This window comes from Harpegnathos saltator, unplaced genomic scaffold, assembly GCF_003227715.2.
Source record: "Harpegnathos saltator strain DR-91 unplaced genomic scaffold, Hsal_v8.6 scaffold524, whole genome shotgun sequence".
NCBI classification, from domain to species: Eukaryota; Metazoa; Arthropoda; class Insecta; order Hymenoptera; family Formicidae; genus Harpegnathos; species Harpegnathos saltator.
The window spans coordinates 1-52500 of NW_020230343.1; the positions used below are offsets into that span (position 1 = coordinate 1).

General features: G+C 39.6%; 2 protein-coding genes, 1 long non-coding RNA gene and 1 pseudogene across 4 annotated transcripts; 2 read left to right on the forward strand and 2 right to left on the reverse strand.

The window, feature by feature from the left end:
• Positions 1–772: 772 nt before the first annotated feature.
• Positions 773–2517, forward strand: LOC112589493 (uncharacterized). The gene is made up of 2 exons (XM_025303016.1): positions 773–973; positions 2347–2517. The coding sequence occupies exons 1-2, from the start codon at positions 773–775 to the stop codon at positions 2515–2517; spliced, it is 372 nt and encodes a 123-aa protein (XP_025158801.1).
• A 22161-nt stretch (positions 2518–24678) lies between these two features.
• Positions 24679–25182, reverse strand: LOC112589494 (uncharacterized). 2 transcript variants are annotated; one of them, XR_003113587.1, is made up of 2 exons: positions 25119–25182; positions 24679–24746 (listed from the first exon to the last, which is right to left on the reverse strand). It is a non-coding gene; the product is annotated as an uncharacterized LOC112589494 (long non-coding RNA). The 2 variants fall into 2 exon arrangements; XR_003113586.1 differs by lacking the exon at positions 25119–25182 and adding an exon at positions 25046–25104.
• Positions 25183–26109: 927 nt separating this feature from the next.
• LOC112589492 (neurocalcin-delta B-like) lies at positions 26110–27656 on the forward strand. The gene is made up of 3 exons (XM_025303015.1): positions 26110–26782; positions 26997–27195; positions 27312–27656. Exons 2-3 carry the CDS (start codon positions 27040–27042, stop codon positions 27357–27359), a joined length of 204 nt encoding a protein of 67 aa, XP_025158800.1. The 5' UTR covers positions 26110–26782; positions 26997–27039; the 3' UTR covers positions 27360–27656.
• Positions 27380–30260, reverse strand: LOC112588085 (uncharacterized; annotated as a pseudogene).
• Positions 30261–52500: the final 22240 nt, after the last annotated feature.

A 52500-nucleotide genomic window follows, 5' to 3' on the forward strand; every position in this document is an offset into this window, starting at 1 on the left:
TATGGGAACGGTTTTCTATTCAAACCTTAGGCGAATATAGCGATTTGTACCTGAAGACTGATGTTTTTTATTGGCTGATATTTTCGAAAATTTCCGCGATAGTTGTATCAAAAGTTACGGTCTAGATCCCGCGCATTATTACACATTGCCAGGTTTCACGTGGGACGCGATGTTAAAACATACAAAAATTAATTTTGAATTACTCACAGATATTGATATGGTAATGTTTATCGAACGCGGTATACGTGGCGGTCTGAGTCAGTGTTCCGGTAGATACGCAAAAGCCAATAACCAATACATGCAATCTTACGATCCATCGAAGCCATCCTCATACCTCATGTACTTTGATATAAATAATTTGTATGGCTGGGCAATGTGTCAACCGTTACCATACGCTGAATTTAAGTGGGTTGATGATACGTCGAATTTTGATGTATCATCAATCCCGCTATTCGCTCACAGGTTATATTCTCGAGGTTGATTTGGAGTATCTCCAACACTTGCATGATGCACACGTGATCTACCGTTCTGTCCGACGCGAACGAAGCCCCGAACAAACGGCAAGAAAAACTCCTTGCGACTTTATATAATAAGCAGTGTTATGTTATTCATTATCGTAATCTGCAGCAGTGCATACGCCATGGTCTTCGTATCGAAAAGATTCATCGCATACTCCAATTCGCAAAACTTCATGGCTACGCAACTACATAGAATTAAATACGCAGTTTCGAACGCATGCAACAAACGATTTTGAGAAAAATTTATACAAATTATGAACAACGCGGTATTCGGCAAAACAATGGAAAATGTTCGCAATCATGTCGATGTAAAACTTTTGACAAAATGGGATGGACGATACGGTGCAGAGGCAATGGTCGCAATGCCCAATTTTCATAGCAGGAGCATCTTTTCAGAAAATTTGATTGCAGTTGAATTGCGAAAACTCGAAGTGAAGTTCAACAAGCCGATCTATGTGGGTATGTGTATTCTCGACATATCTAAGACCTGCTTGTATGAATTTCACCATGAGTACATGTCACCTCTATATCGTGAGAAATGTAAAGTACTGTATACGGACACAGATAGTTAATTTACCATGTAATGTCCGACGATGTATATGAGTTAATGAAACGTGACATTGCTAGGTTTGATACGAGCGATTATCCTCAAAATAACATATACGGTATACCGCTTAAGAACAAAAAAGTTCCAGGGCTTATGAAAGACGAAAATAACGGAGCTATAATGACAGAATTCGTCGGGCTCAGAGCAAAAATGTATGCGCTGAAAGTAGAAGGTAAAAAGGATACTAAAAGGGCGAAGGATGTTAAGAGGAATATTATAGCACGAACGATCAATTTTGACGATTACACGCATTGTTTGAGAGAGGAAATTGAAACGAGTCGGCGTCAATCGTACATAAGATCCAAGTTGCATGAGGTATACACGGTATTCGAAACGAAAACTGCTCTCAGTCCATACGATGATAAGCGATTTATTATGTCTGATTCGATAAATACATTACCATGGGACATTATAGTATACTATTATAACGTTTATTTGTTTTTATTCTATTTTACAATTAAATATGTCATCAAATGTTCTAATAAAACTGTATTTATTTTTTTACAATACATTATCCTTTTGTATCCATGAATTATGCGAATTGTCGAATCCCAACCATTTTACATATACTTTGTCGTCTTGCCTGCGCAATACCTTTTCTACTAAATATACATCTGGATTGGTGACACAATGTAGTTCGTATTCGTAGAAACCCCCGGCGATAGGTTTCCCGCGCGAGTCTGCAAGTAGGTAAGTTGCAGGATTAGTTGTCTGCACTTTGACGATTTTAAACACTTCAGTTGTCCAATTCGGTGTATAGCCTTTTTCAAAGATAGTTTTGAATTTGCTGACGCGTACCAGATCACCCACTTTGAATTTCGCAGGCGCTGCAATCTTTACGTTACTATAGACTATGTTTAAGAGCTTATTAGCAATCGTAGGAGTCACATCGATAGAACGCATGCCGATAGTTCGATGTTTTCGCGTGTTGTATTCAACGATGAGGCGCGGTAACGAGTCGATCCATTTGTAAGTTCCGTTGAACGTAAACATTTTCCATATGTTGTTCTTTAACGTGCGGTTGAATCGCTCCACAATAGATGCCTTCATTACTGAATGAGTCGAATAATGATTGTCACCGTGTTTCTTCACATGTCTCTGCAACTCTGTATTGTAAAACTCCTTTCCCTGATCAGTTTGCAAGTTCTTCGGACATCTTCCATCCGTTCGAATTATCTTTGCGAATGCCTCGGCTATCTCCTTTCCGCTTTTGCTCTTTAACGGCACGGCCCATGCGTGCTTGCTCAGTACATCGATAATGGTGAGTATGTAGTGGCCTCCATTGAATTGCAAGTAAGGACGCATTTCCACCACATCGGCCTGCCAAAGATCATCGTATCCACGCACTATGACGCGTCTGCGAGGAAAATTTCGTCTCGCTGGAGCGTGTAATTCTTTCACTAATTGTTCTTTTTCGGAATGTTTCTTCTCATTATTTTTCCCCGTTACTCGCCGAGTCGTTTTTCCATCATGCGTGAAGCTTTGTCACTTTACACCGGCAGAAATAGCTGAAATAGTACCGATGAGTTGCTTCTCTGAACTTTTCTTCTTTTTGTTAAATTTTGACGATTGCTTCACCATTGCAGCTCGTGATAATCCGTCTCTTGCTTATGTCGATACTATATGTCGATTCAATTGCAATATTCTACTTTTATATTTTCGACGATTTCTTTATCTCTGAATCTGTCCAGTCTAAAATTCGTTCTGTGTTCTCATGAATGCTATTTATGCTCAGTATGTTTTTCTTCTGGTAGTCTTCCAGCCAATCCTTCAATTTTTTAACATCTCATCTATTCTCAATATATACTGCTTCGTCTCAACGTTACTCTCATGCAGTAGAAGCTTTACAGAATTTATATTCTCATTTATATACTGCTTCTTCTCAACGTTACTCTCATGCAGCAGAAGTTTTACAGACTTTATACTCTCATCCACATAATTTTTGTGCGCAACATCATTGAAGACTCTCGGCCGCGTTACATGATGTATCGCGTGTCTTGTTGCGTCAAAACCTTTGCCATCAGCGGTTAGACAAAGGGCATTTTCATGTACGTATCGTTTGGTTGCAACATCATTCAAATGATTTCTCATACCTGCAACACATTCTTCCACGTATTGTTTGGTTGCAACGTCACTGTTGGCTTCAGGCTGCGTTACATGTTTTATCTTGCGCAATTTTGCATCAAAAACTTTGGCCGCGTTTAAACAAAGGGCATTTTCATGTATGTAATTTTCAACATGTTCATTCCATTGATGCGCTCGATCAGATTTCGCACCATTGTTTTCTCGCGACACTCCAAACTTATTCATCGACATTTCGGAACAAGTTGTACCGACTGACTGACTTGTGTCAATGCCACGCTGCTTAATTTATAATGAGACCAGCTTCACGGAGTTCTTCGATAATCGATAAAATTTCGTGCTCGTGCGAATTGCTGCCAGCTTGGCGCGAAGCGTCAAGCAATCGCAGACGATCCACCAGCTCGTTGGGATCATCCCAATGCACGTAATCGATATTGTTGTCATTTAAGGTCATCATAGCTTGCGCTGCATATAAACCTTTTCCTCCTACTTTATTGCTCGACGCATCTGATACTAGGGGTGCGATTATATGTTTATATTTATGTCCCTTGTTACCGAGTATAGGATTTTGCGGGAGGTACCCGCGTCTGTGAGTATTTGTTGCCAATAGTATATTTTTGTATTTTTGCATATCAGCTTCGGTGTACACAGAATCGTCGGGGATTCTTTTGAATATTAGCTCGTAAAGACCGAGTGTTCCAATGTATCCTGTTTCGCCTATGATTATATTATCGTCTCTGCCCACATCGATACGTTTATCACCGAGCATCACTCCATCGTTACTAAGACGTACGCCGTAAACATAATCTATAGTGTTATCTTTTCCACTGCTTAGCACAGCTCCCATATATCAGGTGTAGTAAAAAGAAATCCATTATTTTTCCAATAGATGGCTTTAGTTATCTGTATCTCGCGTTGTATAAGTCCAATCGGGTTCTACTAGATGGCGTTAGAAAGATGAGATTTCGTACTAAAAAAACTTTTCTGACAGTTTTGTGATTAGTTGACTCAGTTTTGTTTGAGCGCGCTTCAAAGATGGATACTAGCAAAGAGAAAATACGCTATATTTTACAGTTTTTCTTCGATAAAGGCGAAAACACAAGCCAGGCAGCTGAAAATGTGAATAGTGTTTATGGTCCTGATACTGTAATAGCCAATCACGCACAATTTTGGTTTCATCGATTCCGTTCCGGTAATTTCGATGTCAAAGATGCATCACGTACTGGAAGGCCAATTGTCGAAAATATCGATAAAATCATGGACATTGTCGAGTCCGAACGTCACGTAAGCACTGTTTCGATTGCCCAAGAGCTAAAGATTGCACAAAAAACCGTTTGGAACCATTTGAATAAGGCTGGATACAAAAAGAAGCTCGATGTATGGGTGCCACACGAGTTAACAAAAAAGAACCTCATGGACCGAATTTCCATCTGCGAATCGCTGCTGAATCGCAACAAAATCGACCCATTTCTGAAGCGGTTGGTCACTGGTGATGAAAAGTAGATCACTTACGACAACGTCAAGCGAAAACGGTCGTGGTCGAATCGCGATGAGACGGCGAAAACGGTGGCCAAGCCAGGATTGACGGCCAGGAAGGTTTTGCTGTGTGTTTGGTGGGATTGGCAGGGAATTATCTACTATGAGCTGCTCCCCTACGGCAAAACTCTTAACTCGAAACTGTACTGTCAACAATTGGACCGTCTGAAGGAAGCAACCGTCCAGAAGCGGCCAGCTTTGGCCAATAGGAGAGGAATTGTGTTCCATCAGGACAATGCCAGGCCACACACATCGATAGTGACTCGCCAGAAGCTCCGGGAGCTTGGTTGGGAGGTTCTTATGCATCCACCTTATAGTCCGGACCTGGCACCAAGTGATTACCATCTGTTCCTGTCCATGGCGAACAATTTTACTGGTGAAAAATTCGCTTCAAGAGGGGCTTGTGAAAATCGACTGTCTCAATTTTTTGCCAATAGGGACGAGGGCTTCTATGAGAGAGGCATAATGAAATTACCTTCAAAATGGCAACAAGTTATCGAACAAAACGGCGCATATTTGACCTAAATCGGATCATTCTAACTATGGTAATTAAAGCCTTCAATTTCATGCAAAAATAATGGATTTCTTTTTACTACACCTAATATTTTTGACCCAACGGACCAAAATGATCATGTAAAATTTGTTGTCCTTTGTACGTTCGCAACTGACGTCTAACGGATGTCACTACCGGTTTATCGGGGATTTCAGAAACATTCTCATCATCATCATCATCATCAGTGAGTAGATTGTCGATCGGTGAAGGTTCATGCGACATTCCATGTAGTTCCTCATGTTGTAGAGCTTCCATCGATGTAGGAACTATCAGAGGATCGTTTAATAGTTTCCGTTTCGGTGTAGTCAATGCGACTGGTGAAAGTTTTGCCTTACGCTTTATCTTTTTTTCGGGTTTTAATATTACACTCTTTGTTTCTTCGCTTGTACTCATTGATAGTGGCTCAGTTTTAACATCAACGTTACTTTCCACATTAGCGCTGCTTCCCGCGATTTGCTTGAGAGGTTCAATAATAGGTTTAAAGTGTCTCTCCAATGCAGCATTTTCCACCATTCTACCGGTTTTCAAAGCGCGATACTTCTTGCGGATCGACTCGCTCGTTTTCGCAATCTCTTCCGCTACCTTTTCACGATCCATGATTTTCACGCTACTATTCATCATTGATATATTTGTCTCGTGGACGTTGAAGATGTTACCATGTTGAGATTAAAATGACGATTGTATATCTCACAGCACAGCAAAGTCGTTAAATCCTTTTCTGTATCGTCCGTCGGTCATTGAGCTATTCTTATCAATCACTGTGAAACTATATTTATCCTCCCAACATTTGCAACACAATGTACTGAAATCCTCATATGACATGTCAGTGTTCACATGATCGTTGTACACATGTTTCAAGTTGGTACCATCCTGTTTAAAGAGAATCAGAAGATTTGCATTGTCCCGTATAAGATGCTTGGGTATTTTTGCGTACGTCTGACAGAGATAGAAACAGTCAACGCTCGAATGACGACCCATTGCAAAGTATTCTTTTAACGTATCTTGTTTGTCACATGCAACGTCATCAAAGATAAAAATGGAATTTTTAGGCGCTTCGGTCGTTGGAATCACATCGCTGTTATTGGAGAATGTAAAGTATCCAATTTCATCTATCGATTTCAGCAGATTTTCCAAGTAGCGATATTTAGGTTGTTGCAACGATTTCGAGTACACGTACAAGTTCTCGAAACGTAGACCGTGCGGACTTTCTAACAAGCTGATGAGAATGTTTGTCTTGCCGCAATTCGAGGGACCGCATATGATGCCGCGTATGTTGTTCGGAAGCATGTTTCCATGCCTGCGCGCCTCTTGCTCAAGCATTGATTCCGTTCTATTGCGAAATTTGTCACGCATATCGATGTTGGTTGCTTCACGAACCGCATGTTTCCCCGTGAGTCGCAAAATAATTTAAATGTGACGCTGATTTAACTATATATAAGCGCGTCAATCTTGGAAACACTCAGTTTAGAAAATGTTCCTCCTGTTGACAGATACCCATGATATTCGAGAGCTAACTTCCGAACAACTGAAATATATACCGAAGATTGTTCTATTACGCGAATTTGCAAAGTATATTGACGATTTGCAGGATAGACTCCCGGAATATTTAAGAGTCGATCCAGAGGCTCAGCAGTATCGTCGATGTTTGGAACATTACAATCGTTCGTGGCAGCAAACCCATATCGACGGTCCAGCACCGCTGATCAGGGACTGTAGTGAATGTCGTCAACAAAAGTCAAAGTCGGCAGTGATCTATTGAATCGCGCGATAAATGCGCTTCCTATCGAACTACACATTCCCGGATATCAATTTTGTGGTCCTAGAACTCGCTTGATAAAACGATTGGCCAGAGGTGACCAAGGCATTAATTCATTGGACGCGGCGTGTCGTGAGCACGATATAGCCTATTCACGTAGCAACAATCTCACCGATCGGCAAGCGGCGGATGAGATTCTCTGCGAAAGCGCGGAAACGCATAACTTCGAAAGAATCAATTCTAGGCGAGAAAGCTGCTGCTGCAGTCGTTTGGGCTGCTATGAAAGCCAAAACGAAAATCGGCATGAGCATGGGCACGAAGAAAAAGAAGTCGTCCAAAAAAGAAATCCGAAAACGAACACTTCCAGTAGCAAAACGGGGTGGTATTTTACCAGTTCTACCATTACTGGGAGTTCTCGGTTGACTAGTCGGTGGAGCGGCGGGTGTCGCAAAAACGGTGAATGATGGCAAAGCCGCGCAACGCCAGCTGGAAGAATTAAAACGTCATCATCGCGCAATGGAAGGTCGCGCTACGAAAGGTCGCGGAATCTATCTTGCTCCGTACAAGCGCGGGAAAGGCGCTGCAGAAAAAAAAACGTCAAAAAAACGCTAAAATTACCCACGGGTGCAATGACTAATGTACAGTTGGAAAGACTGGCGAGGCGTATGCGTATATCTTTCTTTCGAGGTGTTTTCATGCGTGACGCTTTACCAATAGATGGAGTACGTCAACGAGAGGTATTGTAAATTTAGACAACACAGAGGGACCAGGTACTCACTGGGTGGCGTATGCGAAAAGAAGAAATCGCGCAGTATATTTTGACAGTTTTGGTAATCTTCGACCGCCCAAGGAATTGATTCGATACCTTGAGAGAGATGTAGTGAAAATTTTGTACAATCGCACATCATATCAACATTACAATCAGAGCATTTGCGGACAATTGTGCTTGCAGTTTCTCCAAACGGTAGAGGATCAATTTAAATGATGATGATGACATTCCACTAACAGTCAGTATTCGTTCGGCAGTTTGCAAACATGTCGCTAACGCTTACGTTGACTGGCAACAGTAACACCCTTACGGTGAGCTACTTTCCCGCTATAGATTTGAGCGATGGTGATTATGAGCTCGGTTTAACGGATTTCGAAGCATACAATACGATACCAAACGTAAATTCGTCGAATAATAAATTTTACTATGGTGCAAACGATGAAGAAATTACGATTCCTGAAAGATCGTACGAATTGCGCGCCATATACGAATATCTGAAACGTGCAATTTCACATTCTCCAAAAGCAGTGCATTCCAAAAATAATCCATATAGAGATGACGAGAATGAATATCCTATAATAATTCGTGCCAATAATAATACGATGAGGAGTGAAATGAAATGTGCTTATAGAATAAATTTTAGCAAACCAAACAACATTGGCTCGCTTTTGGGATTCTCATTGAGTCGTATATTAGAACCGCATCGATGGTACGAATCGGACGCACCGATTAAGATTTTCAACGTGAATATCATTCGTATAGAATGCAGCGCTGTCAGTGGTGCGTACAGTAACAGTATGCGTGTACATACGATACATGAATTCTCGCCTAAAGTGCCACCAGGATATAAGATATCGGAAACACCGACACATGTCATTTATCTTCCAATCATCGCACAGAGCATTACAGATTTAACGGTGCGTGTAGTTGATCAAGAAGGACAATCGCTCGATTTTCGAGGAGAAGAGATTACTATTAGATTGCATGTACGACGGCGACGATAATAAACGCGATCTATGAAATGCTTGTGGTGAATCAAGTGGAACAGGTGAAACAAGCGGGAAATATACCTTTTACGAGACACACGATTAACAGTACAAATCCCTCGTTCGAAAGAAACTCAGCGCGTTGAACGTTGAATTTTTGAAATCTCTGGGATTCATCGTACGAAACGATTGAGAAAGATGATTAACATTTTGAACATTGGAAATGAACCGGTTTTTGACGAGCGCATCGTCAAGATTGAGACACATACGTACAATCCATACGCTAACACAACGTTTGGACATAGCGACGAGATACGAATATCCATACAGCAACAGGATTTATACATATTGCCATGTGAGAGTTATCTATATGTCGAGGTGAAGGTGACGAAACAAGTTGCAGTCGATGGTGCGAATGTAACGTTGGGATATAATGGCGTTGCATTCATGTTTGATGAGATCCGTTATGAACTGGATGGTGTGGAGATTGATCGTAACAGAAACGTGGGAATAACTTCAACGCTCAAAAACTATGTATCGATATCTTCAGACAAAAATGCCATCATGAAAAATGCCGCGTGGGATACAACTGACACTATTTCGCCGGACGGGTACTTCAACTTTTGTGTACCGCTCAACGTTTTGCTAGGATTCTGTGAAGACTACAAACGTATAATGATTAACGCGCGTTACGAATTGATTCTATTACGATCACGGAGCGACAACAACAGTCTACTAGGATCTTCAATGCTGGATCTTAAGATTGAACTATTCAAGATACAATGGCGAATGCCTCACGTAATCTTGAACGATATCAATAAACTTTCCATGCTGAAAACTTTGGAGGATGGACGATACCTGAGTATGAGTTTCCGCTCGTGGGATCTGTATGAATTTCCTCTACTGCAAAGCACGACCAAACACTTGTGGACCGTCAAAACTGCTACTAACTTGGGGAAACCTCGATACGTTATCTTTGCGCTGCAGACTGGCCGGAAGAATGTCATGTCGGAAAATATAACTCGTTTCGATGACTGCAAATTGATCAACGTGAAGCTCTATCTGAATTCAGAGTGTTATCCGTACGACGACATGAATTTGGACTTTACAAAAAATAAATACGCCGTACTTTACGATATGTATAGATGTTTTCGTAAATCGTATTATGGATGCGACAATGCTGAGGCATGGTTAACAACTACCGACTTTCTGCGGCTAGGTCCTTTTGTGGTTATCGATTGCGCGGGTCAAAATGAGTCCGTCAAGAGTGCCACTGTGGATGTGCGCATAGAATTTGAGTGTAAGGAGAATATACCGGCGAATACTACCGCATATTGTCTCATCCTGCATGATCGTGTAGTTGAATACAGCCCGCTAACCAACATGGTGCGCAAGCTTAACTAACATCAGAAAAGAATAATACATGCAACAAAGTGCTATAAACAACATTTCTCTCCCGTACGTGTCGAAGAATATTTCACCATGGATGTGCCGACTTTTGTGAATCTACAAGGGTACCTACAATGGTTGGAAAGAGATTTATTGTAAAAGAAGCAGCGATACTGAAGAATGGAACTATTCTTTCACACTACATCTTCACGAGTACGATGCCATGGCATCTGCTCACAACATCAGACAAATCGAGAGCCTACTGGTTAACGGCTAATCATCATGGATTACGATGGGAAGATGGAACCGTCAAATACTGCAGAGCTGAACATTTGATTACTACCGCTATGGTGGGTGATATGTATGGCGAGCTTGAAGATGTCGCATCTCAACTTGTGTATGTAAAGGGGCATGAGAAGCGGGAATGGTTGTTACATCTTCTGGATGACAATGTGAGAAGCAACGTGATCATTAGGACCGTGGACATCGATTATGATGACATGCCTTCTTTACAAAAATTGAATAATACTTTCCGATGTAATAATCATATGAAAAATTGTGCCTTACAGAACGTAATAAACATTTTCAATTGGTGGTCTTGGAGAGAATTGTACGACGCTTAATAAAACATTATTTCAAATGTACAGATGTTTCTTCCAACACGCTTATCCCCTTTCACCTCTTAGGATTTTATATGATAATTGTGTTTGATAAAAATACAGTTCTTTATTTGCGGTATGATGATTATTAGACGTCCGATAGACGTTCGAGAGATGTTCGAAAGACGTCCGATAGATGTTCGAGAGACGTCCGATAGACGTTCGAGAGACGTCCGATAAACGTTCGAGAGACGTCTGATAGACTTTCGATAATAATCGCGGGGCCCAGGTTCAATAGTAATCGCGGGACCCAGGTTCGACCCTACCTACACCGCCGCCATGTTTGTTCTTTTGATGTATGCGTGACGTCACGGTCGCCATTTTACCCTAACGTGACGTCTACTAGCAATAGGCGACGGTGGTCTAGAAGGTTCGAGCGCTCGATAGCAACCGCGGGACCCAGGTTCGAGTCTGGCCTACACCGCCGCCATGTTTTTTCTTTTGACGTATGCGTGACGTCATCACACACATACTGTAAGAACCTTCACTAGACGTCTACTAGCAACAGGCAGCAATGGTCTAGGAAGTTCGAGCGTCCGATAGCAACCCGCGGGGCCCAGGTTCGAGTCTACCTACACCCGACGCGTTTTTCTCTCGAGACGTCACGGCCGCCATCTTGCTCGTAGAATCAAAGATTCTGGGGTGGAGCAGGAGGGTTCCAATAAAGAGGGGGTATCAATTAAAAGGGGGATCAATTAAGAGGGGGATCAATAAACAGGGGGGATCAATAAAGAGGGGGTATCAATTAAGAGGGGGTATCAATTAAGAGGGGAATCAATTAAGAGGGGGTATCAATTAGGGGGGAGGGGTAGTAATTAAAAAATATTAATTAATAAATAATTGCTTTTGCATAATTAATTATCAATTTGAGTTAGAATCCCCCTTGCTTTACTACTCCCGTCCTCTATTGGCATGAATTATAACGCGCCCGAGTTCGCGTTCCTTCCACAGTAGCCATTGAAGAGCTTTATCCGATTGATTATTAGCATGTTTGTAACCTCCCACTGAAATGATGGCTATCTCTTTCTCACGCAAAAAGTTTTTCCGGAAAACTCGCATACAAGTGGAAGCGATGGTTGTACATTCTTCGAAGGGACATACTTTTCCCCGCTCCAAAAAAATTTTACGAAAGGCGAGACATGCTCGACGAAGAATATCCACGTCGTTGCGACAATAGGCTACTATCTCTCGTTGGAAATCGAACTCGACGTTTTTACTAACCATCTCTACATGCCAGGCTAAAAACTCTTCACGTTCATCCGGTTCCATCGTATCTGGTGAGAAATACCGAATATCAGGTAATGGACCGGTGTAATATTGATTTTCGACGGTTTTAAACAAATGAGGGAATAATCCTTTGCCTGAAATACCCTTCAACCCGAAAGCTTTTGGCAACATTGACAATCGCATCGGCATATAATTAATGCTGTCTATGAATTTAGTTTGACCAACGGTTAATAGTATAATTTTCGTACCGTTTAAAATAAGTTTTGGCTCAACGTAGTTGTTACTTTCGACCAGGTAGCGGAGAATAAATTGAGAATCGAACGCACTAGCGTTATGCGCGATGCAAATGATCTGTTTGAAATTCTTCGTTGGTCTCGTAGCAAACTCGACAAATTGCTTCACCGGATCATTGCGAAATATTAATTCACGTACGCCACACCAACGACAACACACCGTCATGTCGTCTATCTTCATACAGGAATCACATATTTGCTGCGCACAAAATATAACCACGTGCGTTTCAACATTTTCGCTGCCTTCGATCACATCATCCTGTCGTGTTTTAAAATCATAAAACACAAATGCGACGCGACCTTTCTCCCGTTCGCGCGTTTCTACGTTCTTATTATTTTCATCCTCCATTTCAGTTTCACTATCAGTTTCACTAGTATTTTCCGCTCGCGTTGGATTTTTCGATAATCCGTTAGTGAGACGAAGCGGGCGCATGAAACAGAGGTGGTTCAGTGGTTTTGACGACACACAAATACGACAATAAATCATACCACATTTGTTTTTTTCTTGAGTTTTGCAAACGACCGCATTTGTCGCACATCCGAAGAATGCTACAGACGCTCGATATTGTCTCGACATTGTATGACTTTGGGGCGCGATGTCATTCGAAGCATGCGGTACCGTAAAACGCCCGTTGACACATGCTATAATGGATTAGTTGAACCGTTTCTTCACACGACGGAACGGCGAAACAGCGGAGACATGCATTTGAACACCGATGTCCCCTTTCAGGGGGGTTTATATCCGTGGTTGCAATGAACGCAATAACCCCCGCTTCCACTAGCAGCTCTTAAATTCAATATTGGATTAAAGTGGCAACTGCGTTCGTAATACATAACATTTAGTTTATGTCTAACCGCGCGACCTAGAGAGACGAGCACCCCGCTACCATCGTATAACGGAGGCGCACCACGAACAAAAGAGCTAAAGTTATAAACAGTGATCGCTGTATCGTATTTGGCGACATGGAGTTGGAAACGCTCGAACTCTGGAATGTTATACCCTTCATCGGGTATAGAAACACCAACTTTCCGCGTAAGTTCGAGTGCTAGCTCTCGCTGCATCACAGAATTCTGTTTTCTCACAGCATTCCATTTTGCGTGAAGCTCCCCAGTGCGCATATTCCCGCGTTCACTATAAATCATTGCAACTACAAGCGAGCGCGGGAAACATAGATTATCTATATTGTTTATAATAAGGATCGAACGTTTCGCAACCCCTTCATGCGTTAATTTGTTCGCTTTTGCGCCTTGTCCCGAAGGTAACACGACATTGAAAACATTAACAGTAAAATGTTCCAGTATATCGTGACCTCCAGCACTTTGAACTAGCGAGTTCACAAGATTCCAAATATCTCCATAGCTCAAGTCTCGTGCTGGACGAAACGATAAAGCTGTAGGTCTACCGAGTTAAGTCTACTGAAGCAAACGATAACCCGACGTAGTCGTTTAGGCCGGCCGAGTTAACCGCGTAGGCATAGATTTCACGGAAAGTATTTTCGAGGTAAAACACGATATCGTTATCGTCGGGGGGAGGCCTAATTTTGATACACACTTCCCTACCGAGAATATTAAATTTTCTAAATTTACGTATCCTTTCCCCATAAATTTGAATAAATTTATAGTCGGTCTCGCTAATATTAGCTCTAATTAGGGAAGTTTCCAGTGCGTTTGATTGTTCCCCTCCTTCTCCTACAACGTCCTCCTCTTCTTTTTCGTTGTGTTTGTCTACCCCCTGGAAATCTGACTGTTCGTACCCTCCACCCTGTTGCACTGTAAACATTTAATTTTTAATTTTCTTAAATTTTACGCATGGCGCGTAGAAATGAATTACGAGTTCAATATCACCCTACCTACGTGATAGTTTTGGAGCAAGAAACGTATGTCGAAGGGTTTGGCAAGGAGACGGCTGTGCTGTGCTTCTTCAGCCGATGCTTCCTCAATATCATGCATTTCCTCACAGGTTGTGTAATTAGAGGCTACTGATGAAGTGTGGGCAGCGTCATTCCTTAACGTTTCTTCTACTTCTTCTTCGTTGTTGGAATGTCGTAATGCGAGCGGTGAGACTGCCTGTACAGGGAAAAGTTCTTTCGACGCACTTCGTTTTCGAGAGAAACATTGAGAAAGACTGAACGAGAGAAAAGATAAAAGTTAATGGGAAAACCCACAACAATATAAAATTATGTCTTATGTTACTTTAGGAATGAATAATAAAAGACTTACGATGAAGTAAGGAACATGTCACGGATGTGGTTACCGATGTCCGGTTCATTTTCTCCGAACAATCTTCGAGCTTCCACAATATCCACAGCAATTTCACAAAGCCGCTGATCACTTTTAAAATGCCCACATGCAAATAGCATTCCCAACAGAGTACTACTGCATGAGGCCGCGAAACTATAAAACGTTAAATAATTACGCTCATCGTTATTAGCCACGAGTTCGCGCAAATACCTATCGCGTTTGATGAGGGGATTTATAGTCGATGTCACGATAATACATGCGCGAACGGTTTCAATGAGCGACGACATCTTCTCAATACTTTCTTCGATATTACTTAAGCACGTGCCACAATATGTGACCACTGTTGCGGAGGAAGTGAACGAAAAGGCGAAAGACGGTGCCTTCGTCAGCTTTTCCTCTACCCTATCTTCTACTCTATCTTCTATCTTCTTGCTTTTAAAATTTTCTCCAAACCGTATCTTCGAAAAGTAAAGATGGAAAAATTATCGGTAATAATCTCCTTTTAGTAAAGCCCTAACGTTTCTTTTAGTGTAATCTTAACGGAAAATTTTCCCACGAGCGTAGTGGTATATTTAATATAACATAACAATAAGCTAATATAACAAGGTATATCTAATTGCCCTGGAGAAGCGCTTTCAGAAACTGTGTGCTATCGTTAGAGGTTTATCTCTACATTCTAAGAAAATATAAAAATATAAATATAATAAAATATAATAAAATATAAATATAAAATATAAAAACGATACAACTTTTGTATATATTTTAAACAAGATAAACAATTATAGGACTTTTTCGAAAAATAATCCTCACATACGTAAAAGGAACAAAGTGCATTCATTTCCCTGAAAAATGTTTTGAGAAACAGAATTGTATTGATATAGTAGTCTATCTCTCCATTCCAAGTAAATATGAAACCTATATCTTTTGTACATATTATTTGAACGCGATAAGTATCTATAGACCTTTTTCGAAAAATTGTCCTCACGCTCGTAAAAGTAAACGAAGTAAATTTAATCCTTAGAGAAACGCTTTCAGAAATTGTATGTTATCGATACAGAAACTTATCTCCCATCCTAAGTAAACGTGAATGATACATCTTTTGTATATATCATTTTGAAAAGGATAAGTAGTTGTAGACCTTTTACGTCTGCGCATCACCATCACCACTACTTTTTCTATTCTCTACGGGGAAAGGCATACGGTGCTGAGACTGGTGAAGCATTCGAGCTTCGTTGCTTCTACTCGCAGCATAGCTAGTTCTCGTTATTTACAAGTTATTTACAAGTTTTTGCAAGAAAAATGTCCGCCGCTAACATGAACGCTGATCTTAAGAAGACGTCGAACAGCATCTCTACAGAAGTGAGAAACGAGCGTAACATGCTTCTATGCACGACTTACGCACTCAACAATTCGGACACTAAGAGGATCCAAGTTGGGTTGCGTACCATGTACGACGTGGGAACATTTGAGCCATCGATCAGGATGATGGGAAACACGTCTTCAGGAATTCTCCTTGATTTGAATACGTGGGAGAAATTTAAAAACATTATGCCCTCTGCAAATTCTTATTTGTGCGGAGAGAATAAGAATATGCCAGCCTCTATCATCATCAACAATATCGCTATCAGCTTTACCTCAGCGTACGGTGCACGGGCTATAATGGTGAGCCAGCGAGGGAAAATGGTGGACGAAAGCGGGTCTGCGAAGAAGGCATCGGAGGACTCTATATATCTGAAGCAGCCGCCGTTGAAGAAGCGTAAGCTATACACGGAGAATATTGTAATGCAGAAGACATCTTTCGATGATCTGGAAACTGTCGCGAAATGTATCGATGCTACACTCAAACGCAAAAAACCCGGTACACTAAAAATTTGGGAAAAAATTACAAAATTTCAAATGATCATAACTTGGTAAATAATGAAGATACAAATATGCGCAGAAATGCAAAATGAAGCTTGAAACGTCCTCTTTAAGAATATCTGAATGGCAATTATGCTCGGCCATTTTTTTCAAAATGGCGGATGATAAAGTGAGAGGATGCAAAATTGATAATCAAAGTTCCGTGTTTGCGATGGTGCATGGTGTGCATCAGGTATCGCAGCGTAATGGGACCAAATGCACATGAAAGTATAGAGTGTTATCTTTAAAATGCTACTTTACCGAACTCGATGTGATCATTTTTCACTGAGTTGTTCCAAATTTTGCTAAAAATGCGGTTTTCTTGTTAAATTTGCATAATTCAGTGAATAAGTATCGCATCAAGCTCTATAACGAAGTATTTTAAAGAAAACATTCTATACTTTTAGGTACTTTTCGTCCCATTGAGCTGCGACACTTACTTTGCTCCATGCGCCGTCGCACGCTCGAACCTTTTTTTAGCAACTTTTCATGTTCTCCTTTTTATCACCCGCCATTTTGAAAAAATATCGTTGCGCACAATTTCGATAGATCTTTCGAAAAGTACGGTTTCAAAGCTTTCAAACCGTTTTTGAAATTTGCTGCTAGGATATTTAGGTGTCGAGATATTCAATTTCGAATTTGCAACAAATGTCGATTCAGCGAGGCTTAAGGGGCTAAGAGGCTCTGCGGTTCGTTTGGCTCTTTCATAATTTCAATAGCTGTGTTCATTATTCTCTATACAATAATTTACACAATTTTGCGAATTGGAAATTTAATTTTTATCAAAAATTATCATTCTTTACCCTTCAGTTAGGCATGATCACTGTGGTATACACTTTAGTTCGCGAAGCTGTCCCTAGCTCTCTACCTTCTCTGTACGATTGGCCATTATGGTACACAGCTTGAATATGCTGTTCAGGATCGCGCCTGAGTTCGCGGTGACTCGGTGCGCGGGATGCCGAGTCGCTGAACGCCACCTGAACGTCGAAATTCCCTGGCGCTCCTAGTCCACGGAGCCGCCACGACGCGGCGATCTGGGTTGTCGCGCGCGCGAGCCCCTCGGCTCGCACGCGAGTTCGAGCTGCCCAGGGCATATAAGAGTGCCCGCGGAGACGATCAGAGATTGCCTTCGTACAGCTTTTGGCCTTCGTACGGTCCACCGCCGATAGTGGCACTATCTCTTGTACGCTGGACTTCGCGAGTTTGTCAGTACGCCGGGCTTACGTTCTGGCTTGACTGAAATTCTGTCGGTGCGCCGGGCTTTAACGCCTGGCTTGACTGGATTTTTCTTAAATGTATGTGCCAAGACAATAAACAAAGACAAACAATTTTCCTTTTCCGAACGTGTTCACTCCGATAAGCGCTGCCTCGTGCGACTTTTCTTTTTCCGTGATCTTTTCCTTTCGAGGCGCGTTGCTTCGTGCAACTTCATCAATTTAAACCATAATTGATTGTTTCGCATCGAAATTATTGCGTCGATTATGGCGATGATAAATCCTGAAAAGGCTGCTCAAGTTATTGCTTTAATTGAAGATGGCAGAAGTCGAAGGTACGTTGCTCAGGCACTTGATTTGTCAGTGTCAACTGTGCAACGTGCTTATGCCAGGTACTTACAAACCAATTCTTTCCATAGAAGGCCTGGTTCGGGACGTCCTCGATGTACCAATCACAATGATGACCGATTTATTGTTTCAAATTCGTTAAGAGACAGACATCGAACATCTGTTCAAATTAGAAACAGTTTAAGGGATGTCCGCAACATTAATGTATCCGTTAACACCGTTCGGAGAAGATTAAAGGAACAAATTCTGCTTTCGCGCAGGCCAGCAGCTGTACCTTTGCTTAAATGTCACCATCGCGTAGCTCGACTCAATTTTGCAGTTGAGCATAGAGACTGGACTTACGCAGACTGGAGCAAAGTACTCTTTAGCGATGAATCTCGTTTTTGTGTCTATTCTCCAGATGGACGAGAACGAATTTATCGTCGCGGTGGAGAACGATTTGCAGACTGTACGGTAAGTGAGAGGCATAGCTACAATGGAGGCTCTATAATGATTTGGGCAGGAATTTCAGCTAATGCTCATACAGATCTGCACTTTTTTGACAATAATATGAACGCAGATGTATACGTGGAAGACATACTCATTCCGTATGTTGTTCCGTACGCACCCTTCATCGGAGAGAACTTCTTGTTTATGTCTTATAAAACAATGTTCGACCACACACTGCGAGAAGAGTGCTTGATTTCTTCGATGAAGTTGGCATAAATCGACTCGATTGGCCAGCAAATAGTCCAGATTTAAATCCAATCGAACACTTATGGGACAACCTCGGCAGCAAAGTACGAAATCACGTACCTGCTCCTCAGTCACTGCGAGAACTGCGAATAATTCTCGAAAACGAATGGAATACAATTACGCAGAATGGAATTAAAAGACTAATAAGAAGTATGCCTGATTGTATGAATGAGGTAATACGCGCACGAGGCAGTCATACCCACTATTAGTACACACACACCACACACACAGCAGAGAGGGTTTGGAGTCGTTAATTACTGCAGGAGTGACGAACTGCGGGGTCCTTATCTCTGCTGTAACACCACACACACACATACACACACACACACTACATACAATGGAACTTTTCCTACCAGTAAAACTTCATGCGGTTTATATTGGGAAGACTTACAACCATAATTTGAGCTAATGACAGCGGTATCTTAAAACGCAATTCATCTTTATTACGTAATATCGATTACGCAAAATGAAGAACCTAAATTGAATTTTACTTTCATTTCCCTGGCTTTCAAAATAATAAATGCAAATCATTGAATATATTGTGCAGGTTATGTAAATTGTTATATAGAGAAACATGAACACAGCTATTGAAATTATGAAAGAGCCAAACGAACCGCAGAGCCTCTTAGCCCCTTAAGCCTCGCTGAATCGACATTTGTTGCAAATTCGAAATTGAATATCTCGACACCTAAATATCCTAGCAGCAAATTTCAAAAACGGTTTGAAAGCTTTGAAACCGTACTTTTCGAAAGATCTATCGAAATTGTGCGCAACGATATTTTTTCAAAATGGCGGGTGATAAAAAGGAGAACATGAAAAGTTGCTAAAAAAAGGTTCGAGCGTGCGACGGCGCATGGAGCAAAGTAAGTGTCGCAGCTCAATGGGACGAAAAGTACCTAAAAGTATAGAATGTTTTCTTTAAAATACTTCGTTATAGAGCTTGATGCGATACTTATTCACTGAATTATGCAAATTTAACAAGAAAACCGCATTTTTAGCAAAATTTGGAACAACTCAGTGAAAAATGATCACATCGAGTTCGGTAAAGTAGCATTTTAAAGATAACACTATACTTTCATGTGCATTTGGTCCCATTACGCTGCGATACCTGATGCACACCATGCACCATCGCAAACACGGAACTTTGATTATCAATTTTGCATCCTCTCACTTTATCATCCGCCATTTTGAAAAAAATGGCCGAGCATGATTTCCATTCAGATATTCTTAAAGAGGACGTTTCAAGCTTCATTTTGCATTTCTGCGCATATTTGTATCTTCATTATTTACCAAGTTATGATCATTTGAAATTTTGTAATTTTTTCCCAAATTTTTAGTGTACCGGGTTTTTTGCGTTTGAGTGTGTATATATATATATATATATATATATATTATAATGAAATTACCAATCGTTCGAGAAAAAAAATGAAAAATTGATATTTTTTAGAATTTTATAGGAAATAAAAGTATAATAACATACAAAATACTTTGGTGGGGAAGTGTAGTGGGAACGCCTAAGCTCCTCCCCCTCGACCCGGATTCCCTCCTTTTGAACTTTCGAACACTCGTCTGCCGAAAATACGGCTTGGGCATACCTTACATAGTGAAAAGTGGAGGTTAAGTCTTTTTCTGGAACAACGAAATCGTTATTGACGTTAATAATGAGAAATTTTTATTTCTATTTTACAGATTATATAAATATTAATTTATCTTTATTTATTCATTAAGAAATTATTTTATTTATTTATTTATTAAGAAATACTTTTAATATTGAAGATGGAAAAAATTGATAAATTTTACATTGATAAATTGTACATAGTCATTATGATGTAATCTCAAAATTAATTATAACTATGACAATAGAAATATTGTATTAATTATCGATTATGTTATTCCTTTATTAAGTAGAAAATTCAAATTTTAATTGCAACTTACACACATATATTCCATATAAAGTTCTAAATTAGATTGAAAATTAATCATCCTTGTACCGCAACATGACATAAACAGTATTATTATTTTAACGAGGAATGTATTAACGGCATACAACACCATGAAATTTTATCTTTAAACGGAAGTTGAACGGCTTTATTTTTTATTTTTGTAATTGGCCACATCATTAGGCCTGATAAATTTTTAACCACATATATCTCCATATGTTGTGATTCGCAAGGCTAGAACGGTAAAGAATTTTTCGTCAAAAATTTTTTACCTATAATAACGGCTGTTTCTTCTTCGTTATAACAAATATGTTCAATAATAAGAATTGTTTTGTCTTTCAGATAACAACAGTTGTTGGGTTTCTTATTCGTCAACGTAAAGTCTCTGAACTGAATCATACGATAGGCATTCGTACAATTCATTGGGAGAGCTTGTAAACATTTCTTTTTCAAAATAGGTATACTATATTTATCGCAATCATTTATAAAAGCTTTATTAGCATTTTCTGAAATTCTTTTGTATAACTGTTGTAACGGTTTATCTGCTTTTCTCAGCATTTTTTTTATTGATTACATATAATTCTCGAAAGGAAAGGCAGAAAAATTATCCAATGCTCCATACATGAGTACATCTTCATTAATATGAATTAAATTATGCACATTGTAAATGCAATAGCATCGTCGCCATACAACTTTTTACATATTTTTACAAATTGAATCAATAGATCTCTGCTATATTGATTGTTACGGAAACAATCCGTCGGATGACATAATATCCGTATTGCACAATTTAATGCATTGGAGTGGAGTAAATTATGTAGAGGCAAAATATTTTGTAACACGACTGGTCCAAGGTACAATAAAAATTCTCGCAATTCTGTTACTTTCCAACGAGTCAATTCATCTAGAGAACGTGGTTTCCGAGCAAACTCCTTCGGTGTCCACTTCGACATTGCAATTAGCATTTTCGACAACTCTGTTATTTTTTGTCCATTTAATCTTGAAGTGTTATATCCATTTACGCATAATACCAACAGTTTCTTTATAACTCCTAGACATACTAAATACATGTAATCTAGAGGGAACCGTGAAACCATAGGCAGTTGTATTGATTCGAAAGGAGATACACCAATATGATGATTTTCTTGTGTTCTATCGTTAAAATTTTGATCAGTTCGAAGAGATGCTGTAAATTCCAAAAATAACATGTGATGATTGGAATAAGTGCCTTCTTGCATACACTTTCCACATCCAAAATATCCGTTATATAATTTTGTACAAGTTACGAATGCTCTTGCGGGACTATCACAAATTACACATCTGATTTGTACAGTATATCTTTTCTCGCCGATAATGAGTCCTGTGTTTCGAAGAATATTATACTCTTGGCAAAAAGGTTTTAAAAGTATATCTACAGAAGGTGGTTTTGAGTATCCGTAATAAGCGCTAATTACAAATGGTGTAAATACATCACCATAAATTTTGCCCAATATTGGCCAAAGTTGACCTTTACTACTTTTTGATATAGGCAGTCCATCTATGTTTAAATCTATCATAATAACTTCACTTTCTATTGTGGTTTTGATGCGTATAAATTGCTCAATTATTGCTTTTTCTAAGCCGTAATGAAAAAAATGTCCATTTTCTGCCGATACTTGAACGATATTATTTCTTGGCGTATTTAAAAGCGTCCTTGCACTCTTTGGTAGATCAGTATGACCACATGTACGCAAATGAGTTAACAGTTCAGACAAAGCAATGTGAGTAATACAAGTTGTAATGCCCAAGAACGTAACCAATTGTAAAGCACTGGAGTTTTATTAATATTTTCTTCGGTATTATCTTCCGATTCAACAATGATATTAATATCATAATTTGGAACATCGTTAGAAATTATATTCAAAGCACTATCTGATTTATCTGAAGAGTCATCAGATAAAGTATATTGCTTTCTAGACACATTCATATCGGCTAGCGATTCAACATTAGCGATTCCTATATTAACTGCAAATCTATCGACATGATGTATTATTGATTCACGTTCATGTCTTTCATATGCTTGAATGCGCCGATTATTTTGTCGCACAGACAATTCCCGAAAATATTTCGGTATCTGTAAATTACAACATTATTGTACGATTACAAGATTAATTTACATTTATTAATTATTAATTTAATTATTAATTTTACTTCCAGCTTTATTTATTTATAGCAATATTATATAGAAGATTATTTAAATGTCTGTATGTACATATTTTTTTATAGATTACACAAAAAGTTTCATACAAAAGTTATATAGTCCGAAGAGGATACAGTTATGTAAAATTACTTTTTAATGTTTCAAATAAATATAAAATATCTCATAAAATATTCATTGTTAAGTAACTACACTTTGTAACTACACTTTAATATTTTCATACAGAGTATAAATATATAACTGCGTGTGTGTATTGAGCCTTCTCAGGACTCGAATCAACTATCTGATTTTATGACATACATAGGTCTATATTTACACGATTGTTACTACAATCATTTTTTTATGTATAACACATTATATTTTATATAAGCAAAAACATTTTTCCTTACATAGGACAGTATGTAAGGTACAGAAGCAAGATATCCAGGACATATATAAAAAAAACGTTAAAAACATCTTGAATAGAATTCATATTGATAGATTCATGGAAATTATACTGGTAAATTCATGGAAAAACTAAGAGAATAAAAAAGTAAAAGTAAATATATATACAATTCATTATTAATATGATATATGTATTGTGTATTATTCAGTGTTGCAACTGTAAAACAGAAATGGTAACAGTTCATTAACATCTTTAAAACAAATTACGGAAGTTTATCTGTACAGGTTAGGTTTTCAAGAGCTATTCAAACAAATACGTATACGGTCTGTGACAAAAAATCCACAACATTTATTATGTTTACACAGCAACGTTAATCCGGATTAGTAATCGTAAGACGTGAATTTAAGCCAATAGACTAATTAAAACTAAATCTAAGAAAGGAAATAAAATAATAGATATTCTGTGAGCTAATAATGCATTTTACTCTTATTTTAGTAGATATCGTCTAACTGTATACATCATAAAACCTTTTTTACATTTCTTCATTATTACCCAGATAGCCAAATCCGGTTAATAAAATCCCACAGCAGATCCATAGCCTACTGCATTCATCTTAAGCTCATGTTCTGTGAACAACATCTATTGAAACAACCTTATGGCAGGGAATGGCCATTCTTGTCGCCAACATGCCATAAAATTATTTCAACAGACGTTGTTAACGTTGTTGAAAATGAGTTTAATGCAAACACTGTATACTATAGATCTGCTGTGAGATTTTATAATCCGCAAATTAGGCTATTTGGGTAGCTAATGCAAATGGTTATCGCTTATTTGTTCTCCAATATACATATATATATATATATATATATATATATATATATGGTGAACGATAATAGATGAACCAGCTTTTTACTCTACAGGGACAAATTATTGAACGGTATTAGAATTACTTTTATTGTAATTTTGCGCATGCAGAATACATATACAATCGTTTGCAAAGCGATTTATCATTTTTCGAACAGATGTCAGTAATCTACCGATAATGTAAAAGGCTGGTTCACTCATTATCGTTCAACCTGTATATATATGTTATAAGCAATTAGCGTTATAAATAATAAGCGTTTAGGCAAGACACTGCTACTGAAGCGCTATAGTAGCGCTACAGCTTTTTCGCTCCTGATTGGTTAAATACTTCTGGATCTATGAAGAATCTAAAAGAATGCTCTAGTCAACAAAAGCGCTTCAGTAGCGGTGTCTTGCCTAAACGTACACATTGTCAATAATGCAAGCATTATGCACAATGCCTACTTATTTCTAAATACAAATATTGTGCAGTTGTATTACCTTCTGCCTAGTAAAAGTGCTGGGATCTCAATGACGAATATCTCTGCAGTTATCAAAAGGCATAAAATCTGAAAAAAAGTTATACAAAATCTGAATTCACTTACTGAACAAACACTGAATAATAAGGGAACAAAGAAACTATTAAATCAATTAATAAACATGTTTACTAGTCAAAAAATGGCAGGATTGTTGCAAAAAAGAGCATATGCTCATTATTTTCCAGTCCAGGACAAGCAAACTAAGTAAACCATACTAATAGAATACAACTTGCTACAAGAACTCTATGCACTAAGCAGGAAAGACTATATCTTGTGTTGTCTTTATATTAAAATGACATATACACAGGTAAATATGTGAGATACTTTACTTATTGGGAAAAATTCGTTATATTCAGTTATTCTGCATAAAACTCAACTTAGCTGAAACAATACTACGATTACCAAATACGAAGCACGGATAACTGATGAGAAAAAGATTCCCTGACTCCCTGCAAGTATATTTTGCATGTTATATGGGAAATATTATATATTTTAATTTCTTACCAATTACTTGCTTGCAAATAAATAGAATAAATAAAATACTAGCTCGAAAGAGTGTCCACAATATGTAAAGCAGTCTCTTTTGAAAACACAATAACAGTATATGTAATCGCTGTGTCAGCGGTGACCATGTATTGTAATGAAAAAGCTAAGTCAACATTTTCACAAAGTTACAATCGGTTTCTAAGTTTCATATACTCGAGAGAAACGAAATTGTAACACGTTTGTCTTATGGAAACGTCGAAAATAGAATATGCCTAGTGACAAGTATTACCCCAATGAGCAAAATGAGTGCAAATTGAGCGCAAATTGGCAGCAAATTCGGTCAAAACTTGATGCCAAAACCATATGCAACTGTGTCCTCTTTAGGATTGTGTTTTGACATCAAGGCTTGATGCGAGGCAACTTGTAGTAAATTTGCAGCAAAAATAACGCAAGTTTTGCTGCGCATAACTTAGCACCAAATAGGCACCAAACACTGAGCAACACTTGCGCACAAGACACGAGAGCAAATTGGCAGCAAATCCGCAGCAAGCCTTGCACTCAATCAGCTGATTGAGATGGTGGCGACGTACGTTGGGTTTTAAATGGCTCCTAACTTATATATTGCTAAATTTTAATTACAATTCTGCATTTAAAAAGGGAAAGGTGTATATAGAAATAAATATTTGACAAAACAGACTATATAATTTATTATATAAATATATTATATATATACATATATAATACATATACATATACATATACATACAATATATACATATAAGATCACGACATTCGTAATTATCGTTATTTACATGTAAACGAAAGGTGAGAAATGAAATATATGCGGACATATTGACTTGTGTATTCTATATAATTTCTATATAAATATTTTAAACTATAGGTACTATTCTGAATTTTGAAATTTTGACTACAAATTCATAATCAGCAATTCTAAAAACCTTATGTAAGACGTGAATTAGACGCAGATTATTTCTAGAAAAAAGTCAGACACGAAAGGGTTAAGTCACATTGCATAAGTTTTTATGTTATGACTACGAAAGAAATATTAGTATACAAAACTATTCAGAATTCTTATTTTTACTTTTCACTACATGAAACGAGCTAACACGCGCACGGTAATCGTTGCATACTACAAGAACTTACGAGAAAAGATTACAAAAAAAGTATCAAAACTTGCGACCAATTTTTCACGTGTCAAGAGAATACTTAGAAGGAAAGATTTCTTTCCCATTTCTTCGCGAGAAATTCACGACATCGCGTTCTAAATTAACGTTCGCTCAAATATTTTCAGCTAAGAGTCCCGTCTTTTCGGGACTGACGATGATACGGTCCGTCGGCGGAGATGCTGCGCAAACAGTGCGACGCCTAGCGATTTGAAACCCGCATACGCCAAAAACTATTCCCATTGGGCGGCCCAGATACACGCAAATCGTCTTCCACAGTTTCGATAAGGACGGTGACGATATCGTCAGCTTCAGCGATCTTCGTCTTTCACAGCATCGATCGTGAACGGCATGGTCGATCAGCTCTCTTGGATACTTGGATGAGCAGTAATCGCTGTTAGTAACGGACTGTCTGATATATATAATCATTTTTCCTCGGAATAATATTCAAAGTTAAAAAGTGACATTTAAAAATGTTAATATTAGTCGCAATAGAAATTTTACTTGATTATTGGATATTTATTAAATATTTAATCACTGATACTTATTGAAGTCAATAATCTCGAAGATTATAACATGCGAAATACTCTCTGGACCTACTTTTCATTAGATTCTACGATTTTGATGGAGACGGTTGCATCACGAAGCGAGAAATGTTGGTCATAATATCCGCGATTTATGAGATGGTGCAGGACGCGCAGACTATCCAGCCCGCAGTTAACATCCAAGTGGACAAGTTCTTCAAGGAGATGGACACAGACAGAGACGGAATAGTCACCAGGGAGGAATTCATAAGCGGTTGTAAAAATGTACGAGCAATTAATTTCCATAGCGTCTCGCGATGCGACATCGTTATTTTAGTGATAATGAATAGTAGAAACGTGTATACATTTTGAAATTTTATAAATATTTTATCTTCTTACAGGATACCATTATATACAACCAGTTGAGTTTATTTAATAAGATTTGGTGACCGAATGAAAACATCCTTCAGAGATTAACGAGCAATTTATCCACACACGCGTAAAGCCATTAAAATACTTGTAAAAACTCACCCGATTTCTCCTCTTAAATAGTACATACATTCTCTATGTCATTTATCGTGAGAGTTTCTGCGCAATATGTTACAATCGCAATATCATCGTAAATGATCAGTCCATTTCATTAATATCACATACAAAGGGCTTTCAGAACAGTCTCTTTTGTGAAATGTAAAACACGCAGGCGAGGAAGAACGCGAAGGCCAATGCAAGTAATACTTCATCAGTGACTTCGCATATTTTCCTAAGAGCTTTCCCGATTGCACTATCACTTGCTCTTGATGCTCCAGCTCGTTTCTCGTGTTATCAACCTTGTCAGAGGATGTTACTGAAACAACAGCAAAAATCGGTAGAATCGTAATAATTATTCTTAAACAGATAATATATAGTAAGACGATAATAATAAATAATAATTTATCTAACAAAGAGAGAAATTATATGCTGCAGAAGTAATCCTTGCGGCGGTAATGCTTTTTTTCAGGTGATTCTCAAGATTTGAAGGTCACCTTTGTTTTTTTTAATGGAATGCTGTTTCTGAGTTTATTTTTCGATAAGTTATTAAAAGAAATACAATCACCTATAATAAAGAATGATTCAAAATCAGTTATGATACAAAAAAACATTTTAATAAATTTTATTACATTTTTAATTAAAACATTTTATTTAAAAAATAACTTAAGAAAAAATGATAAAGGATTTAGATTTTTAAAGCTTAGTTTACTTAGAAAATAAAACTTTACTACTATAAGACAATTGTTTCAGTACCTTGTATTTTCTGTTAAATATTTTTCTATTCTCACATCTCATATGTTCAAGATATTCAAGATAGGATAATAGCTGCTTCATTCTGCATGATAGATATCTAATAAATTCAATATTTTTATGAAATAATTAAAAAATATAGTACGTACACAATATGTCCAATATATCAGCACTTCTCTGAGTTGTCTTAGCTAAATGCCTTACGATGCTGAATAATTTGTCTGTGATTTGACTAGAAGAATCTATCAAACTTTATTTGTCTCGTCGTTTACGAAGAGCATTTTGTCACTCCTCTGGCAAGGAGAGCAGATCCTCCCTAGCTAATTTATCTATTTCTATGACACAAGTGCTAACGACATTAGCCTTGCGAAAGACCACCAAGAACATATTTAATTGCTCCTTATAGCTCTCAACGATGGACAACAACTCAGTCTTCTTCTTCTCATTTGGTTCGGTTTCAGCAACAGACACTAATCGCTCTATAGAGGATTCTAACACCGCAATTTTGGTCCTACCTTCGGTATTGAATTCGCCTAATGCTTTCAACAGCCCAGTGCATTGTTATATGTCCTTAACAGAAAATACATGGTGATTTGTTATTTGGCTTATCAGAATATAATTCCTAACATATTATTTATTATTGTAAATATGATCCTACTATTTATTATTGTAAAACATGGTGTTAATTTTCTCTTCTTCTTTCCTTCTTCTTTTTCCAGAATTGATGTTAATCTAAAGTTGAGATCGAGGTTATATCTCATAGTTTATGAGATAGAATCACATATATATACATATATTTACTTGTATTAAAGCGTTCACTTGAGGATGATCCTTCACAATATCCTGACGTACAGTTCTACCATGTAATTCTCGAAATCCATTTATGTGTAAATTATTTACTCCTACGTGTCACTCCTCTCTGCATGCTACAACTGACAACTGACAACAAAACTCTGGGGCTCAATTATTTGATCTGTTCTTTTCAGCTGCACTGCGGTCACTGCGGAACTAGTGCAATAAGTTAGAATGAGACAACTATATTTTTTCTCACTTTAACTTATTGCACCAGTTCAGTAGTGCAGCTAAAAAGAACAGACCACTTGAAAGCGTATGAGATATGTCGCATGCGAGAATTATCGCATGACATCTGGGACTCGATTTCTGACGGCGTGCGAATGAGATGCGCATACGAAAATTTATATTATATGTAACGTAAACTATACATTTTCGCATACACATCTCACTCGCACACCGTCGGGAATCGAGCCCCTGTGACAATTGTCGCATGCGACTCGACAGCGGTGTTGTCGCTACTGTCAGGAGACTCTTAACCAATAGAGAAAAAGCAATAACAAAATCGGGAATTTTTCTCCACATGACGATTAATAGAGATGGATACAAAAAGCAGATATAATATTGATAGATATGGAATCAAGTAACTTACTTCCACAGATGCATCTAATGCTGAAGATCTTTTTGGATGATAGTATTGCTCTACGATATCAATAATATTGTCAGCCTGTCTTCTAGTTAAATGAAATAATTTTATGAATTGGTTTTCTGGAAGTTCAAATAGATCTTCTCGGGTTCGGAAATGTTTCCCATTTCTTTGTACATGTCTTTCTGCTTCAGCAAGCATATCAGCACCAATAATATTTACCATATTGGCCATGTTAACCAACTTCTGTAACAAAATTATTTAAGAGTATACGCTCGAACAATATATATAACTAATGTGGGATGTTTCCAAAACTTACCTTATTCAAAATGCAATAACATAGGCAACAATATAAGCTATGTTCTGATATTCACTGTCAATACTGAAAATATATAGTTTGTGTCACGTAAACTATAAATTTTCAGCGCTGGCAGTAAAGTTGGGTAGATCCAAACTTTTGAAATTAAGAATTAAAGCTTAAGGCCGATTTCTTTCAGCCAATAAGAAAAGTTATTTAGGCATATACGCACGTTTCGATTTGGTTTGGCAAAATGTCCGACAACGAAGAATATGTTGCTGACATTGACGACGAAGTTTTAATAACAATTGTACAAGCAAATCCCTGTTTGTATGCAAAAGATAATAAATATTATAAAAATCACACCATAAAGGAAATGAAATGGGAAGCGATTGGTAAAGCTTAGACCAAATAACTAAAAACTTATTACACCTATTGTAGATCCAGCCTAATGAAAACATAATAAGCACAAAATAAATTAAGCAAGAAAGAGATATGTATTGATATAGTATAAGGAAATATTAAATATATGCTTGTACCTTCCATCATTTTGCCAAGAGTTTCATTGTACTTAATACCAGTCCACCAGTCATCTTTAAATTCAGTTTTACCTATAGTTATAAAATGTTTATATAGAATCAGGATACATGATTCAAACAAAGATGAATTTTATTGGTATAAGATTATTTTATAAATAATAATTTTCTGCTGACCAACATATAAAACTGTAGGTCTTCGTTTTCGTTGATTTGGAACAGATACCTCACAGCGATCTCCAATTTTACATAGATTGACTAAACGTTTTTCTGCCTTCTCCTTACGTTTTTTCTCTTCTTTTTCTTTTTTTCTTCGTTTCTACTCTTTTTTTCATATCTTCTTCATTATATTTTCCTACTTTGTTCTTCTCAAGAAATGTTTTGACAGTATCTACAATATAAAACATAATTATAGATATTTACCTTTTCACCCAAGTGTGGAAATGGTACGTGAGATATCCTTTTAAAATACCATTTCCACTTTGCAGTCTTCAGAAAGAGATGGACGAGATGAATCATCAGTTGCAACGAATTCACAAATTAATGTCCCATCGCATATATTTCATTTCTCACCTTTCGTTTACATGTAAGTAGCGATAATGACGAATATCGTGATCTTACATGTATATATGTTTGTATAATAAATTATACAGTCTGTTTTGTCAAATATTTATTTCTATATACACCTTTCCCTTTTTAAATGCAAAATTGCAATTAAAATTTATCAATATACAGGTTAGGAACCATTTAAAATCCAACACACGTCGCAACCATCTCGATCAGCTGATTGAGTGCAAGGCTTGCTGCGGATTTGCTGCCAATTTGCTCTCGTGTCTTGTGCACAAGTGTTGCTCAGTGTTTGGTGCTTATTTGGTGCTAAGTTATGCGCTGCAAAACTTGCGCAGTTTTTGCTGTCAATTTATTGCAAGTTGCTCCGCACCAAGCCTTGTTGCACATTTGGTGGCAGTTTGCGAGCAGAATTTGATAACATAAAGTTTGTTGCAAATTTATTGCCTATTTGCCATCAACACTTGATGTCAACTCTTGCGCGGAATTTGTTCGCTCAGGTTTGGCTATCTGGGACTATACGACCAAGTTAAAAATTCAGTTATGAATAAAATCGAACAAGGCTTATGTAGCAGCCTAGGCAGTTATAAAATTTTCATGCTATTTTTCACGTGAAAACACTAAGAACATGAAAGAAAAGTCATACTAATGACTTTTTGCTCGCTAATGACATTAACACACTTAGAGGTTAGAACATATTATTCTTCTCTAGAAATCTTATTCAATGTGATATAATTTCTATGTTGATTAATATGATATTTTACTACGTATGTTTTACTAACATCTTATCGGATAGATTTTCAATATAATTCAATAATAATTTATAATACTAATAGTTTCAATAATGTTGAATATGAAATGTATTATTACTGTTCTATAATATCTTATATTTTTCTATATTATTAGGCATATGTATATAAATTTATATTATTCTATCTGTGACTATATGTCTCTATACTATTCTATCTTATTATATAATTATATTATTCTATCTGCAGATTTATATAACTCCGCGTTATCCTATCCGAGTATATGTGATTCTATATTCTTCTATCTGTATGTGTATATGACTTTATATCATTTTATCCGCATATACATGTAACTCTATACTATTTTATCCATACACATATGTGATTTTATCAAACTTTATGCACATTTAATCCTATCAACGTACTTGATTCTATACTAATGTATCCGCGAATGTATATGAATCTATATCCTTTCTATGTGTACATGGTTCTATACTATTCTATCCGCAGGTATATATGACTTTATACAACTCTATATATTTGTGTAATTGATTCTATATTATCCTAACCACGAACATATGTGATTTTATATTATTTCACCCATGGGTATACGGAGATAACATATTATTCCGTGTATACCATCCGTGTATATATGCGATTCTATACTATTTTATCTTATTATATATTTATATTATATGAACCACATATTTATATGACTTGTTACTTTATACTAACTGTTATTTTATCCGCATATGATCCTATACTATTCTATTCGAAGATATATTCTATACTATTCTATATTATTTTATCCGTGTGTATATTATTCTATCTGTGTGTATTTATACTGTTCTATCAGTGTGTATATATGATTCTGTACTATTCAATCTGCGAGTGTGTGTAACTTTATGTTGTGCTAATAATATTCTATACGCGAGTATATATAACTCTATGTTACCTTATTCACGTGTGTATATGACTTTATACTATTCTATCTATGAATATGTATGTGGTTTTATAGTATATTATTCGCGGATGTATGATGAATAATATTCTATACGCGAGTATATATAACTCTATGTTACCTTATTCACGTGTGTATATGACTTTATACTATTCTATCTATGAATATGTATGTGGTTTTATAGTATATTATTCGCGGATGTATAATTCTATATTACCTTATCTACATGTGCATATGACTTCATACTGTGCTATCCACGAATGCATGTGATTCTATACTATTCTTTATTCATGTATATATACGATTCTATAATATTTAATCCGCGAGTGTATCTAACTTTATGTTATGCTATCCGCCGGTGTATGTGACTCTATATTACCTTATGCGCGTGTGTATTTACACTGCGCTATCTACGCATATATGTGATTCTATACTGTTCTATCCGTGTGTGTATATTTTATACTATTCTGTATGATTCTATATTACCTATACTCTATATTAGCTTATTCGCGTGTGTATGACTTTATACTGTGCATCCGTGTATGTATGTAATTCTATAGCATTCTATTCGCGTGTGTATATAACTACGTAATGCTATCCACGTTTGTATCTGATTCTATAATATTCTATCTGCGGATGTATATGATTCTGTGTTAGGTGCTGACAGTAAATATCGAAACGCAGCCATAATAATAAAGAAATGGGTCAAGTTATTAATGAGATGTATTTCTTATTTCTTTTGTTTTATTATATTTTATAGAATATTACAATTTCTTCTATATTATATTGTTACAATAAAATATTATTTATGATTTGAGAATAATTACGTATATACATATACATACATGTGCGCGCGTGTCTGTGTATACGTTCATACTTTTGGAATTATTGAATTTCGTAAGTATTCGGCATTTGACAAAAATATCCATTTTCGATGTTTACATTTACAATTTTTCTTTTAACATTTTGGAAAGTAAATAAATGCAAACTATGAGATTTAGACACTATTTCGAATATTGAATCAATTATAACGTTCTTGATACTTACATATTTAACATTATATTTATATCCTATAATGTAAACTTCATTGTTATAAAAAACCATTTTATATATTTCAATTATATTACCAGCGATATCTTAAAAAATCTATCATCGATTTTTTATCTCGTTTATAACAAGTAACAGTGTATACAATATTCTTGTAAATCGCTTTATTATACGCTTTTACGTCTTTTATATCAGCAATATTATTTAAAGCTTGTTTGACATTTTCATCGATATTATCATCATTCGCTAGAAGAGTTATGTCTGAATTGTTTTTCAAAACAGTTTCTTCGAGAAAAAAATTATTACGCAAGACAGTTTTACAAAAGCGTGAAGCGTTATTGTCGCATGTATTTAAAAATTCAGTTTCTAACGTAATTTTTTGCACAAAACGTTTACAGATCTGTATTGAAGCTCCTTTCGGACCTGTCAATTTCTGTTTTAGAATATAAATTCCATTTTCATAAGGGAAAGCTGAAGTGAATTGAAGTGGACCACTTTTATAAACGTGATCAACAACATGAAGTAATACATGAGTGTTGAAATTCATACTACTTTTTCCATATAATTCTTCACATTGTGTTATGAAATAAAAAAATCAAGCTTACATTTTTTTAAATCTTCCGTTGTTATATTGGGTGAGTGCAAAAGTTCGTGCGGAGTTTCAATAGATGGAGTTATAAGCGTCGTAAAGTGTTGTCATTAATACTTCCATCTACATATTATATAACGTTGGAAAGGTGACGTCTTCAGCTGTTATTAAAAAAAAAATCATGTTTTCATACAAACTGCTTCGAGAAATATCACTTTAAAAATGAGTATCGATAAGGTGCATTTACGGCATGTTATGCTTTACGAGTTTCGGAAGGGAATAAACGTTGCCGCAGCCGTAAAAAACATTCAGGATGTTTATCAGGATGAAGCACCAGCTAAACGAACTGTGGAAGAATGGTTTGCTAAATTTCGGCGCGGAGAATTTAACCTTGAAGACGAGCCACGCTCTGGTCGACCTTCTGACATTGATGACGATGTTTTGTGTACTTTAGTGCTCAATAATCCGCGAATTTCAACAGAAGAAGTTGCTACAGCACTAAACGTTGACCGATCAACCGCTTTTCGGCGTTTAAAAAAGATGGGATTCGATTTGAAGCTCGATATATGGGTGCCCCATTTGCTGACCGAGAAGAACAAAATCAAGCGAATTTCTGCAGCCGTTTCTTTACTCGGGCGGCTCAATAACGAGTCGTTTTTGGATCGACTAGTGACGGGCGATGAGAAATGGGTCCTCTACAACAATGTTCAGCGCAAACGGACATGGAAACAATCAGATGAGCATGGTGACGCAATGCCAAAGGCCAGTTTGCACCCGATGAAGGTGATGCTCTCTGTTTGGTGGGATTGCAAGGGCATAATCTATTTCGAGCTTCTCCCCGCTGGCGAAACGATTGATTCGGACAAATACTGTCGCCAATTAACCAATCTGAATCGAGAAATAAAAGAGAAACGTCCGATTTTGTCAAATCGCAAGGGAGTCGTCTTTCATCACGACAACGCCAGACCATACGTTTCGAAAAAGACGCTGCGCAAACTGAAGAGCCTGAAATGGGATGTCTTAACGCATCCACCGTATTCTCCTGATATCGCACCATCTGACTATCACTTGTTCCGGTCATTGCAAAATTATTTAAATGGAAAAAACTTTGACTCTTTGGAGGCCTTAAAAAACGGCGTCTCTTCGTTCTTCGAATCTAAACCGTGCAGTTTTTATGATCGAGGCATCCGTATACTGCCAGAACGTTGGGAAAAGATTATAGAAAACGATGGAGAATATATCATTGATTGAATGAAGATTTTTGTTTGCCTAATCACTGTGTGACTTTTACTCACAAACTCCGCACGAACTTTTGCACTCACCCAATATTTAAGGAATGAGTACGTGCTATACACGCGCTATATATGAATATATTCACCGCACTACGAAACTTGTTCTGTTTTGATTACTTTTATTGTGTATATTCTTACTTGGTATGTTTCGTATTATCTGTATTATTACTCTCAGTTGCACTTTCGTCGTTCAACTAGTTGGTCGCTTAAGTAAATCCAAGAGTTACGTAAATTTTCAAAATGTATATACATGAATATTTACATATGACGCATAATTTCGACAGTTTATGGAATTTCTTATGTAAAAAAAAGGTCGTTCGAAATGAGATAATGTGTTCGCGATGTAAAAAATAATTAAAAGCAAATAATCCACTTGAAAATCGTTTATTACATTGCACAAACAAATATTATAAAGTTACTAAAGATCGGAAACGACAAAGAATAACGTGCAACTTCTAAATTAGTATATTTCACGGAACATGCTTTTCAAGAATGCATATGGATTTGACTGTAATTTGCCGTTTTATCGGCTATTTTCTAATGATGCAACCATCACGACAGTCATTTTTAATGAATGAATTGCAAATATTGTACAATATAATACACGAAACGACGCAGAAACTCCTTCGGATTGCGCTTAAACAGCTTCAAACACTGCTCTGAAGTGGTCTCACGGTTGCGCTTGTTGTCCGGAGTGAGCAAACGCGGCACCCATCGCGCCGACAGCTTCCTCATGCCCAAAATTTCATGCAGGATATGACTCACGCGGTCTTTTGAGATGCCTACTGTCTCAGCTATCTCGCGCACCTTCAATCGGCGGTCTGCCAATACGAAATCGTGGATTTTTGTCATGTTATCCTCCGTGGTAGCCGTTTTCGGGGCACCTGGGCGTGGCTCATCAAAAACCGACGTGCGACCATGTTGAAACTCGTTAAACCAATTTTAGACGGTCGCCATCGAAGGAGAAGAGTCATCGTACACAGCATTCAAGCGCTTTTTGATTTCGCTGCGCGATTTCCCTTCCAAAAACAAGAATCGAATCACCGACCGATATTGCTCTTTTTCCATTTTTCTAAAATCCGCGGACACACCCGCTTCCACACGCGGTCAAAACAAAACTACGAGTCCGATTCGGCTGAAATTTCGACAGTAGCCGTCTACGAGAGTGTACTACACGATAGTAAATTTCTCTTGCGATAGTGGCGCCATCAGGCGGTGAGGCTAAGTACTTATCGGACCGCCCTCGTATATTAGGTGTAGTAAAAAGAAATCCATTATTTTTCCAATAGATGGCTTTAGTTATCTGTATCTCGCGTTGTATAAGTCCGATCGAGTTCCACTAGATGGCGTTAGAAAGATGAGATTTCGTACTAAAAAGACTTTTCTGACAGTTTTGTGATTAGTTGACTCAGTTTTGTTTGAGCGCGTGTCAAAGATGGACACTAGCAAAGAGAAAATACGCTATATTTTACAGTTTTTCTTCGATAAAGGCGAAAACGCAAGTCAGGCGGCTGAAAATGTGAATAGTGTTTATGGTCCTGATACTGTAACAGCCAATCACGCGTAATTTTGGTTTCGTCGATTCCGTTCCGGTAATTTCGATGTCAAAGGTGCACCACGTACTGGAAGGCCAATTGTCGAAAATATCGATAAAATCATGGACATTGTCGAGTCCGAACGTCATGTAAGCACTGTTTCGATTGCCCAAGAGCTAAAGATTGCACAAAAAACCGTTTGGAACCATTTGAATAAGGCTGGATACAAAAAGAAGCTCGATGTATGGGTGCCACACGAGTTAACGCAAAAAAACCTCATGGACCGAATTTCCATCTGCGAATCGCTGCTGAATCGCAACAAAATCGATCCATTTCTGAAGCGCTTGGTCACTGGTGATGAAAAGTGGATCACTTACGACAACGTCAAGCGAAAACGGTCGTGGTCGAATCGCGGTGAGCCGGCGGAAACCGGTAGCTAAGCCAGGATTGACGGCCAGGAAGGTTTTGCTGTGTGTTTGGTGGGATTGGCAGGGAATTATCTACTATGAGCTGCTCCCCTACGGCAAAACTCTTAACTCGGAACTGTACTGTCAACAATTGGACCGTCTGAAGGAAGCAATCACCCAGAAGCGGCCAGCTTTGGCCAATAGGAGAGGAATTGTGTTCCACCAGGACAACGCCAGGCCACACACATCAATAGTGACTCGCCAGAAGCTCCGGGAGCTTGATTGGGAGGTTCTTATGCATCCACCTTATAGTCCGGACCTGGCACCAAGTGATTACCATCTGTTCCTGTCCATGGCGAACTATTTTGCTGCTGACCGTCGTGACGACGTATGTGTGAATTTGTGTGTTGTGTTTGTGTTCAACTATCGTAACGGTCAGCGCGAGCCGCGTTACCCCACAGACTCCACACACATAGTCGTGGAGCGTGTATAGGCCGCGCTGGCGTGACAAACGCCAAACTTCGCGCGGTTATTACTAAAAAACTATTAACTATTAACATCTTTTCTATATGGAAAAGGACTTTTGTGTTCCTCTCACTTAGCTCTACGCTCCTATGGAGTTCATGTGTTAAAGTTCTGAGACATGTATAAATATTTTTAATAATGATTTATTTTGTTTTAACAGTCTTAATGTCCGAATATTTTAAGCAAAATCCTACTACGTCTAAAAAGAGAGTTGGAGACCTTCCTATAGGTTGTAGGAATATTGAACGTAATGAGGTAGATATGCAAATGATTGCTCTTTTTTATAAACTTCTCTGTATAGATTCATAATTTTTGTTCTATCTGTAGACTCATCTTGGTTATGGAGTATACAGGGTGTCCCATTTTAAGTGTTCACCCCAAATATCTCTCTTATTTTTGATTTTAGAGAAAAATAGTTCAGACACGCTTTGTATTGTTTCGAGGGGGCCATAAGATGGTACCATTTATTTGACCTTGAAGAGTCATTTGAAGGTCACGTGAAGATTACCTCAATTTTTTTAGATGGCACCCCCTATTTTTTATTACATATTCTTGTAGCTGACCTCGAGAGCTTCCTAAAATACTATAATCAAATGCTTTTTGGTGAAGCATTTTTCGAGTTATAAAGCTCCAAATTTACAAAATTTTGATAAAAATACAAAATATTTCGTAAAACATTCACCTTCTGATAGTCTTGTCTTACACGATCCAACCAGTCGAGGCAAGATCCGAGCAGGATCCAACCAGTCAAGGAAAGATCCGAGCATGATCCAGCCAGTCAAGACGAGATCCTGTATTGCCTGATAATCAATGAACTGTAACAATTGTGAAAGTGCAATTGTCAATTCTTTTAATGAAACAAATATCAAGAGGCTTGTTTCAAATTTCTTACCTGGGCAACTGTCGGTATTTTGGCGAAGTCTCAGACAGACGCATATTATTATCCATTGACTTTTTTTTATAAGACAGGAATTTTTGCCCCTTTGGCGCTTTTTTTCTTTATAATTATGGCTGCTTATCCACCAAATGAAATTGTGGACATGATTCGCATTTTGGGTGAGGCCAGGAATAATTATTCGGCAACATAAAGGCTTTATGATTTCCAGACAGACGCCATTCTAAAGGAAAGTAATAAAAAGACTCTGCGACAGAGCTGAACAGGGTTTTCTTAGAAGAAACCGGCGAAAATCGAGCCCTGATGAAGTCACATCATTGACTGTTATAGGTGCCGTTGCTTTGAATCCTCAAATCTCTACGAGACAAATTACGAGAGGCAATACGGTATATCTAAATCAACAGCCAATCGTATGCTCAAGCTCAACAAGTTTCACCCATATCACATTCATCTAACTCAGCAATTGGAAGAGAGGGACTACCAACGCCGTGTACGTTTTTGTAACTGGGCTCGAGATCAAATCCAACAAAATCCCCGATTCATTGCTGATACGCTTTTTTCTGATGAAGCCACGTTTTGTAATAAAGGAGGCGTTAATAGACTGCCATTATTAACCAGACGAAAATCGTCCATAGTAATAAGTTGCGTCTAGATAAGGCCAAAGGACCCCCTCTCCGACCACAGGCCAGCAACCCTGGGGTCCTTTGGCCTTATCTAGACGCAACTTATTACTATGGACGATTTTCGTCTGGTTAACTGCCATTATTATTCAGATGCTAATCCACATTGGCAGAGAAGCCAAGAGTTCCAACGGCAGTGGTCCATTAACGTTTGGGCAGGCATCCTGGGAGATGTTATTGTTGGTCCATATTTTTTTGAAGAAAATCTCAATACGGCAATCTATCTAAGATTTCTTCAAGATGACCTGCCCAACCTCTTGAGACATGTCGACAATGATTTACTCAGATGAATGTGGTTCCAACAAGATGGAGCACCGGCTCATAGATCTCGAGCTGTTACATAATATTCAAACAATATATTCCCGAATAGGTGGATTGGTATGGGCAGCCGAGTTCAAGAATGGTCCCCAAGACCACTCGACTTGACACCCCTAGATTTTTATTTCTGGGGCTACATTAGAGATATAGTTTATTCGCAAAAGCCTACAACCGTTGAAAATATGAAAAACCGGAGACAGGCTTGCAGAAATATTAATGTAGGTGTTCTTGAAAAAGTTAGGGACGACTTTCACCATAGACTGGAGCTATACATACAAGTAAACGGCCAAGCTTTTGAACACTTTAAGTAATTGTACCCAAAATAAGATCTTGCCTTGACTGGTTGGATCATGCTCGGATCTTGCTTGGACTGGCTGGATCATGCTCGGATCTTGCCTTGACTGGTTGGATCATGCTCGGATCTTGCCTTGACTAGCTGGATCATGCTCAGATCTTGCCTTGACTAGCTAGATCATGCTCGGATATTGCCTTGACTGGCTGGATCATGCTCGGATCTTGCCTTGACTGGTTGGATCATGTAAGATAAGACTATCGGAAAGTGAATATTTTACGAAATATTTTGTATTTTTATCAAAATTTTGTAAATTTGGAGCTTCATAACTCGAAAAGTACTTCACCGAAAAACATTTGATTAGAGTGTTTTGGAAAGCTCTCGAGGTCAGCTTTAAGAATATGTAATAAAAGATTGGGGGTGCTGTTTAAAAAAATTGAGGTAACCTTTACGTGACCTTCAAATGACGCTTCAAGGTCAAATCAATGGTATAGTCTTATGGCCCCCTCGAAACCATACAAAACGTGTCTGAACCATTTTTCTCTAAAATTAAAAATAAGAAAAATATTTGGGGTGGACACTTAAAATAGGACACCCTGTATATATGTACATGTCAATATGACACAATATTTGTAATTTCAAGAACAATGGCACAGTTCGTGAAAAATTTGGCCATCGCTGTGTTTGGCATTGATACTCTTAAAAATAGTTCAGTAACTGGTGTTAAATCCAATAGAAATAAAAATAATAAACAAGAGACACCTAGACCAGCACTAGATTCTACAAAGTTACAAGCTATAAGAGGTAATTTCTTATGCAAACTTCAAACTGTTTATTTATATTGTTTATTTTTTATTGTACAAGATATTTTCTTATTGTTTAAAGCTACTGTTAAACATTATGCAATGTCTAAAAAAGGTGAAGACGAAGTAACAGCAGACTATAAGGCACAACAAATTGGGACTCATATAGCACATAAGATTTATGAACTTAATAACCTACCAAATCGAAAAGGACGTCGTAAACAAAGTCCCATATTGATGCATGAAGTAACCCATGTCGAATGTGCTAATGAGAGGAATGAAATTACTCCAAAAAATACTGATTCCTGTGTGTCTCATTCAATGACTGAAATGAACAATATAACAAAAGAACACGTTATATTTTCTGATAAAAAATGTGACAGCGAAATGATAGAGAGTTCAGCACAAAGTGATAGTTGCAGTGATATTAGCGAGTAAACAGTAAAATATGGTAATTTTTGTATTTGATATTGCGACGCGATTATCGCTCGCCGTCGGCAAACTGCCGTCGGTCCACGCGTCTCGGCCAACCTAGCTCTCACAAAATCGGTTGGGCGCCAGGTGCAGCGGGCTGCACCGTTCACCAACGCTACGCGACACTTCACCAAAGGGCCGAGACACTCGAAGTCGACGGGACCGGTAGCTCTTCGATATTTAAATCGGTAGACGGGAAGGGTTCGTCGGGAGTCGGGAATGACCGGGAAAACACAAGAATTACGAGGCGCGTTTCGACTATCTTTAGCTTTATTATTTCGGGAATCGGAACGGTCCGACCCCTCGATACGATACACTCCGCTTGGGCTCTCGCGAATTCGAGATTGTTCGCTACGCCGATAACTTTGACGAGACTCTTTACTCTCACGACACCGAAACGATAATGCAGGTGGAAGGTCTTACAAAATCGGGAACCTCCCGGCGACGTAGTCCTCCTCTCTTCTCCCTCTCACGCTCGCTCTGGCACACGCTGCCACTGACGTCCCCTCCTAGGCGAGCGGTACGTTCGGAGCCCTCCGCTTGCTGACGCCAAAAACTTCACTAATTCTCTTGCTTTTATTCTCCTTCGCGGTAGTCGATATCTCTCCGGTACTATTCGGAAGCCGGTCGGCGATATTAGAGAGCGACAATGGGAGTCTCCTCTTTTTATTTCCTTCTCCCCTGACAGACTTTCTTGTCCGTTGGTGTTGTCTCGTGCTACCCGTCTCTCCCCGTTCCTCGGTAAATCTCCCTATACGGGAATCCTTCCGCAGATCTTTGTTTTTCGATCCGCGGGACGGGTGCTCGGTCTCACTCTCTTGCTCACTCTCTCTCTCTCTCTCTCTTGCTCGCGCTCGCCCGGTCTCCGTGTTTAGGCTGGCTTTGTCTAGTCGGCGTTCACGCGCCAAGCACGGGAACGCCGACCGTTCGGCGCGATATCCTTGCAGGCCTGTGGACAACGGAAGCGGCCGCGAGAACCTTTCACAACGATACGGAACCGATAATAGAAGTGTAACAAGATTGCGTTCACCTGGGGTGGCGGTCCAGTTGAGAGCGTGGTCCCATTCTCTCCTCCACCTGTCCCTTTGGTCCTGATGGGCGGCGCGGAAGGTCCAGGGGCACAGAGCTCGGGGACGCGGGACCGTTCCACCTGCACTCTTCGCTTGCTGACACTAATTATCACGGGGGAGAGTGCAAGGCGACACCCCCCCCCCGAAAGTCTCGCCTAAGGGCCGAAAGATCGGTCTGGGACGGGCGCCTTTCCGGCTGCCACGTCACAATATATATATATGTTTTAAATGTTATAAATGTTTTAAAGGTGTTAACAAATTATATTTTGTAGATGTTATATTGTAGATTTTGTAGCACTTTATAAATTTATTTAAAATAAAACATTTCAAATAAATATTTCTTTCCGTTTTTAATTATTTTACTACCTTCTAAATTTTACTTTTACATGGTGGTCCAAAGGTTTCAACCGTTGTCGATCGCCGCGATCGTTTGCCGCCATTAATATTATTCGTATTCTGTATTGCTCCAGCCTAATTCGTTTAATTGCTTTCTGTTATCCGCAACATACACTACTCAAAAGAATTATGGCACAGATAATTTTATTACCGAAAATTGGCCCACTTTAACTGGCGATTACTTCGCGGAAAATTATTGTTAGACTAATGATTTTTTCTTCAAAATGAAGTTTGAAGTCTCTACTTTAAGAATGCATCTCCATTTTTTGCATGCGATACACCCCCCCTTCCCCTATAACCCCTGACATCTGAGGACATGTTTGATATACTGAAACGTGCAAAGTTTGATGGAATGCACGGACGTGGACAATTTTTTTCGGGGACGCCGTTTATATCGTCATAAAGTTCAAATTTTCCCCTTCAATTTTTAAAAAATGGAATCTTTACAATTTTTTTGCAAAGTTATAACCCTTCAAAAATATCGTTGTTTTCGACCTTCGGGCCAAGTACCGGCCGGCGAATTAAATGACTGGAAATCATAGTGGCGCAACAGCAAAAGTGTTTGTTAACATACATACGCAAGCACATGCGCATATTTTTCAGCTCCTGGCTCGTGTTTTGACCACAGCCAACATTCCTGGCATCGACAAACAAACTCTCTGCGTATTCTCCACGGTCCCACGATATTTTTGAAGGGCTGTAACTTTGCGAAAAAAAATTGTAGCGACTCCATTTTTTTAAATTGAAGAGGAAGATTTGAACTTTAAGACGCTGTCTCCGATGACGCCGAAACGGCGTCCCCGAAAAAAAAATTGTTCACGTTGGTGCATTCCGTCAAACTTCGCAATTTTCAGTATATCAAACATGCCCTTAGATGTCAGGGGTTACAGGGGAAGGGGGGGTATATCGCATGCAAGAAATGGAGATAATTTTAAAGTAGAGACTTCAAGCTTCATTTTGAAGAAAAAATCATTAGTCTAACAATAATTTTTCGCGAAGTAATCGCCAGTCGAAGTTGGCCAATTTTCGACAATATAATTATCTATGCCATAATTCTTCTGAGCAATTTACATACGGTTGATCCTCCGCTGTAGCTGAACATGACATCACTCAGCGTGAGCTCAGCTGTCCTCGCGGAGAACCAAAGTGTCAATTTGTGAGAATTGCGCTTCTAAAGTCTATCACATGTTTACACGTTCAAATTTTTTCGGACATTTAGCTTTAGCTTTCGACCCGACTGTGGCCATTGAATAAAAAATTGGTACATGTGCAATCTGTGTGTTTATTTCATCACGTTTATCATTCGCACCATGGGTATGAAGCAATATACACACAATTTGTTCGATCGGCAGTTTTTATTACCATCACATAACTTATTGTCATACATCGTTTTCAGTTCGAATGGATACGCAAATGCGTACTCGCGCTTTAGAATTGTGGCACGAAAACGGCGGAGACGCTAGGCGCACGATGCGAGCGTGGCGAACTTACACTCGCTCAGGGAGGGACGCGGAACGGCGCGCTCGAGCGTTGTAAGTATCGGCTCGCACGATACGTGCAATAGCGAACAAGTTTCACGAATTGGGCAGCGATCGTCGTCGCATCGATCGTTATCGTTCGGTTACAGGTGACTTGGTAAAGATCGAACTGGTCAGGTCGAGCGTGAACCGAGACCCCATGATGTCACTTCGACGTCGTGCAAGAGAACTGAATATGTCTCGTTCATCGGTGGCGCGCATACAGCATCGTGAACTGCACCTGCGACCGTACAAATTACAAGTCGTCCACGCGCTCAAGTTGCCAGATGCGCGTACCAGACTGACTTTTTGTCACATATTCGAGCGAATATTACGTGTCGAACCGACGCTGACAAAGCGACTGCTCATGGGAGACGAAGCGCACTTCGATCTCAGTGGTAGCGTTTACAACCGACAGAACGTTCGCTTCTAGGGCACGCAACAGCCACACATTATACGCGAGCGACATACACATGCACCGAGGGTGACTGTTTGGTGCGGCATACAGTGTTGGGTATCATAAGTACCTACTTTTTTGAGAACGAACAAGGCAAAACCGTATCTGTGACGGGAGAACGATATCGAACGATGGTAACCGACTACGTTATTCCCGCTTTGCGAAAGCAACCGTTTCGCAGGGTCGCATTGAAGCGCTGGTGGTGGCAGCAAGACGGCGCGACTGCTCACACCGCGAGACAGACGATACAATTGTTGAACAAAACATTCGATCCTAAGCGAATAATTTCGCGTAACTCGCGGCTCGTCGATTGGCCGGCGCGTTTTCCGGATCTAAATGCTACCGATTACTTTTTATGGGGATATTTGAAAAAGCGCGTATACAATGTAGCCAAACCGCCCGCTACGATCAATCAACTCAAGCGTGCTATTATCACTCAAGTGAACCACTTGAACACGCAAGGCAACGAGATTCTCCAGGCCGTTATGAACTCATTGATTCGTCGCGTTCGATTGTGCATAGAACGCAACGGTCATCATTTATTGGACATTGTGTTTCACATGTAAATCGTCGTTCGCGCCTCGCGTGTTCATGCAATAATATGTTGTTCGTGCGTTCGCCGCTCGTGCATTTCCTCCTCGTCATGCTGTCGCGGTGGCGAAAGAAACGCAAGTACACTTGAGGCATAACGCCAAATAAATACCGCGACGACAAATAAAATAAAAAATCCGATACTACCAAATACCCAAGGCGCCCATTTTACACTCGAGGCTAAACTATCTTTGGCGACTTTGACTACATCAGATCCAGCGTTCCATGCGTCGTCTATTGTTCCGCCGATAATTTCGCTCAACGCATCGAATGCGTCTATACTTTCGCATTGCACGTAAGCGTTGTCCGGTAGGGCTTCTTTATCGACAAAGTCCAAACTTTTCGGATCGTTTTGCTTTCAATTGCAATGTACGCAGAAAGGTTCTTCTCTGCCTTCTTCGGTACCAAAATTACATTCAGAGTTACGGATTTGCATTTTTCCCAGAGGTCTCTGTCAGCGCAGGCTGTTAGAACGTCGCGCACTGTCAGAGTCGCCACTTTGTGACATGGGACAAGAACAACCGAGTATACGACATTTGCGCACGCCGGTATTATCGCATGTATACATGAAACATCCAGTATTATCGCGAGCATGTTTGGCCGCTGTGCTGGCCAAGTATGATATACCGACTGATGTAACGGTAATCACACCACCCAAATACAAGAGTTTCTTCGTACGCGATGCCACTCTGTTCAGTTTATTAGCTCTATCGAACAATTTTTGATCAGATCTGATCATTTGTTCCAAGCGTGCCGCATCGTACACGAGTTCTAATTTGCCCAACTTTCCGCTCTATATTGCGTAATTACGCCATTTTGACATATACTCAGTACGCTTGAACACGCTCAAATCAGGAAAGTGCAGGCGCGCCATATCATATAAGTTGCGAAAAGCACTGCGTGCTACCGGAGATAGCACCGTGTCAGCCGCGGCTTCGAAAGCCTGAACCGAGCAAGCGGTACGTAGCATTATGGTGAACCTACGACTCTCAACCTTGCTCAGCATAACCAATTCAGATCCATTGCTCGCTACTTGTCGAGTAATCTTGAGTGACGAAAACCTGGACGCCAAGTTTCGAGCGTCTTTGGCCAAAGTCGCGATAGCTGCTCGCCAACGAGCTATTGCGCCAGTAAATGCTCGCCCGGTCAAAAATGCGGCGGTTATATCATGTACAAATTTGCGAAGAGCTCTCGTAGCCATTACTTTTTCATTCGGTGTACTATGTGTACATTTTTCGCATCACTCTACTCTTCGCAGCTTACTGAGATTCGCGGTATTGACGCTTACGACGTTTGTTGCCTTTGTTCGGTTTCGATCGTTCACGTAGGTCGTCGTTGACGATTGTACTCTCTTCAATCAATTCGTTGCTAGGTAATGATTGTTCGTTTTCCTTTTCCGTCTCTTTTTCCTGAACTTCGTCGTACATTTTGTTGTTTTCTTGGTTATCTCGTTTGGCTTGCTCGTTATGTGACCATGACTCCTTTCGTGACACTCGTTATACGACCATGGCGAAACAGCATTTTCACCGTCTAGCACTGATGCTATAGGTTGCAAAGTTGGCCAAACTATTCGCTGTATTTCGTTCGATGCAACTTCTTCTTCCATTTCGTCATCGGTGATCGACGTCGATCGCAAGGATTTTGTAGAACTCGTCTCGTTTTTCCGCGTCAATAGCATCTCCTGATCCCATATACTCGAATTGCTGCTATTACTGTCCTCACTTGTTGTACGTCATATGTCATCTTGCTCGCTCTGGCGTTCGACATGGCGTTCGACATGGTCCAGCAATGTATTGTCGTTCGCGAAATGATATGCATCACCTTCACTTCGTTCATTGTATTCTTCAAAATTGCCTCGTATATTGTCGGCGGTATCAACATTGTCACCTTTCGTTCTTTCGTTCTCACTTTTACGTTCTTCAGACTGGTGAGCCGTATTGTCACCAGATCTGCGCATCATGCTATCATCAAATTTGTACGTTGTATCATTGAACTTATCAGTCATGTTATCGGGCACGGTGTCATTAAACTTATCAGTCATGTTATCGGGCACGGTGTCATTGAACTTATCAGTCATGTTATCGGGCACAGTGTGTGTGATTGTTACCGAACTTGCGTATAGATTCAGAAGATGGCTATCAGTGTCATCGTATGTTGGTTTATAACTGAATAACTCACGATCTCCGTGCCCCACGTACTCGCGCACAATCATTATTATCGTCGTGCGAAGCATTCGAATATACGGATTTTCGTACGTAGATTCACCGTTGCGTGTTATCATGCTAATATCACTACCGTTCAATTGGTAAGCAACATCATTGAAAACGTCGTCGATCGTTATGTCGACCGAACGTATCCCTCGATCCAGCGGAATGCATTGAGAGACTTGAGCCGCGATCATGCCCGTAGTCAGAGCGATCGCGTCTTTCCAAAATAACAGACGACTGGCCGAACGGTGAACCAAATTTAGCACTACGCTCGACAAATTTGTGCATTCTTGGAAAGTAGAAAAGCTTTGTATAAATCACGAAGTACCTTCGGTAACCTTTTGTCGTGACAATAGAGCATGTCGCGAGAAGCGGTGTAAATGTACTCGAACGCGTCAATTACCGGAGATTTGCCTTGTACTCCGAATGCTGATGCGACGCCTTCCTCGAGCACGCGCGGAAAGGTTCCCGGGGCCAAGTTGTGGAGATGTTGAAATATGCGCGAATTCACAAACGGTGTCGCATTCAAGTCCATTGCGCTACTATTGTCACGAATGGTACGATTCATCGCTGTTCGCACACGCTATTGTGGCTTCTCGTCCGGCCGATGATTACTGTCGAACTTGGTAAGAGCAGTTAAATCGGAGTATAATAATTCTTATGTGCTCAATATGACCGACGAGCGCGACTACAGCGATAACATTGCGCCAAAAGATCCCACCCAGATCGAACGCGAGGACGATTCGATCGAACGGACTCGCGCAGTTCGACGAATGCTCGAAGTTTCCAAGAATGTAGCGGATGCGATTTTGGCAACGATAAACAACGAAACGAAGGAGAACGATGACGACCACGAAACACGCCGGCGCATGACAGCTTCAAAGGTTCGACGACCAGTCGACGATTCGGATACAGCTGCTGTCAGCTCTTTTGTCCATGCTGCACCACAATTACCAATATCGCGTATCAGGCCAGTTTTTGTTACGGCATCGTATCGCCATAATGCCAAGAGTGGGCCAATTTTGTGTGACGAAACAGATGAATTTGTTTCTCACAAGTTTGTTAGATCGCTACTCGTTTGCGTCATTATCGTGCTTGTCATATACATCGTAGCGCGCATGTTTTTCGCATCAATGCTCGAAAATGAGGCAAAACGAGATTGGCTATATCTTCGCGAGAGCGTACTCAACGATCGCTTCGCAGCTCAGCCATATCTGCATGATGCTCGATACTTTGATATCGTTCTGTTATCGCATAATAGCGAGCCAATGCAACGTGATGTCGCCGAGCAGCAACGCTCGAGGTGAACACATCAAAAAGCTGACGAAGCGTGACTTCAGAATTACTCCGTACTGTAGGCAGTCCTGGCATACACTTTTCGCATCACTCGCGCTTCGTTCGATCGAGTCGAGTCGATCGAACCAAGCGCGAGATCGCGCAAAAAATCAACCGTTCTATATATGTTACGGAAAATACCGGAGTACAGAGCAGTAGCCCCTGGTCCTATTGTACCTCTGACTGGTCTGTACTACGGTACGTACAATAGTACCGGCGCGCGCCCGGAACGGCTCGTCACGTACCGAAAAATTGTACAACTTGTACAGTAGAGGGGGAAGGTTGTTATGTTCATTGGTCGAAAATCAGAGTGGTGGGAGAAATTCCTCCAATCAGGTTATTATGTACCCCCACCACGGCGCCATTGACGACTTTAACGGAAGGTGCGCAATCTGTTGCTGTGACCTGCTGTGATCGCGATATTGACGACTTTTTTTGGTACATTTGGTACACGGTGATAGCTAATCTGTGGCGATCACGGCGACAAAACGATAAGAATGGCAAGAAAGCAAGATGACAGTGGCAGCGTTAACACCTCACTGACTCACTCATCGTACAGAGGGCATTATCGCAAATATTCGTTATCATACGAGGGCAGTCTGAAAAGTTCTCGGCCTAGCAATGAAAGAAAATTTTTTTGCCGTGAAATATGTTTTATTTTTCAATATAATCTCCTGAAACTTCAATACATTTATTCCAACGTTTTTCCCAATTCAATACCAACATTAAAGTGATGTGATTCCGGAAGGCATCATTTTTCGCTCTGGTATATAGTGGTGAATTCAAGTTTCATCAACAGTTATGAAACGACGCTTGAAATCCATTTTATTTTGCTTAAAACGATTAAAATGTACCAAACACGCTTGAGAAATACACATTCGAATGCATTTTTGGTTAATTGTTAGCAAATGCGGCACCCATCTTGCACAAAGCTTTTTTCAACTGGTGCTACTGCTCGAATGACTTGATAGATCGAATAAAATTTTACATGGGTTTATATCAGGGATGTCACTTTCCAATACAATTATAGTTTGACAGTTTCTAATGTCATGTATGTGTCAGGTCGAGAATTTTTCAGGCTGCCTGCTTAGATCAAACGCTATCGTGTTATTACCACTGGGCATGTTACTACCACTCGTAAAGGGGTGTCAAGGTTGTTTACGAAATAAACAGATTTTATCAAAAGAGTTCTTTATTTGTTGGACTTTTTTTATCCATAATACCCACGCAGTCTGATATTCAACATGCGTTGATGTGTAGAATGCATACGGAATACGAGTGGCGCGTTGAATTTTCAAGACGAGCCGTTTGTTTGCCGATATGTCAACAGTCGCGTTGATCCACGGACGGTCATCTACGAATCGTGGAACAACGATGGCCACGACAGCGACGTTGAGGTGCACAACGGCCACCGCTTCGATCATCTGTTGCACTTCATTGAGAGCTCAAAGGTGGCCGCTTGTATTTTACGCATCTTGAGAAGCACGAAACATTCATCGGTCATCGTACAGCAGTTCGCCGTCGTACCGACTTGACGGCTGCCGCCGCTAACTACTAGACGACGCGTGCACAGCCGATACGGGGAGTATCGTGTCATTGTCGCTCTCATTGTTATCCAAGACCATTATTGTGCGACTCAGGCCCTTGTTCTCGTGGTCTACCTTAGCGTTCACACAAAAGCTCTCGTGGCAATTGGCCGCGCTGTCAAAGTGCAGAGTTGGGGTCTCGCACGCATCGTAGCGGAGGATAGGCAGAGTGGCCAGATTGCCGCAGGCGTGTATACCACTTTCGGTGGTCATGCCGTTTGAGCACATATTATCTTGGTAGGCCAAATGGCCGCGTACCAGGATGCCGTAATTGGACGGAAGACTGTAGAAGCGACCATCGTTGATTCGTGTGTGACACGTCGAGAAGAGGCGCACTATCATTTGCGTAATAGTTGTGCACGCATGTAGCGGTATATTGACAATGTCCGAGCCGTTCGAGTACGCCAGGCCCAATTGTGTCGGATGTTTCACGAGAAGCCAGCTATAATATTCGTTCCACAGGTTCCAGTGCATGATGAGCTGACTGTCAAACAGTTGGTCCTCGCGAGTCGCTGATAACGCGAGCGCAAAGTTACCGTGCAACGTGATCAACCGATGCAGAAAGTTTACGTGCATCGAATAGACTCGTTGCCAGTCGGTCGCTTTGACGGACAGTAAATAGCGATGCAAGTTACTCAGGTGAATATCGTTCGCTGTGGACTCTCGATCAAATAGTTCGAAAATCGGAAACACCGCGGTGAATCGATCGTCGATCGGTCGTGGATCTGCAACGAAACACTGGGAACGGTGCCATAGCACAGATTCGCCGTTCTGATTAACCTGATATAGAGCGTCTGTTATGTATACGAGATTGAACAAGGCGCGCAGGTAAAACACACAGAACCCATTTATGACATCGAGGCCTCTGCAGTACTGCAGCGGACTAAACAAGCAGCAGTTACGGCCTCGACGCACGTTCTTCTGGCACACCTCGGCGCTATTCCATGGCACCGGTCGCATGCGCATTAACCATTTGGGCAGTGAAAACTGCTGTTTGAAATTTTCAATCGCGTCGTTACCGTCGTCGCTAACATTACGCGATTCATCCATCTCCATTAATTCAACTTCTGGCTCGCTAGTCGCATTACGTCGTGCGCTAAAATCATCATCGCGTATCGAATCACCTAGATCCAGTTGCGCGACGCGAGAAATTGTTCGCGTTCACGTGTACGCTCCGTCATTTCTATACATATAGAATCACACACGCCCTGATCGTCGCGGCGTACCTTACTACACTAGGACAACAGCGTGCATTGAACGACCGCTCAATCTTACTGCCGTGATGCATTCCCCGTCGTCGCAGTCGCAGCATTGCTACCGCTGTTCTTTCCGGATTGACCTGAAAAACGACATTTGTAAACATTTATTAACATTTGTATGCTACGAGTGGATCTCAAGAGGGATCCAGCGGATCAGCGGCTAAACAAACGTGGAGGACGACGGTGTCGACGGGACGAGAGAGCGAACGGTTTAGCACCATGTCACCGTCGTCGTCGTCGTCGGCGCCTAACTCTGCCATCGTCACCTAACCATCGTTTTTGCCACCACCGCTCGATCCGCTCGAATTACCGCTGTTGCCGCTGCGATTGGCCCAGTTACCACCGCTGCTCTTGTTTCGTCCAAGCCAAAAGGCCAATACGATAACAATCACCACAAGAATGACAAAGATTATGGCCGTGTTTTTCCAGTCCGGCGTCGACATTTTTCGTGCGGGAGCCGTGCACAGATTTATTTATCGGTTCTTAAC

Excerpts from the sequence above, each read along its gene's own strand:
- LOC112589493 (XM_025303016.1), top strand. The coding sequence starts at position 773 with ATGAACAACGCGGTATTCGGCAAAACAATGGAAAATGTTCGCAATCAT. Across the intron at positions 974-2,346 it reads AGTTCAACAAGCCGATCTAT|CGGCACGGCCCATGCGTGCT; the intron begins GTGGGTATGTGT and ends TTTGCTCTTTAA.
- LOC112589492 (XM_025303015.1), top strand. The coding sequence starts at position 27,040 with ATGTTGGTCATAATATCCGCGATTTATGAGATGGTGCAGGACGCGCAG. Across the intron at positions 27,196-27,311 it reads TCATAAGCGGTTGTAAAAAT|GATACCATTATATACAACCA; the intron begins GTACGAGCAATT and ends ATCTTCTTACAG.